A 72,089-nucleotide genomic window follows, 5' to 3' on the forward strand; every position below is an offset into this window, starting at 1 on the left:
GGGGTATCTGGGTGGCTCAGTTAGTTGGGCATCTGCCTTGGGCTCAGGTCATGATCTCAGGGTCCTGGGATTGAGTCCCTCATTGGGCTCCCTGCTCAATGTGGAGTCCGCTTCTCTCTCTCACTCTGCCCCTTCCCCATGTTCATGCTCTCTCTCTCAAATAAATAAATAAAATATTTAGAAAAATAAACTAAAATATTGCTTTATTTTTAAACTATATTTTTATGCATATTTTCAAACATTATCACTATAAAAGAGATACCTTAGAAAATGAAAGTGAAAGTTCTCTTGTGATTTTACTAGGCTCTTTCAAATACTTCTCCATCTTCAATTCAAATCCAATAAGCTTCTGGAATACCTTTAGATATCTCATAAAGGGTATGTTGAAAGAAAAATTTGTTGCCTTTAGTTGTGGATATTGGATTCTTATCATTGAAATGAAGCTGCCCTGCAAAATGCTGCAGGAAACTTGTCTTCATTATTTGAAGAAAGGTGGCATTTCTGGACAAAGATGTGGGTGTGTGGTTCAGGCAGTGTAAGACCTGGCTAGAGGGCGAGTGACTACCTGCTCAAATGAGAAGACCTAAGAGGATCATCAAGACCCCATTTGGCCCCCAAATAACCTCATTAGCTATCATGGTTCCTTCTGTTTTTCTTCTGTGCCTGAAATTTTCTTTGAGCACTTCATATATGTTAGTTGGCAAAAGCAGGTGAATACATGGGATGTTATTCTAGATATGAAGAACTCCCTTATTCCAGACTGGAAAACCAGTCTTGCTATGTAGTAGCAACACCGTTTTGAGATAGGAAAAATTCAGGGAGCCATTTCTGTGCTGTTGGTTAATTACTGTTTGGGAAATGAGAGCTTGGGACTGAGGAAGGGCTCAGAGCCTGTCCTGGGATCTCAGTGAGGGAGTAATTTAAAGGAGGGAGGAACAGAGAGGTGCCCTTACAGTCAGAGGCTCCTGGGTGGGCAAGGCTGGGCAGGAAAACTTGGCAGTCCCTGGTCTGCCTGGCAGGAAGTCATATGGTATTATTGCCCTGGGAAGGACTAAAGCAGACATCTCTCTTTGTTTTAGCTCAGTTCAGCTCAGGCAAGTGGCACTCCTAGCCAGCTAGCTGTTGACTTTGAGTTGACCAGAGATATATCAAAAATGTTTCTGGTGCAAGAATTCTTGGATACAAGGGATTTTAAATGAGAATATTTACATACTTACTATCCTGGTCCTTATCTTTTTTGAAAAAATTCCTTGGAATTTTTGAACATTTCTAATTTCTAATTTAAAGCACTCAATTTAGAGACATAGTTCTTTATGGTTTACACACATGACTTTTGAACTTTGGGTCACACATAGCATTTCTTAGAGGTCAATGTTATCTGCTAGAGGTGGAGTATGGGAGTCTTGTGGAAATATCTATGGATTGAATGATATATGTCCAGCAAGATAACTTCACTCAGGTAACTTTGGTTGAGTTAGCTCTCCAATTCCCAACATGGGTATAATTTAAATAAAACGGGGTAAGATAATTTAGCTAAATTACATCTATTTTTTTATTATCATCAATACTGCTTGAGAATTCATGGGAATTTCTTTTTTTGCTCTTAAGTGTCTATTTAAATGATGTATTACTAAATTATTTTGAAGATGATTGCTTGACAAATTGTAGCAGCTGCACTGCTACCATCTAGTGGACAATTAATGCAATTAATCATTCTTTGGCTTGACAACTTCCAAACCACTGTGACTTCAAAGGATTCTTCTTTTGAATAGAACACTGTCATAGATATTTTAACATGTTTTGCTAGATATGGAATCCTATTTTCCTTGGATCCACACAGAAAACAATGAGCTCATATTTTAAAGTAAATAGAATAGTAAAGTAGATTTTAAATTAAGAGATGTTCCCAAATTGTAACTAAATACCTATTATTATATTTTAAAATTTGAACTTTGCATAATAGTCTCTGACATTAGCATGTTCAGTTATAATTCTGGGAAACTTCAAGTCATGGAGTAATTTTTGCCTCTTTTGTTTAAGGCCTAACACCCTTTTGTTTTACCTCCAATCTGCTTTGTATCACCCTCCTGTAACAGGTCTCCTTGTTAACACCCTTCTGACACCCTCTTGTTTGACCTCAGTCTGCTTTCCATCTTAGCTGGTTGATGTTTTAAAAACTCTGATTAGGTCATTTGCAACTGAATGTTTTCCATGTCTTCCCATTGTTCTTAGACCCATGTTCCAAAACCTTAAGCTCTAAGCTCTGCTTAATAGTCCCTCCCACCTTCCTTAGTCCCTGTACATGCTTTCTTTCCTCAACTGTCTAGGTTCCTTCCTCTCTGGCTTTCTTCCTACGGGTTCTGCATCAGGGCTTGGAAGGGGCACTCCCTTTATCCAGATAATTGTGACTTATTCTTCAGGTTCCAGCATTCCCTGAGAGAGCCTTCTCCCCCACATCAGGGAGGTAGACCTGGTGTATGTTCTTTTCATGTAATTTGTCTAGCACTTACTTGCTTAATGTAAATTAAATCATGACTTATTAAATAATTAGTGAAATAGCTAATTATTTATTTCATGTCTGTCTTCCCAAATGCCCTTTGAAGGCAGAACTGTCTTTCTTTTTCATTGCTCTGTCCCTAATTGCTTAGCAAAGTGTTTGGCATGTAGTAGACAGTTCATAAAATAAATGAGCTGAGATGAAAGCTAAAGCAAGATGGGGTCTTTTCACCTATACCACAATTTGCTAAATTTCCCCTTATATGTCTTCTTCCTCATAAGCCCCCATTAGAACCTGTACATCTCTGCACTCTGCCAGTGTTGGCAAGTACCCTGAGGACTTTAACTCCTATATCGTTGATCCACATCGTTACTTGTGGATGGCTTGCTTAGTCACTGATTCACATCATTTTTTTCCCCAAAGAAGTAGACAGTCTGTCAGGTTTCTAATTATAATGATTCATTTTTATTATGATCAGTATTAAAAGATCCAAGTAGTTTAATAGACTAGTGGCTTAAAAGAAAGATTGGATCTAGAAAATATCCAGGCAGACAAAAATAAGAATTTAGGATAGAAAAGAAACTTTGACATAAGGCTGTCAGGATTCTCTACTAGTACAGATGTTTCAGGACGTATCTGGCAAGGTGCTTGATGGCCAGCATTGTCTCCTCACAGGTTGGCTGAATCTGGGATTCAGGGAGGGCAAAGCCATATCTGCCTTTGTCCCGGAGTTCAAAGGTAAAGGAATATTTGATTCCTTGGTCATAAGCCCAGTCATCAGAGCCCCCAGCAGCAGGATCTGAAATGTGCAAAGAGCAGAAAAAAAATGAACAAACCCCCAAAACACTAAATCCAGGAAGGAAATTAAAAAAAAGAAAAAAGCCAGCTTTCTTTTATAATTACCACTGTTGCATTGGGCAAAATATTATAGGTAGGCCAATTTTCTTTCTTTCTTTTTTTTTTTTTAAAGATTTTATTTATTTATTTGACAGAGAGAGAGATAGAGAGAGCAGGAACACAAGCAGGGGGAGTGGGAGAAGCAGGCTTCCTGCCGAGCAGGGAGCCTGATGTGGGGCTCGACCCAGGACCCTGGGATCATGACCTGAGCCGAAGGCACGCTTAACGACTGAGCCACCCAGGCGCCCGGCAGGCCAATTTTCTAGAAAACTGGATTATAAAAGATACGGAGGGCAGTTTTAAAAAATCAGTCCAATCTTACCTCTAAGCCTAATTAGTGGCAATGATGTGTTTAATACCCCAGGAAGTATGTAATTTATAACATAACCTTCTCACTGTGCTTGTATACTGTGGTAAACTATATCATATGTAATTTGTTTACAAAATATAGATAATTTCTGGGGAAGGCTGCATGATGACTGGTGATAGGCGCGAACTCCAAACCCCAAGGAAACAGTGCTGATGAAATCAGAGCACCTTGAGGGCAGGGCTGGGCCTTTGTTTGTGTTTCCTCAGGGCCTAGCAGATGGTCTGGCCGAGGTTAGGCATTTGTTCAGTTCTTCAATCAGTAACAGTTACTATGTCACTGCCTTGTAGATTTTCTATATGTTAAGTCACTAGGTCATTTTTTCGTTCATTCATTCATTCATTCTTTCATCTATTTATTCAGTCAACGGTTGTACAGCCCTCACTGAGCAGTGGGCCGTGGGCTCTCCTCTGGAGATGCCGGAATAAAGGAAAGACGTGACTTCTGTCCTCCAAGGGTTTACAGTATAATGAAAAAAGAATCCTCACTGAACTAGTCTGCATAAAACATATAAGAACTTCACAGTATATGACTAGGTGGGCTACTTCTGCTAGAACCCCCTTAGGAAAACACTGTACCCTATATGATTCAGAGCAGGTTAAAAAAGGACGAGAGTATAGAAAACCATATTCTACATAAAACTTAAAAACAAAACCCAGGATTGGAGCCTCTCCAACTGCATGGGAGGCCCTGTGATAACAGGACTGGGCCTTTTCCCTTGTATTTCTAGTCCTTTCAGATCTGGGGCAAAAAGAAATCATACAAAGGCAAAGGAAACTATAAGTAGAAATTTAAAATGGGGCCTGCATAATGTGCCTTCCCAGTGAAATTTAAACTCTGTAGCATCTAAGTGAAATCTGGGGCCTAGCCCCTACCTAACTCTCTTGCTGTGTGTCTCTTGCCACTTGGCTCGAACACACCGAGTGACTGGTCAGAGGGGCTGACATCTACCCCTGGAGAGTGGCTTGAGCCTGAATTAGCCCTCGCATCTGTAGTCTGTTTAGTCAGGAAGACACTCCTTCTTATACTTTTCTTCAGCAATTGTCTTTCCAGGTAAAGCTTCTGGGTCATTATCCTGGGCAGTCATCCCCGATGCTGTGGGATGGGCTGGTTGGTGCTGGAGTGTGCTCTTTCCTTGTGCATCCTCTATCATAACATCTAGCACCCCTATATTTAGTTTTCCTGCTGCCTTTCTGTGGATTCTTCGAAGACTGTGCTGGTTCCCCAACTTCCCTTTCTCCTTTTCTCTTGCCTTCTCTCCATCCGCCCTTCCTTTCTTTCCTAGCACCTAGTGAGGACCTGGCACATAGTGGTGGCTGCTCAATGGATGTTTACCGAGCACAAGTGTTTTCTTGGGTTGGAGGGGATACTTTTTCTGAACAGAAAACTGATGACATGTCATATAAAAAATCCACTGTCAGGCAAAAGCCACATGCTTTAAATGATCTGAAAGGAAAGGCTCTGGGAACCATTTGTCGCCCTTTTAGGTGTGTGGTCTCGTTGCACAGTTCTGAAGCCAAGACTCACAGATTGTTGTAGCTCCTGGGCCATATGTGTACTTGGTGCCATGCAGGGTGGCAAGTTCTTTTACGGTAGCTTTCGCCAGGGCATTCTGCAAAAGAACCAGCAGTTCGTGAGTAAATACATAAAAGCACATACTGACAAACAAACAAACATCTGTACCTTATTTTTTTTTTATTCTTATGTTAATCCCCATACATTACATCATTAGTTTTAGATGTAGTGTTCCATGATTCATTGTTTGTGCATAACACCCAGTGCTCCATGCAGAACGTGCCCTCCTCAATACCCACCACCAGGCTAACCCATCCTCCCACCCCCCTCCCCTCTAGAACCCTGTTTGTTTTTCAGAGTCCATCGTCTCTCATGGTTCGTCTACCCCTCCAATTTCCACCGCTTCATTCTTCCTCTCCTGCTACCTTCTTCTTCTTCTTCTTTTTTTTTTTTTCTTAACATATATTGCATTATTTGTTTCAGAGGTACAGATCTGAGAGTCAACAGTCTTGCACAATTCACAGCGCTTACCAGAGCACATACCCTCCCCAGTGTCTATCACCCAGTCACCCCATCCCTCCCACCCCACCCCCCACTCCAGCAACCCTCAGTTTGTTTCCTGCGATTAAGAATTCCTCATATCAGTGAGGTCATATGATACATGTCTTTCTCTTTTTGACTTATTTCGCTCAGCATAATACCCTCCAGTTCCATCCACGTCGTTGCAAATGGCAAAAAGATCTCATTCCTTTTGATGGCTGCATAATATTCCATTGTGTATATATACCACATCTTCTTTATCCATTCATCTGTCGATGGACATCTTGGCTCTTTCCACAGTTTGGCTATTGTGGACATTGCTGCTATAAACATCGGGGTGCACGTACCCTTTCAGATCCCTACTTTTGTATCTTTGGGGTAAATACCCAGTAGTGCAATTGCTGGATCGTATGGTAGCTCTATTTTCAACTTTTTGAGGAACCTCCATACTGTTTTCCAGAGTGGCTGCACCAGCTTGCATTCCCACCAACAGTGTAGGAGGGTTCCCCTTTCTCCGCATCCCCGCCAACATCTGTCGTTTCCTGACTTGTTAATTTTAGCCATTCTGACTGGTGTGAGGTGGTATGTCACTGAGGTTTTGATTTGGATTTCCCTGATGCCGAGCAATATTGAGCACTTTTTCACGTGTCTGTTGGCCATTTGGATGTCTTCTTTGGAAAAATGTCTGTTCATGTCTTCTGCCCATTTCTTGATTGGATTCTTTGTTCTTTGGGTGTTGAGTTTGATGAGTTCTTTATAGATTTTGGATACTAGCCCTTTATCTGATATGTCATTTGCAAATATCTTCTCCCATTCTGTCGGTTGTCTTTTGGTTTTGTTGACTGTTTCCTTTGCTTTGCAAAAGCTTTTTATCTTGATGAAGTCCCAATAGTTCATTTTTGCCCTTGCTTCCCTTGCCTTTGGTGATGTTTCTAGGAAGAAGTTGCTTCGGCTGAGGTTGAAGAGGTTGCTGCCTGTGTTCTCCTTTAGGATTTTGATGGACTCCTGTCTCACATTTAGGTCTTTCAACCATTTGGAGTCTATTTTTGTGTGTGGTGTAAGGAAATGGTCCAGTTTCATTTTCCTGCATGTGGCTGTCCAATTTTCCCAACACCATTTGTTGAAGAGACTGTCTTTTTTCCATTGGACATTCTTTCCTGCTTTGTCGAAGATTAGTTGACCATAGAGTTGAGGGTCCATTTCTGGGCTCTCTATTCTGTTCCATTGATCTATGTGTCTGTTTTTGTGCCAGTACCATACTGTCTTGATGATGACAGCTCTGTAATAGAGCTTGAAGTCCGGAATTGTGATGCCGCCAGCTTTGCTTTTCTTTTTCCACATGCCTCTGGCTATTCAGGGTCTTTTCTGGTTTCATACAAATTTTAGGATGATTTGTTCCATTTCTTTGAAAAAAGTGGATGGTATTTTGATGGGGATTGCATTGAATGTGTAGATTGCTCTAGGTAGCATTGACATCTTCACAATATTTGTTCTTCCAATCCATGAGCATGGAACGTTTTTCCATTTCTTTGCGTCTTCCTCAATTTCTTTCATAAGTATTTTATAGTTTTCTGAGTACAGATCCTTTGTCTCTTTGGTTAGATTTATTCCTAGGTATCTTATGGTTTTGGGTGCAATTGTAAATGGGATCGACCCCTTAATTTCTCTTTCTTCTGTCTTGTTGTTGGTGTATAGGAATGCCACTGATTTCTGTGCATTGATTTTCTATTCTGCCACTTTACTGAATTCCTGTATGAGTTCTAGCAGTTTTGGGGTGGAGTCTTTTGGGTTTTCCACATAAAGTATCATATCATCTGCAAAGAGTGAGAGTTTGATTTCTTCTTTGCCGATTTGGATGCCTTTGATTTCTTTTTGTTGTCTGATTGCTGTGGCTAGGACTTCCAATACTACATTGAATAGCAGTGGTGATAGTGGACATCCCTGCCGCGTTCCTGACCTTAGGGGGAAAGCTCTCAGTTTTTCCCCATTGAGAATGATATTCGCTGTAGGTTTTTCATAGATGGCTTTTATGATCTTGAGGTATGTACCCTCTATGCCTATACTCTGAAGAGTTTTGATCAAGAAAGGATGCTGTACTTTGTCAAAAGCTTTTTCTGCATCTATTGAGAGGATCCTATGATTCTTGTTCTTTCTTTTGTTAATGTATTGTATCACGTTGATTGATTTGCGGATGTTGAACCAACCTTGCAGCCCAGGGATAAATCCCACTTGGTCGTGGTGAATAGTCCTTTTAATGTACTGTTGGATCCTATTGGCTAGTATTTTGGTGAGAATTTTTGTATCCATGTTCATCAGGGATATTGGTCTGTAATTCTCCTTTTTGATGGGGTCTTTGTCTGGTTTTGGGATCAAGGTAATGCTGGCCTCATAAAATGAGTTTGGAAGTTTTCCTTCCATTTCTATTTTTTGGAACAGTTTCAGAAGAATAGGTATTAATTCTTCTTGAAATGTTTGGTAGAATTCCCCTGGGAAGCCATCTGGCCCTGGGCTTTTGTTTTTTGGGAGATTTTTGATGACTGCTTCAATTTCCTTAGTGGTTATAGGTCTGTTCAGGTTTTCTACTTCTTCTTGGTTCAGTTTTGGTAGTTGATACATCTCTAGGAATGCATCCATTTCTTCCAGGTTATCTAATTTGCTGGCATAGAGTTGCTCATAATATGTTCTTATAATTGTTTGTATTTCTTTGGTGTTGGTTGTGATCTCTCCTCTTTCATTCATGATTTTGTTGATTTGGGTCATTTCTCTTTTCTTTTTGATGAGTCTGGCCAGGGGTTTATCAATCTTGTTAATTCTTTCAAAGAACCAGCTCCTAGTTTCGTTGATCTGTTCTACTGTTCTTTTAGTTTCTATTTCATTGATTTCTGCTCTGATCTTTATTATTTCTCTTCTGCTGGGTTTAGGCTTTCTTTGCTGTTCTTTCTCAAGCTCCTTTAGGTGGAGGGTTAGGTTGTGTACTTGAGACCTTTCTTGTTTCTTGAGAAAGGCTTGTATTGCTATATACTTCCCTCTTAGGGCTGCCTTTGCTGCATCCCAAAGATTTTGAACAGTTGTGTTTTCATTTTCATTGGTTTCCATGTATTTTTTTAATTCTTCTTTAATTTCCTGGTTGACCCATTCATTCTTCAGTAGGATGCTCTTTAGCCTCCATGTATTTGAGTTCTTTCTGACTTTCCTCTTGTGATTGAGGTTTAGTTTCAAAGCATCGTGGTCTGAAAATAGGCAGGGAATGATCCCAATCTTTTGGTATCGGTTGAGACCTGATTTATGACCTAGGATGTGATCTATTCTGGAGAATGTTCCACGGGGACTAGAGAAGAATATGTATTCCGTTGCTTTGGGATGGAATGTTCTGAATATGTCTGTGAAGTCCATTTGGTCCAGTGTGTCATTTAAAGTCTTTATTTCCTTGTTGATCTTTTGCTTAGACGATCTGGCCATTTCAGTGAGGGGGGTGTTAAAGTCCCCCACTATTATTGTATTGTTGTTGATGTGTTTCTTTGCTTTTGTTATTAATTGCCTTATATAATTGGCTGCTCCCATGTTAGGGGCATAGGTATTTACAATTGTTAGATCTTCTTGTTGGATAGACCCTTTAAGTAGGATATAATGTCCTTCCTCATCTCTTATTACAGTCTTTGGTTTAAAATCTAATTTGTCTGATATAAGGATTGCCACCCCAGCTTTCTTTTGATGTCCATTAGCATGGTAAATGGTTTTCCACCCCCTCACTTTCAATCTGGGGGTGTCTTTGGTTCTAAAATGAGTCTCTTGCAGACAGCATATCGATGGGTCTTGTTTTTTAATCCAGTCTGATAGCCTGTGTCTTTTGATTGGGGCATTTAGCCCATTTACATTCAGGGTAACTATTGAAAGAGATGAATTTAGTGCCATTGTATTGCCTGTAAGGTGACTGTTCCTGAATATTGTCTGTGTTCCTTTCTGGTCTATGTTGCTTTTAGGGTCTCTCTTTGCTTAGAGGACCCCTTTCAAGATTTCCTGTAGGGCTGGTTTTGTGTTTGCAAATTCCTTTAGTTTTTGTTTGTCCTGGAAGCTCTTTATCTCTCCTTCTATTTTCAATGACAGCCTAGCTGGATAGAGTATTCTTGGCTGCATATTTTTCTCATTTAGTGCTCTGAATATATCCTGCCAGTCCTTTCTGGCCTGCCAGGCCTCTGTGGATAGGTCTGTTGCCAATCTAATGTTTCTACCATTGTAGGTTACGTATCTCTTCTCCCGAGCTGCTCTCAGGATTTTCTCTTTGTCTATGAGACTCGTAAGTTTTACTATTAGATGTCGGGGTGTTGACCTATTTTTATTGATTTTGAGAGGGGTTCTCTGTGCTTCCTGGATTTTGATGCCTATTTCCTTCCCCAAATTAGGGAAGTTCTCTGCTATAATTTGCTCCATTATACCTTCTGCCCCTCTCTCTTTCTTCTTCTTCTGGGATCCCAATTATTCTAATGTTGTTTCGTCTTATGGTATCACTTATCTCTCGAATTCTGCCCTCATGGTCCAGTAGTTGTTTATCTCTCTTTTTCTCAGCTTCTTTATTTTCCATCATTTGGTCTTCTATATCACTGATTCTCTCTTCTGCCTCATTTATCCTAGCAGTTAGCGCCCCCATTTTTGATTGCACCTCATTAATAGCCTTTTTGATTTCGACTTGGTTAGATTTTAGCTCTTTTACTTCTCCAGAAAGGGTTTCTCTAATAACTTCCATATTTTTTCAAGCCCAGCTAGTATCTTTAAAGTGATGATTCTGAACTCTAGATCTGACATCGTACTAATGTCCGTATTGAATAGGTCCCTGGCAGTCGGTACTACCTCTTGTTCTTTTTGTTGAGGTGATTTTTTCCATCTTGTCATTTTGTGCAGAGGAGAATAGATTAATGAGAGAACAAAATGCTAGCAGAGTAACCATGTCCCCAGAAAATATACTCTAAACAAATCAGAAAAGACCTGAAGGAGTGGAAAAAGAAACGGAAAGAGAGAAAAAAGAAAAAGAAAAAAAAGATAAAGATAAAAACAAACAAAAACAAACAAAACAAAACAACAACAACAAAAAAAACCAGAATGTGATCAAATATGATCAGGATGGTATATAGATCAGTGCCACACACTAGATTTGGGGTGTACTTTGGTCTTTTAGAAGAAAGTGCCTCCCAAAATTTTAAAGAAAGAAAAACTTATATATGTACAAAAATAAGGGTTGATATGATGAAGGGATGGAATATGACTGTAAAGATGGAAATTATAAAAAAATTTATAAAAGGAATTGATAAGAAGTTGTTTGAAAAAAGAAAGAAGAGGATTTAAAAAAAGAAAAAAGAAAAAAAAAGGGAGAGAATGTGATCAGGCAGGGGAGTAGAAAAAACCATATACTAGAGATTTAGGGTATATTTTAATCTGTTAGAAGAAACTATCTCAAAATTTTAAAGAGAGAACAACTTATATATATATGCCAAAAATACGGGTAACTACTATGAAGGGATAGAATATGACTCTAAAAATGAAAAATAAAAATTTTTTTAAAAAAAGGGATTGATAAGATGTTGGTTGAAAAAGGGAAAAAGAAAAATTCAAAAAAAAAAAACAGTTAAAAAAAATTAACTTTGAAAGACTAAAGGATCATGGTAAAAAAGCCATGAATTCTATGTGCAGTATTCCCCTAGGGCTGGAGTTCTGCCATTCTCATTGATCGGTAAACTTGGTCTTGGCTGGCTGTTCTCGCTGATCTTCTGGGGGAGGGGCCTGTTGCCGTGGTTTCCAAATGTCTTTGCCGGAGGCAGAATTGCCCCGCCCTTGCCCCATCCGGGCTAAGTAATCTGCTTGGGTTTGCTCTCCAGAGCTTTTGTTTCCTGCGAACTTTCCGTACAGCTTTGGAGGCGGAGAGTGAAAATGGCGGCCTCCCAATCTCCGCCCCGGAGGAGCCGAGAACTCGGGGCCCCACTCCTCAGTGAGCCCCCAGAGAAAAGCCGTCAGTCACTCCCGTCTCCCCGGTCTCCAGCCACACTCCGTGCTCACCCGGCCTGTGACCGCGCGTTTCTATCTCTGGCACCCGACCCCGGGTGGAGTCTCCAAACCCAGCAGATCCCTGCGGTGCACCCCCGTGGGGCTCCTCCCGGGGGAGGAAGGTGAGTCTCCTCGGATCTGCCGCTTGTTGGGTCCCTGCTGGAGGAGCAGGGGCCTGACTGTGCCGCGGATCCCGGTTTATGGCAACCCTGAGCTGAGAGCCTGTGCCTGGTCTCCGTCTCTGCAGCCGGCTTCCCTGCTCCGTTACCTGGGAGCTCTGCCACACTCAGGCACCCCTGGTCTTTCTGTGACCCCGAGGGTCCTGAGACCACACTGTCCCGGAGGGTTCCACCCCGCACTTAGCCACCAGAGTGACGTCCCTCAGCGGAGCAGACTTTTAAAAGTTCCGATTTTGTGCTCCGCGGCTCTATCACTTGCCAGAAGCGGCCGCCGGAGGCCCCTCCCCCGCCGTCTATCCTCCCGAATATCGCCTCGGATTCACTTCTCCGCACGTCCTACCTTCCAGAAAGTGGTCGCTTTTCTGATGAGAGAGTTGTTGCTCTTCTTTTCTTTGATCTCCTGTTGAGTTTGTAGGTGTTCAGAATGGTTTGATCCCTATCCAGCTGAATTCCTGAGAGGAGACGAAATCCAGGTCTCCTACTCCTCTGCCATCTTGCTCCACCCCCCCATCTGTACCTTATTTTTAAGACATTGAAGAGGCATAAGACACAGTTTGGGTTAGTTTTATTCCTGCTCAGTGCCCATCCAATTTTTCTCTCTAACCTGGTCATAGGATCCAAGCGATTCTTATGAAAGTACGTCTTCCCTAAATGCCCTCTGCAAGCACTCACTCTGAGCTTCCCTCTGAATGTGTCATACTGTGGCAACACCGTTTGCTGGCCTCTGAGTTTTCAGTGACTTTTTCTGTCTTTTATCTCCATGTCTTCAGGGTCCAGGCCAAGGCTTACCACTTAGTGGTTGTCCAGGAACTATTTGTTGGAACTCTGAAGATAATTAGCATCTTACCCTCTTATTTGAGAATTAGGTCTTTACATTCATTTTAAATAATTATTGCAGTAAAGTATGGGTCCTAGCAGTAACTTCTATTTTGTCAGAGGACAATCTTTTACTTTCTTTTCTTTTTTATTTACATAGAACTTAGTGTGTCTTTTTTTCCCAGGTATTCTTCCTTAGGCTTGTCAAACATTTGTTTTTTTAAATTTTAAAATCAAACATTTTGTTTTTTTACATTTTCTACTATTCTATGATTTGCTTAGTTTAGGCTAGAGAAGTGAGGCTACAGCAACCTGTAACTGTCCCAGATATCACATTCATTGATTTAGTAAAATGTCACTGTGTATTAGGAATTAGGTTATGTGTAAGGATTAGTTTGGCAAATCTATATTGTCTCTGGAGCTTGTAAGAGAAAAGCAGGAGACAAGGAGGTCTTTGTGGTTGAGGTTTTCTACCTAATACAGGTAAACAAAAATCAAATACATACAAAATAACCCCCAACAAAACAAAACAAAAACTACCTGGAAATGTGGCAGGTTATAAAGTGAGGATAAGATAGAATTATATGAGCTGGGGCAGGAGTATTAAAAGCTACACATATGAATGATTGGATACTCAATACAGTGTTCTGCCAACATAGAAATACTAAGGAATTGGCAGTTCCAGGGATGAGGGTGGTTCCAGCTTGGAAGATTTTTAGACTGAAGAATTAGACAACATCTACTCTATTTCAAAATGAAGAACATTTGAATTCCAGAATTTCAAAAAAGCGGCAAGTATTAGCTTATGTGTATTTTTTTCTTTAAGAAGCAGCTTCATTTTCTCAAAAGACCCATTGCTTTTCTGCCTCCCTGACCCCCAACTCTTCAAGGGCAAGGGCTCTGTACCCCCAGCCCCCCTGTGCTGTAAACTTCCTAACATCCACTGACATACTGCGTATTTAAATGAATCACTCGAAAAGTAAGGCCTGACTTGGCTGTCTTGGGAATACAGATTTGAAAATCTGATTGTTTACCACGGGAGAATTAGCCATAATTCATTCTGGTTATGAAACTAGCTATATTTCATACTTTGGCATCATAATTGTGTCTTGTACATATGCTTGGAAAGCGATGAGGTTGGTGATGAAATCAAAATACTCCTAGTTTTACAAAGTCGCAACTTCCCTTAGTCCTTGTTCTAATATCAAAACCAGTTTAGTAGCGTCTTATGTTAAATTGACAAGGGCATGTCTACAAAACTTCAAAGTTCCAGTTCCCAAATTGTTAATGCTTCACTAACCAAGTGGTAAATTAGAAAATTTAAAAAATAATTATAAAATATAAGTCATGATATTGTGGTCCACTGAAATGGTGTAATCAGTTTCTTTGAACTAATTTATTGTTCTCAGAGTTTTGGAACAGTAACTTGAAAATTTTAGGGTTTTACTTCCATTTTTTTTCCCATCTGGTAAACTAATATATGCTTTCTCTTACTGCATGGAATCTTTACTGTTGTGATCTAAATGTATAGTTCCTGTTGTTTAATCTTATTCTAACCAACCCACTAGAGCTAAGTCTTCTCTCTACCCTTTAATATAAGGCCTATTGCAGATGGAAATGAGAAAAATCAATTAACAATTGCATAGTGTGCAGAATAGATTTAAAACCATCTTGTGGAGATGTGAAACGTGGTGAGGTGCTAATTTTTTTGGTAAGTAAATAGTACATTTTCTACTATTCTGTAATTTGCTTAACTTGCCATTCATCTGAGGACATCTGTAGTTATTTTTCTGTAAGGCAGAACCTCCGATTCTAAAGAACTCTTGTTCCTTCCCTAGTTACCATTCAGAGGCTTTTCATCTGTTCTGGTTTCCCCACCTCCCCCTTTAAGCCTTGAATTATTACTTCTAGTTAGAAATACAATTCTAATAAGTTCTGGGGATCTAAGGTACAGCATTATGACTATGATTAGCAGTACTATACTATATACTTAAAGGTTGCTTTGAGAGTAGAGCTTTAATGTTCTCACAATAACAGAACATTAACAGAACAACAAATAACAGAACAACAAAACAGCAATAACAACAAAATGATACTTATGTGAGGTAAAGGATGTGTTAACTAATGTGTTGAACATTTCCCTATATATATGTGCATCAAATCATCACATTGTACCCCTTAACCTCACACAGTGTTATATGTCAATTATATCTCAATAAAGCTGGGGAAAAAAAGATGATTCTGCAATATTAGTTCCAAACATGAGCAGTTATGAAGACTAGAAAAGATTTAAGACAAGAAGATCATTGAAGTTATCTATTAAACTCCTGTGTCTGTTGACCTTCAAGTCTCTTAATGTGTTTATTGGTGTGACATAATATATGAGTTATCTGACAAAACTGAAGGGGCCAGCTTGTGATCTGTTATCTCTTTTGACTTATCAACTTACCATTTTAGTCTTAACTACCGTTAGGGCCACACAAAAATGTTCAGTTTGCCTTTCCTCAAAGTGATACCCAAGCGCTTTCTAAGACTTCCTAGGCATCTTCTGGCAGCAACTGTTCTGCCTTTGGTGCTGACCGCAATATTTAAGATTAATGTTAGTTTAAAAAGGATGTTAATATGTTGCTGTCACTGGTGCACATTGCAGGAACATTTAGTTTGTGTCAGTTTTTACTCTTCTTGTCCTCAGTTGCTCTATCCTCTTGATGTCTACCTCATCACTCATCTTCTGAGTGTCACCTCATCACCACATCTTTCAGTGGCTTTCTCACCTTCTCTTGAAGTCCAGCTTCCTTTCTTGGCCTAAGGGTGTGAGCTAGCCCCTCCCTTCTCTTTCAGTCTGCATCACTTGCTGTGCATTCCGTGTTCCTTTTGAGCTAGGTTTCCCTGAGCTTCTTCCCTATACACCTGTTCCTGCCTCTCCTTACCTCCCTCACTTTGGGTATCCTTCTCCCTTTGTTGGAATCCTCTTCTCGTCTTTGTTCACTTGGAGATTTACTGTTGTTCTTCCAGATTCAGGTTTCGTGTCACCTTCTTTGTGAAGCTGCCCCTAAATCTCTTGGGGAGCATCGATGTCCCCTCCTTTGTGAAGGCTAACACCACTCTCAGAGTTCCTGTCACTCTGTTCTGTAATCCATTGTTTTTGCATCTATTTGCCTCCCAGGTGAGCTCCTTGTGGGAAGGGATTCTTGGCTGTTTATTTTGTATTCTCAACAGATTGTACAGCATCTAGCACATGGTTGGTTGATTGAGTCTTATCCTAGGACTGGGGCATTATAGATGGGCCTGATTTGGGTGGGTGTGCAGGATGCTGAGCTCTGCAAAGGCTGTGACGTATGTGAGTGGCGATAGGGGATGTTTGTGGGGAAGGTGGTGGTACCATGTAGTGATGGTTGATGGGTTGCCACATTTACACAATGACTTCTGCTGTGCATTTTACTTCTTTCCATTAATTTTTTTAAAAATGAAGTCTGCGGCCCCTTTCTCTCTGCCCCTCTGAGGCCAAGAGACAAAAAAATCAGAATAGACATTAATTGACCAAAATATCATATTTTAAATTCCAATGATCTTAACAAAAATCCCTGGAATCAGTGTGGGTCTTTTCTTTTGAAGAGTTCAAATACTTTCACAAATGTTACTCATTTATCTTTCCAGCACTATCTGTCCACATTTCATCGGCATAGAATTTTCTCGCAGAATGGAATGCCACGTGGGGCAGCATGCTCAGTGGGAATGTTCCAACCAAACTGGGTGACTGACCCCAGCCAGGAATGGTAAAAGAGAGATAATTCCTGCATTTGCTAAAACGTTAGAGTGGTAACTCCTTTCCCTTGTACATTTCTGTAAAAAGGGACTAAGACAGCTGACGAAAGACCCGCAGAAGCAATAGCACATCAGAAAGCATGATCCACATCTTGAAACTCCAATTACAGACACTTTCTTTACAACCTGTCATTTGAGGGACATCTTACATCCTTGCTCAATGGGTTCAAAATAAGAACTAACATTTACATAAAACCTTAGACTTTACAAAGAGCTCTTGATAAGAGCTAGATATTTTTATCCCCATTTTACGGATAAAAGAACTGAAACTCAGAGAGGATAAAAGAACTTTCCCAAGGGCATGCAGCCCCATAAGTGGCTGACTTGAGCTAGGTTCTTCTTGCTTTAAATCCTGTGCTCTTTTTCACTTCTCCTTGTGGCCTTCGAATACTTCAAAAGAAGTGTTGCTGGAGCTGGTTTTACCAATTGTAAAGAACAGAAGGAAGCTAAATATAAATCAGCCTCAGAGAAAACTTTGCTTTCAGTCAAGGCCAAACATGGCCAGCCTTTATTAATCCTTAGATATGAGTTTCCTACCATGTCTTATGCATGTTCTCTTTTGTCACCTGTTTTCTTAAAAAGAGGCCTTGGTCATAGAGCAAAAGACAGAGAGAGTCTAAAATGTCACATCTAACTCAAAGCCCAAGAGACAAAAGACCAACTAGTGTAATGTTTCCCAGGCTCTGAGCTCCAGGGGGCTGGTAAGATGAATAAGGCGAGGGTGTTCTTTCCACTGACCTGCCTTCCCAGGTAACATGTGATCAGGAAGCTCCTGTCTCATGGCTGTGCTCATGGTCCTCATTGCAAGCCAGCGTCATGGGAGGTGGGGGGCTGCCTCTTCTAATCTTCCACTGGTCCATTATTACAGTACAAGAAAACAAAAATTCCAAACTGACTATGTGGTCTAAGCCAGTTCGAAGAAATTTTCTCCAGAACTTTGTTTCTAACTTGAAGTTCTGAGTTTAATTGCTCCTCTGGGTGAATACATGTGATAATGGAAGCATCAAAATGATCTTAACTGTGGTTTCCTTCCTTCTGTTCTGTGATAATGGGTAACTTACACCAAGGGACCAATGAGGAATTTAACTTTTATAATTTTGATGCGAGAGGAGAAGCCTGCCAGGACTACAAGCAGGCCCTGAGGAGAAAACCTTTGGGATTTGAAAAAACAAATATGTTTCTGAGAAAAACAGGAGGGTAAACAAGCATGGGCTCTGGTTGCAAAGCCCGAGATTCGAGAAAGGCAAGGAGTTAGGGAAAGGCTTGGCTTGGGAGAGCAGGGCCTGCCCGTCTTGGCAGAGCCCATGGGGAGTGTGGGAATGCTTTCGCGGATGTAAAGCAGTTTTTTTCTTTGGCTGATCTGCATGCATATTTTTAGGCTCTTGAAAATTCAAGGAGAATGTGAAACATGAGTCAGCTGAAGTTGCAAAGTCTAGAGCATTTTTATGTGTGCGCGTGTGTGGAGGTGGTACTTCTTCCAAATAAATATTAAAAATATTAAAAATAAATGCTATATAATGGGAATGTGCTGGATCTCTTGCATGTTAGATTTGTAGAACATTGTAAACTGTTTGTGAGGAGGGTGAAAGCCAGGGGCCTTTAGCCAGGAATGTGACTCTGCTCTTATCTTAGCTTAAAGCAGGGTTTCTCAACCTTGGCACTCTTGACATGTGGGCTGGAGAATTCTTTGTCGTGGGGGCTGTCCTGTGCATTGTAGAATGTTTATCAGCATCCTCTGGCCTCTACCCACTAACTAGATGCCTATAGTACTCCCACAGTTACAACAACCAAAAATGTCTCTCTAACATTGCCAAATGTCTCCTAGGTGTAGGGGAGAGGGCAAAATGAGTTTGAAAGAAATGAGGTAAAAGACATAATTAGGGTAAACATGAGTGTATTTTGGAGAAAGAATTAAAAAGGAAGACAACTCATTTCGAAGGCGCTCTGAATGCCTATCTTCTTTGCTGATGATAGTGCAAGTGTCTCTTAAACACTGCTGTTAGGTCAATGCTGCTAAAATACCCTCTACCAGCAGGGTTGCCAGACTTCGCCAAAAATACAGCATACCTAGTTAAATGTAAATTTCAGATAAACAGTGAATACTTTTTCAGTATAAGTCTGCAATATTTGGAAAATAGTTACACACTAAATATTATTTATTGTTTATCTGAAATTCACATCTAACTGGGAGTCCTATATTTGCAATCCCATTTACCAGGTTTCTGGCTCCAGGGCCTGCTATGACACAGGACTCATTGTGACATTTAAGTCTCTCGGTAATCTCATTACCTCACTTTCACTCTTTCTTCACAAGGAACACTGGAAACAGGCTATTTTTCAATCCTATTGTTGGACATTTGTTGACTCTTTTCTCTGCCTAAAATGCACTCTTCTGTCCTCTGTTGCCCAAATCCTGCCCATCCTTCAAGGCCCAGAATAAATGAGGTTTCTTCTTTCTATAACCTTCACTGACTAGCCTCGTTACATATTACCATTTTCCTGCCCTAAATTCCTACTACTGTGCTTAGTTTGAAACTCTAAATTCTGTACTTCTCTTCTATGGTTTCTGATATCTGAGTCTTACCATTTCAAGAAGATCCTATCTTAATAGCAAAAACCATGGTTTGTGCTGAGCACTTAATAGGTACTCAGTGAAATTTCTGGTAATTGTCCAATGAGCTATGTTCTGACCAGGCCTCTGTAGGAGAATTTTAACAGGCCAAGAAGTCTCTTAAAATGTATAGTGATAAATCAACAACCAGTTTCTCTAATTAAATAAATTCTGCAGTTGCCATCTGATTTTTTTTAATATTATAAGTGAAATTTAAAAATTCTGAGAAAATACCTGTCGTGGCTATTTTGTGCCTCAGGTCTTATCTACCTTAGCTGCTGGTAGCCTGCTTGACAGTGGGCCTATGGCCTTGTTATTCTTGTTATTAGGCAGGGACATGGGGACAGCTGTGATTGGGTGTGCACATGGCCCTGCAATTATCCACCTTCTAATCACAACGTTTCTTCCCTCTGATTTTTATGTTTCTCTCTAATCATGGTCTTGCTTTATGCTCACATGCTTGGGTGAAGCAGTGGATTTCTATCTTGGTGGCTCATTAACTCAAATTTTAATTAAGAGGTAGGGAGGTGCCACTGGACTGGAAGGTGTTAGGTTTTAGAAATGGATTCTTATCTTTTGGTCAAGTTTAATAATTTTTCAGAAAGACTGTCATCTTTCTCCTGGTTAGTGAATATATGGCCATGAAAGCATAGGGCCAGAATCATGAAGACTGGGTACTACCTGAGAAGTTAGGCATCTCAGCTGACCAGAGCAAATCCTTAGCAATGTCCAGGGACAGAGGTAATAAGGTATTTGTGGGATGAAAGACTATTTGATGAATGTTCTGCAGAACGGCTACATGGGGTACCAGCATAGAACATGGCCACACAAATATGTGTGGGTGTCTTTGGAAATTGGGGCAGTCTAGGAAATTCTTCAGGATCCAATAGGTCTGGGCCCAAGGCTGCCTGTATTACTGTGTTGGCTTAGCCAAGCCTTCATTGTTTCAGCTGGAAAATGAGAAAGGAGAACCAGAGAAATTCCAAGATTTCCAGCTGTAAAGTTCTGTGCTTCTAATGTAGAAATGTGGTGTGAGTGGCATGCATATCAGCTTCCAATTTGGTCAGTCTGGGGACTGGGTCAAGATACTTAGTTGACCAGTTATTATTCTGCATTCTTGCTTTTGGACTTAGAAATGGTATTATGATAATAATAATAATAATTATTATTAACAGTGCCACGTAGGTCTTTTTTGGGGGAAGGCAGACCAAAGATTTGGACCTTCTTCCATGCTCAGTAAATGTGAAGATACGGATAGGTTTGGGAACCTTTTCAATTAAGTCGCCTTCATAAGAGGAGACTTACTCTGACCATAAAGAGGTCATATAATTCAATATTTCATTATCCCTCAGAATTTTGAAAATGTAAAGTATATTCTTTTTGTGGGCCTTAAAACTTCCTGTGAAGATAGTGATAGCTTCATACTGAAGAAGTCAACACTGAGGAACTGGAAGGCGTTTGAAGCCTTGGAAACTCACAGTATACTTGTATTTTTTCTTTAAATAATATAGTATGTGTAAAAGCAGTTAGCAAACTGAAAAGCATTATTTTTGTAAGGTATTTTTATGATCTTTCATACTTTTTACTGATCTGCTGTAGATATATTTTTTGGTAGCTTTCTTTATAATCCATGCTATTACTTCTCCTGTTCTTTAACTTCATTGGTCTTTTGCATTCTCATCTCTGCCTTTCTTCCCACTAAAGGTTGTCTCATGATATGAGTAATTTCAGGCAATCTACATGTAAGATCTTTCAGAAATGAAGCCACATACATTTTTATCATGACTCAGATATCAAAGATTGCTATGTATGTCCTAAATTTGGTCTGAGAATGCTAATAGAAGTACAGAATCATTTCCTTCAGTTTAGGGTCTTAGTCTCCTTGAAGCATTTTTTTTTTTTTGCTACAAATATAATCTTACAAGTTTTGTAAGTGTAAAGATAAATAAGAATCGTATCTACATCTATGCACTGAATTCTGGGTAAGACAAAGCCCACTTAGCATTACTTCAAGAAATTCTGAGTTATCCATAATGTGGTATGCCAAGAATGCATCTTATAAATCTTTTCCTACCTTTAGTTTTTTACAGCAGGGTCACATTTTTCTAGTTGAAAATTCATATAGAAGCATTAGATTTGGATGGAACATTTATCATGCCTAGATCAAGACTTTTACTTTTTTTTTCTTAATATTCTCATTACAAATAAAAACCATGAAAAGCCAATATTTTTCTTTATGAGAGACTCAAATTCTCTTTTGGATATATATATATATATATTAACACTACAGTTATGAATTGTTCCAGCAAAATGTGCTTAGGAAGTAAGTGAATTGGAATTATGCAAAATAAAAAGATTGAAAGGATCTCTAGTTATTCAAAAGATTTAAGTTGCTTTGGGGTGCTGAACTAAATTCAGATTCCCAATGAATCAACTAATCAAATTAATATTCACCTTAGATTTCACTAGTGGGATTTAAATATTTCTTTTAAGATGTTAAGCAAAAGCTTAATCATAGGAAAAAATTATTGGAAATTAAAGTAACTTTTAAATCAATTAATGTGATATAAGTGCAATTAAATTTTGCAGTTTAGCCACCTATTTTATCATGCTTGGAAAGGATAAGAAGTAGCATGTACTTCTTGAATTTATTAGTTTTGTGAATACAAAATTAAACATCCAAGATAAGATTATTTTATGGTTTGTGCTTTTGTTGAGAATAGATTATGAATATTTTATTGTGATATAATTCTGTTTATTCCACTTCTTTGTTAATTAGAATTAACTTATTCCCCAAATAGGAAAAGGTATTGAAACTTTGTGAAGCAGCTCATTTCCAGACAACATTTTGTTTTTCTGTTAGCTTTTGTCTTTTAGAATTTGTGTTTTAAACTAGTTATATTAAGCAAACTCTATATATTATTGTTATACTTAATATGGTTTATAATCTTAGTTTTAATATTTTACTTATTAACTCATTAGTGCTTAGTTATTATGGCTTTGTCTTTTTCTTTTCTGATGTGGTACAATTTAAATACATTCACATGAATAAAGCAAACAACATAGCTCCACCTCCTCTCCTCTGGGACTGAAATCTGGGATTGAAATGAGGAGCTGACCACACCCATCTCTGGGATGGCTGGACTGTGAGCACCCACTGGGAACATTTAACAGATGGAGCATAATTGGAAAACTGAAATAGTTAAAGGTTCCAACTAATGATGTTTTCCTTTGTTTTTTTTGGCTCTGGATAAGGAAAATGGGAAGCAATAGCATTTTTTTTTTTTTTTAAATGAGAAGGACCTGGCTAACTATTAGATATCAATTTTCTAAGAGGCTGAGTTATTTTTCTGTTTTGCTCTTCACAAAATATTTATAGCATTACACGTTTTATTTGGTCTCTGAAAGACTGAAAGTATAAAACAACAATTTCCAGTTGTTAAAGTTACTGGGTCTTCAAATTTATGCATTTAGGTAAGCCAAATATCTATGTCATTGTCTAAGTGGGACACTTTTTTTTTTTTTTTTTTGGCATAACTCAAATGCTTTAAATCTTACACTTGTTCTTTTAGATCACTGATCCTAACTTCTGGCAGCCAGATGTATCATAAGTTAGAAAAAAAAATATTGTTTGAAGAGTTCAAACCTACTGATTTAAAAAAATTATGATTGATATGTGGTATTTGTTAATTTGAATGTCATAAAACTCTTATTTTATTTAACTTTTCATGTGATTATATCATGATTCTCTAACAAGATTGGTAGTTATTTTAGTCATGGATACTTAAATTTTTTTGCATTGTATCTAGTAAGGACCCATTCATATAATTTGTTCATTGATTGCTTTATTTCTGTGTCTCACCTAATCAAATAGTGAAATAAGCAATTTTAGGATCTTATCACTTAACCCAGTATCAACCAAATGGGCCAAATTCCTAATGACATCTGCCATGCTTCTGCCTATGTCAAATCCAGCTCAAGGCAACTTGACAAAATTGACTTTCTAATTGTGTGTGAGATGAAGCTACTTTGTTGATTATCCCTGATGCATCGAAATCATCATGTGAGTTAGTATTGTGGTGAAGCAGAAATAAGTGTACCTATTGTCATTTTGAAGATTAGTGACTAAACCAGTTTAACATGTTGGGAACGGTTTCTTGTGTCAAAATCCTATCTCTTTTAAAAAGCTAATTTATCTAGCCAATTCCAGATTCCTTGTAAGTCTGTAGTAAGTTTTTTTTTGCTTCTACTATCAAAAATTAATAATGGAATCTTTAGAAATTGTTCTTATAATTTTTTTCTCAGAAATAGGATTTAAAAATTCTCACCAGTGAAATACCATATTTACTACCATGACTACTTACCAACTCAGCATTGTTCTCTGTGAGTTTATAATCATAGGAGTAAGGGTAGAGCATCATTTGGGAGTATGAGTGGATCGTCAGATATGCTTTGATGGAAGACAGGTTGCTGCGGATGAAATTAGCCAGAGCCTTTGTCTCTCTTTCGGATTCTGCAGCAGGTCCACAGTAAGTTTCATCACAGGGGCTTCGAGAAGCTCCCATTTCTAGAAAAACAGGTCGTTAATGGAATGGTCACCTACTGAAGTTATCACAAGGCATGTTTCAAACTTTCAAATTATAAAGTTAAAAATAAGCTGTTTTCACAGGAGTCCTTATGATAATGTATGTATATATTATAAAGCATGCATGCATTTAGTCACAAGATTAGGGTGTATGTTTTGAAGCTAATGGGGTAAAAGTCATCAGTGTGTCCCTGTGTAGTAATATACAATGAGACCAATATAGTGTAAAACGATTAATAAGTAGGGGACAAACTAATATCCGTGAGAAATTTCCTTATTATTGTAATCATTTTCTGAGAGTTGAATCACAAAATTAGAATTATATCACCATTTCATTTAAATAATTGTTTAATGACTGTGTCCTCTGGATTATACATTTTGAAGTAGGAGGATTATGTCTGGATCACTCAGTCTTGTGTGTCTAGCATCTAACACAGCTGAGAGCCCAATAGAGCACACAATACATTTTTTTGAGTGAATAAATAAACTGTTTATTGTCTGTGCTTTCAGAAAGTTAGAATTCTAAAATATAAAACTTTACATTTTTTCTTGTTTTGGACACTGTTGTGTTTTCCTGTGTTATTTCTCCTCCTGTGCTTTTCAACAGATGCTTGCAAAATGGTCAGCCAGATACTTACTGCACCAACCAGCATCAAAATTTCTATTGGGGTCTGTGCCAGTACAGGTAGTTCCAGCCTGGGTGGAGCGGGTCTTTCTCCACATTCGGTTCTGAAAGTGGATTACGTGGTTAGGCCAAGTATAAAAGAAAGTGGGTTGGTTTTAATTTCATCAACCTCTCTCAATATTGGTTCATATACCTTGGTCCAGGTGTAGACGTAGCCATCGATATTGAGCACAGGCAAGACATAAAAGTCTAACTTGTTGAGAAGCTCTGTCATGTGGATCTCATGTCCATAGGTGCGAATAGCCTATGTATGAATTAGGAAGAGAATGTCATGGAAAAATAGAATGCGTGATGCTACTTAAATTTACATAAACTAGATGAATATTGACTTTGGTAATGAAAGCCATGTCCCCTATTGAGGTAGACATTATTAATATCTAAAAGGCAGTTAGCAAAATATTACCCATAGTTTTGGTTAAAATAGTTGTTTTTAATTCTTCTCTGTTTCCAGGATATTCTATTATATCCATATATAACTCACATAACTATTTATTTAACTTTTTACTTTAAAGATGAACAAAGATTTAATAAAATTATAGACTTTTAAGAAACATACATATATTCACTTATTTTGCAATAGTACTGCAATAATTGTTTTTCAAAGTGAGTAGGATATGAGGGTAAGACCTATTCTTAGTAAGTAAGGAATATCTATGGATGGCTGTGCATGTTTCTAATATCATCTAGAAATTTATTTAAGTTTTGTGAAGCCGCCTATAGATGGTCTCACTAGAGAGACTGTCCAATAAGGAAAAAGAATGAGAAAGCCTCCCATTATGAAGTGAGCTCACACTGATAGATTTTGGGTGGCTCTCACCAAGGCTCCAGGCTGCATAATGTGAAAGTATCTTTCTTACTCCTCTGTATTGAGTAGGGAACCCTGTTAAGAGACCAGTTCTCCCTACTAAGTATTGTGGACATTTCTCTATGAATGAAGGACTTCATGCTCATTTATTATGTTCTCTTAGTCATAGTTCCTCAGCCCCAGGATCATATTAAACGTAAATTCAACTCTTTCCTAGGCTTTCTTGAATAGATTTTAAAATATTTAAGTCTTCTATGTATTAATAGTTTTTATATACTTTTTGTGACTCTATACATGTATATTTATTATAATAATACATGATAAAATAAGTGATTTTTAGGCTGGGGGAGCTATAGAACCATTAGACCATGGTCTAATCTTGGAGATAACCAAAGTAGTGATAAAAGTTTTTTCCTGGGGTGCCTGGGTGACTCAGTCATTAAACGTCTGCCTTCGGCTCAGGTCATGATCCCAGGGTCCTGGGATCGAGCCCCACATCAGGCTCCCTGCCTGGCGGGAAGCCTGCTTCTCCCTCTCCCACTCCCCCTGCTTGTGTTCCCTCTCTCGCTGTGTCTCTCTCTGTCAAATAAATAAATAAAATCTTAAAAAAAAAAAAGTTTTTTCCTTCTAGAGGGCAGATGGTGAGATATCCATTGAAGTTAAATGGTTATAATTGGATACATAACGTGTCTAGAAACCAAGACCATGACAAAGAGATACAGAAGTGTTTCACACAAAATACAGTATATTGTATATAATAATGTGCTTATATTTTAAAAGTACCTCAATATTTTAAACTTCTAGTTTTGAAGTAATTTTAGACTTAGAGAAGAGTTGCAAATACAAGGAGTTCCTATATATTCTTCACTTAGCTTCCCCTAATGTTATCATCTTACTTAGCCATGGTACAGTGATCAAAGTGAAGGAATTAACACTGGTACAATAATGTAAGTTAAACTATAGGTTTTATTTAGAGTTCACCAGTTTTTCCACTATTATCCTTTTTCTGTTCTAGGATTCAGTACACAATCCCACATTGCACTGGTTGTCATGTCTCCTTAGTCTCCTCTTATCTATGAGAGTTCCTCAGTCTTTCCTTGTCTCTTATGACTTTGACACAGTTGAAGAATACTGGTCTGGTTACTTTGCAGAAGGTCCCTCAATTTGGGTTTGTCTCAATATTTTTTATGATTAGAGGAAGGTTATGAATTTTGAGGAAAAATACCATACAGACGGTGTGTCTTTTTAGTACATAATATCAGGGGGTACATGATACTGATTATGTCTTAATGCTGGTGATGTTACCGGTGATGTTAACCTTGATCACTTGGTTAAGTAGTTTCTGCTAAGTTTCTCCACTGTAAACTTTGCCTTTGTTAAGTAATACATATTTTTTTTGGGGGGGGGATACTTTGAGACTGCAAACATTCGATTTGTCTTTAAACTTTTACTCAATAATATTTGCATACATACATAGGTTTTCGTGAAATGATTATTACTGTGGTGTTCTACTGATAATTTTCTAGTTTGTTCATTCTTTGTACATCCATTAGTTGTAATTCTTCTTTAAGAAAGAGTTGTTCCTTCTCACCTTTTTATTTATTAATTGAATAACTTATCTATATCAATATGGGCTCATGGATATTTAAAAACTTCAGCTAAAGGGCTTCCACATTTATCTTATCATTAGAATTATAAGGAATGAAAAACAGTATCATTTACAGTAGGGACTGCTATGTATTGTTTTCTTTTTTTTCTGAGGTATACAATGATTATTTTTTAGGAGATAATGATCAAGCTAGTGGCTTGTCCACAATCTTTAACTTTTAAATGATCTATCATTTATACTGCTGGTTAGCCTCTCCACCGAAGGTGGGTGATAAAGTTCAGATGAGTCAAATATAAATAAATACAATTTGGTAACTGTTTTAAAATCTTACCTCATAAAGGTCTCTTGGGGAAAGTTGAAACTAATACCCAAAAATGGGAACTTGGGGAATTACGAGGTTTTTCTGTGTTGTTATTCTCTTTTATTATAGCTAGATTATAAGAAATTGATTTAAATAAAATGCTTTCTGCTTCCCTTGGCCAAAAATGATTCTACATACTGACCTCTCTCACAAACCATTGGCAAAATGCAGGGGAAATCCATTCTCTGGCATGGAAACCACAATCCATGAAAATGGCAGGCTTATTTGGTCCAGCTTTGCCAACCTATTGCAAACAAAAGGAAAAGGGAAATTGTGATTCATCACAGTCAGGGGTTAACATTCACTACCCGTCTGGGCGTTGGATTCAACAGGTGAAACTTGACAGCAGCAAGAGATATATCCCATGATTAAATTAAAACATAAGACTAGCACAGTATGTTCTTGCCACTAGACACAATGTTTGAGATGAAGGCTTACATGGCTGTATATTATTTTTATTAAGCTTGACAAGCTCATATTTTCAGAAGATGCTGATTACTCTGCTTAATTGTACTCACGTGGAAGTTATTTTCAGCTGCTATTATTAGGTGACATGACCAAGACAACTGGATGAGTAATTAGAAGTAATCATGATTGTTGCTAATCTTGTAAGAATTTTTCCTTCTCTCCCACTTACTCCTTGTCTTTTTATTTTCTTCATTAGAATTACATGACAAAAATGGCATTAGAGGATGACAGAAACAAATCGTTGATACGCTCTGTAATGTTGTCTGATAGACGTGAAGTTTATGAACCTCTTTAGGAAATGGATTTGCAAACAACATCTGGGAGAGAAGAATTTCATCAAGGTAGGTGATCATTTACATTGCTTATAGGAATGCGGTTAAATTTATAGGACTTCTCTTATTTTACTGCATTTTCCTTTTGAATAAATCAAAATAATGATTTAAAAATCCACATATGATAAAAGAAGCTGGGGAATCTGTTTGATTCCCTGGGGCATATAGGCAGGGAAAGAGTTATAACAATGTTTGGGATGAGCATGTCTGTGAAACAGATGTTAATGTGTTAGAATTCATTGATTTAAAGCCCTCAGACATGGCAAGGTCGTGGGTAAAAAGGATTACCTTGAGGAGGTACATAGTGCGTCCTTCAAATGTGCTTCCGATGGCACTGCGAGAGATGAGGCCTGGATTCTCACTGGTGACTTGTTGAGTCCATGCCTCTATCTACCAATGCAACCATTTGTGGATTAATGTGCTGTTCTTAGTTCAGTTCCCACAGCAATGTCTGTCTAAGTCATGTGCACATCATACCGTTTCCCAGTTGTTGTACTTCTTGTAACTGTGTCCAGTTGCACGGACCTGGCTGTCAAACTGACCTTCCAGCACAGATCTCAGGTTGCTTATCAATACCCTGTAATAAACCAAAGGAAGTGCTCCTGTGAACGTAAGAGTATTTCCCAGTGAACATATGCAAAAAACCAGAGTCACTGCTTCAGTAAATCCTGCAATACATTCTCCATGGAGTCACATGTGTCCTCTGAGTGTTCCTGATGCCCTTCAACCTGAGCTGCTCATCACAAAGAGTGAATATATCAATGGAGAGTGCAAGCAAGGCAGGCCCTTTCTCAGCCTAAACTTGACATATTTAAGTGTCCTTGGACCCTAAATTCAGAAAATGGTTTCCTCTGGTACCTGGGGCATTCTGGAACAGGGCCTTGGGCCTTGGGCTACCACACAAAAGTATGCACTTGAGCCCTATCTGTGGACTTTCTTCCTCAGGACTTTCCTGGTTTTAGCACTAAATGTCCCATGACATGTCTCATGTCCCAGGAACCAGTCAGTCCCAGGTAAACTGGGACAGTTGGTCATTTGAGGGCCTTTATCTAGGTTTTGAGAAAAATATCTTGAAAGGTGGAAATTAATATTAATAAACTAAACATTCATTAGGCAAAAAATGCTGGGTTTAAAGAACTAGTTTCTGCTTGCTTGTCTTTTGGCTGGTTTAAAGTAATCAAAGAATGGTTCTGAAGCAAGGCAGTATGAAAATGGTGACAGACCTTTGAGGCCTGCTTATTTCTATAAATGATTGTTCAGGTGAAAGTTTCTATTATAAAAGGCAGGCCAGAAGGTGTGGACATGTGTGACTTCATTTGTCTTTGCTACTGTTGAGTGGAAAGTATGTTCTGAAAGGACAAAATTTTATGAACATTAATGTCCTTGATCACAGCATTGTGAATATTATGGACAGAAGCTAGTTTTCAGAAACTTCTATTATCCACAGTCAAGCCTTGAAATGTTTTTATCTGCACACAGAGAATTGCAGCCACACATCAAAAAGTCTACTTCTCCTGTGGCTGCCCCAAGGGCATTCTGATGAAGTCTGTCAGGGACATCCTCTGAACCTCCCTCCTGGTCTCTCCTTCATTTGGTTAACTTGGGAACGAACTTGTGTCTGTTTATGGAAAATGCAATAAATTAATACTAAATGATATTTTCTTCCTAGCAAGAGGTAAATACTATCTTAAGGTCTTAACTGACTTAAGGTGGTATTAAAAATAAAGGGAAAAGGAGCAGATTAAAAAATTTAGCTTGTGGAAAGAAAATTTCTCCTTGAGCAGCCATTAGTACTTTGTTGGTGTATTAGTTTCTATGGCTGCTGTAAATTACCACAAATGTGGTGGTGTAAAACAACATGAATTTATTATTTTACAATTCTGTAGGTTAGAAGTCCAACACGGGTCTCAGTGGGCTAAAATCAGGGTGTCAACAGGGATGTGCTTCTTTCTAGAAGCTCTAGGGGAGCATCTGATTCCCTGCCCTTTCCTGCTCCTAGAGGCTTCCCACATTCCTTGGCTCTTTGCCTGTCTCTTTTAACTTTGAAGCCGGCAACAGCAGCTTAAGTCCTTTGCATGTCACATCACTCTGACCCTATCTTCTGCCTCCCTCTACCACTTGTAAGGACCCTGTGATCATGTTGGACCTATGGACAATCTAGGATAATCTACCTATCTACCTACCTACCTATCAGCTGCTTAGCAACCTTAATTCCATCTTCAAACCTAACTCCTCTTTGCCATGCAACGTGCCATATTCAGGTATTCTGGGGATTGGGATGTAGACATTTTGGGCAGGACCACCATTCTGCCGGCTTCAGTTAGCATTGTTACTATAACAATGATTATAGTAAGTGCTATAATTATATTCAACACCCTAATTGGATTGTTAGGGGATAGGACAGAAGAAGAAATCCAGAATTAGGAATCAAAAGGTCAGGGGCCATAGTTTTGCCTAACTTGTAAATTGGCTTCAGAAAAATCACTTAATCTCTGGGCCTTACTTTTGTAATTTTTAGAATGGAGCATTTGATTAGCTGGTATTAAATGTCCTTTTCAGTTCTAAAATGCAGTGACTTGACTCAAATCTGTAGGCCTTGGTCATAGTTGTCTTTCAAGGTTTATGAAAAAAATTTAAACTGAAATTTCTGGTTACCATAAACTTCATAAACTCCAGGAAACACCTAAAATAGATAGTTTAGAAAAAGGATTTTCAAATATATAATTCATAAAAACTAAAAACAAAAAAAAACTAAAGCAAAATAAGCAAAACAAAAACCTAAAAACAAAAAAAATCGACTGGCCAAAATCTTTTTTTTTTTTTAAATTTTATTATGTTATGTTAATCACCATACATTACATCATTAGTTTTTGATGTAGTGTTCCATGATTCATTGTTTGTGTATAGCACTCAGTGCTCCAATCAATACGTGCCCTCTTTAATACCCATCACCAGGCTAACCCATCCCCCCACCCCCCTCCCCTCTAGAACCCTCAGTTTGTTTCTCAGAGTTCATAGTCTCTCATGGTTCATCTCCCCCTCCAATTTCTCCCCCTTCATTTTACCCTTCCTACTATCTTCTTCTTTTTTTTTTTTTTTAACATATAATGTATTATTTGTTTCAGAGGTACAGGTCTGTGATTCAACAGTCTTACACAATTCACAGTGCTCACCATAGCATATACCCTCCCCAATGTCTATCACCCAGCCACCCCATCCCTCCCACCCCCAACCACTCCAGCAACCCTCAGTTTGTTTCCTGAGATTAAGAATTCTTCATATCAGTGAGATCATATGATACATGTCTTTCTCTGATTGACTTATTTCGCTCAGCATAATACCCTCCTGTTCTATCCACGTCGTTGTAAATTCGACTGGCCAAAATCTTAAACAAAATAGCTATATTCCAAAATCATCAATTTGAAAGAAAAAATGCTGTGTAACAAGGATGAACTTTTCTGGCTGAACTTTTCTTGAACTAGAACTCCGAGAGAAAATGGTAAATGACATCTACTTTCTCTTTAATAAGATTTTTCATTGTCAGTGAGCAAGTACAATATCACCTAGGTCACATGGCTTGTTAGTGGGTCCCCAGAGAAAAGAAATCATCACTTAAATGCTCCCAGGCATTCCACAGCTTCAAGACCTTCGATAGACAACTGGATCTAAGACCATAACCATGGGAAGCTCTGATCTATCAGGAACAGGCTCTGAGTAGAGGGGGCAATAGACCGTCCACAGAATATTGCTATCCTTTCTCTGCACCTAATACTCAAATTCACATAATTTAGGAGAATCAGTGACTATGTACGGATTAGTGTTTTGTTTGGTAGTTAGATGAGACATTCTGTTAGAGTTATTACTATGTTAACTATTAAACCTTTACATCAATAATTAGGACAAAGAAGCATAAAAAAAACCTGTTAAATTTAAGATGACACCCAGGAGTAAAAGTACCCTCTAGTAAGTTGCAAAAGAGCATCAGAATGAGGTTGAATGGAGCACTGGGTGTTATACACAAACAATGAATCATGGAACACTACATCAAAAACCAATGATGTCATGTATGGTGATTAACATAACATAATAAAAAACTAATGAGGTCATGTAGGGTGATTAACATAACATAATAAAATAAAATTAAAAAAAAAAGAATGTGGTTGAAATGTGGTGCTGACTTTTGCCTGAAGGCGGGGGATTGACCTCAAATGATCCTTTCTAGCCTTGTGATTATTTGATTTTATTAGATTTAGGACAAAGCACTACTTTAGCTATATTACAAATATTATTACTAAATAATGAGCTTCTATTCTAGGAGATTAAAACAATGCCTCTTAATGTAATAGGGACTGCATTACAGCTCCAAAATACAGAAGCGTGTACACTATTTTATACTTTTATATGTTCCTTTTAATAGTCTCCCCAACTTCTTTTTTATAAACATGCAGGCGAATTAGATAACAGGGACTCCCAACAAAACAACGAAGAGAATGTCTGAGAAGGAGAGGCATGACTCACTTTTTCCCCCCTTATAGATTGTTGAACAAGGAGTATTTGGTTAGTTCCTCTACTACATGACCATAACCATGGTGATAACTAGTGAAGAAGACTGTTATGTACCCATTGCTGTCCAAGGACACGTTCCTGTCTTAATCTGAAATACACAGAAAAATAATGTTATAGGAAGTTATATTAGTAACAATCAGTCTCTCCCTGGATTGCATAGGGCAAAGACAACCTTCCTGCAATTTGTAGGAAGGTATTCTGTGAAAGCCTGTCTACCAAAAAGGTCTGTTAACGTCTTCAGAACAGTAAGTTGGAGATTTGCACCATCCAGTTCCTAGTCTTTCTGTATCTAAGGGTGCAGCATAAGCATAAAAATACAGTTATTTTTCTTGGTGCACACATTCTGAATTTTTTTCCCATGGTAACTCAGAAACTGGTTAAAGCTGCCAAAGTGATACAAGTCTTGGTGAAGAGGGATGGAACCATGGAAAAATCTGCAAAGCTATTTTGGTGAAACTTGTGCAGTAGTTGGTTCCTATTGGATATAAACACTACTACAAATTCTTACTGGCAGGAAACTGTCTAAATACAAATTAGCTACCATATGAGGTAATAGTGGGATGCACAGGGACTGCTTACAGCCCCAGCAAGGATATTGTTAGTGTGCTTCTCCAGGATTTCTAGGGACTTATTATTATTTAATATTTAGAAAATTGTAGGCTACATGTGTGCTGAGCAGTGGACAGAGAAGCAAAAATTAGCAAGAGCTTAGCTCTCAGGGAATATCCTATGTTCTAGATGAGACTACATTCATACCCAATTCCCAAAAAGTTTATCCACTAAAAAAAGATGTTAATTTTCCACCTGATAAAGGGAGATTGATATGCGATTAGAAGCCAGTTTACTGCTTTACGATATAGGTAGAATTAGGACATCATTTAAGTAGCTAGGGTTAGCTTATGGTCTCTGATCATCCTTTTATTTTTCTCCAAGAATTATAAAGAAACTATCATTAAAAAAATATTACTGAAGGCTCTTAAAGGCTAGGATTTTAGAAGTTCTTCCTAGTGTAAAAAGGAGAGCAAAAAGTCACAGACATGAATCTTAATCAAATTTTGAGACTTAACTGTGTTATATCTTTGCTTTAAAAAGACAGTCAATTCTTAAGGTCACATTTTGACACTTCCCTCAGGCAGAAGCAGATAGCTAAGCTATATGAAACATGATAATGGGGTTAAAAAAATAATTGCTGTTGACCTTTAAGAAATGTATCATTTCCCTCTTTGTACAATAGTAGACCATAGCAGTAGTAATATCAGTTGCAATTTATTTACATATTGTTTTAGTTCATCTTCACAGTCCTTTGAGAGAGGCATTATATATTCATATTATGGATAAGGAAACTGAGGCTCAGAAAAATTAAGCAAATTATCTAAGGTCACACATTTAGGAAGTTGCAGAGCCAGGATTTGAATCTGGCCTGTTTTTTTCCCAGAGCATTTACTTGTTGTGTTATGTTGTACCACTTCTCCTGATGTGGTACAGACTTTATAGGTAACAATTCTGACATCTTCACTAGCATAAATACTATTTGTTATTTTTAAGATGTGAAAAACAAGAGAAAATTTCTGTTAAAAATTTTAAAGTTACATTTACTCAAAATATAATGAAGACTTGAGCTTGTGGTGGGGTGTTGTTGGGTAAACATTTGAATGTTCAGCACTGGAGCTTGACACTGCCTCTTTGCTTCTTACTGATCCACTCCCTGGAGGAAGAACTCTGTTTTGAAAGAAAAACCTCATTTCTTTCTTACCTCTAGTGCAAATGCCTCCAGGTTAGCATGGTCTCTCCTAGTTCTAAGCTTACCATATAGTCTGTTCTCTGCCTAGAGTATGATTTTTTTCTTTTCTTTGGCTAACACTGGCTCATCTTTAAGTTCTCAGCTGAAGCCTCATTTCCTCCGGTGGTCTTCCCTGATTGCCTAGAGCTGGTCAATTCCCTTGTACCTCTAGCTCTTTACTCTTCTTGACATCTGTTACACAGTTTTGCAATTCTTTGTTTAAAGTCTGTTTTCCTCTGAAGGGATTGGGGCCATATCTATCTTTTTTGGTGCTTGGTATATGCAGGCACTTATTAGCTATTTGTTGGATCAACAATGGACAACTGCTTCTATTTGTTGGATCAACAATGGACAACTTCAGAGACACTCTCATCTGAAAAGGCTTACATGGACCAGTGTGGTATTTGGGGAGAGGAGACATGGGGTGATCAGCTTAGCCAATTCTGTTCTGGGCCTTTGGGGAATCACTTTCCTTTCTTTTAGTCCTTCTCTCCATGACTTCTACCATTAGAAATAGTGGTGGGGCTGTGGGGGGTAAAAAGACAGAAGAACCATTCAGTCTGACCCTAATCTTGTCCTTAATCTAAAGGAGTATGAGGAAGAAAAACAAAACTGGAAGTATCACAATTCCAGATTTCAAGTTATATTAAAACAGAATGGTACTGGCATAAAAATAGACACATAGATCAATGGATTATAACAGAAAACCTAGAAATAAACCCACAATTATATGGTCAATTAATCTTTGACAAAAGATGAATGGATATACAATGGGAAAAAACAGTCTCTTCAACAAATGGTATTGGGAAAACTGGACAGCTAATGCAAAAGAATGAAACTAGATCACTTTCTTTCACCATACACAAGAATAAACTCAAAATGCATTAAAGATCTAGTGTGAGACCCAAAAGCATAGAAATCCTGGAGGAGAGCTTAGGCAGTAGTCTCTCTGACATCAGCTGTAGCAACATTTTTCTAGCTATGTCTCCTGAGGCAAGGGAAATAAAAACAAAAATAAACTATTGGGACTATATCAAAATCAAAAGTTTCTGCACAGTGAAGGAAATAACAAAACTAAAGGCAGCCTATGGAATGGGAGAAGATACTTGCAAATGACATATCCAATAAAGGGCTAGTATCCAAAGTATATAAAGAACTCTGATACAACTGAATACTGAAAAAGCAAATGATCCAATTAAAAGATGGGTAGAAGACATGAACAGACATTTCTCCAAAGAAGATATCTAGATGGACAACAGACACATGAAAAAATGCTCAACATCACTCATCATCAGGGAAATGCAATCAAAACTACAATGAGATATCACTTAACATCTATCAGAATGGCTAAAATCAAAAACATAAGAAACAATAAGTATTGGCGAGGATGTGGAGAAAAAGGAACCCGCTTGCACTGTTGGTGGGAATGCAAATTGGTGCAGCCATTGTGGAAAACAGTATGGAGGTTCTTCAAAAAATTAAAAATAGAACTACTCTATGATTCAGGAATTACACTACTGGGTATTTACCCCCAAAATACAAAAACACTAGTTCAAAGGGACACATGTACCTTTACATTTATTGCAGCATTATTTAAAATAGCCAGATTATGGAAACGGTCAAAGTGTCCATCCATAGATGAATGGATATAGAAGATGTGGCATATATACACAATGGAATATTAGTCAGCCATAAAAAAGAATAAAATTTTGCCATTTGCAACAACATGGATAGAGTATGAGAGTATAATGCTAAGCAAAATAAGTCAGTCAGAGAAAGACAAGTACCATATGTGGAATTTAAGAAACAAAACAGACAAACAAAGGAAAAAAGAGAGAGAGAGAGACAACCCAAAAAACAGACTCTTAACTATAGAGAACGAACTGATGGTTACCAGAGGGAAGGTAGGTGGGGGAGTGGAGGAAATAAGGGATGGAGATTTAAGAGTGCACTTATCATGATGAAAAAAAATCAAATGATAAGAAAATATGTGAATAATTGGTTAAGTTGAAATAAATACTGATTGAGTCTGGTGTGCACACACAAAAAATTAGGAGCATGAGGAGTCCTTATAGCTCATAATAGGTCTGGCTGCTCACTTGGAAAGAAGACTTGATATTATTTGGCACTAAAACTGTGTCTAGCTGATAACAGAGTGTTCATTGGTTTGGCTTATAGTCTATATATCATTTGTAAACCAGTAGCAGGTCAGATATCTTGCTGAATTGGGGTTCAAGAATGAGTCAAAACCAATTTTTTATTGGAATAAGAACTAAACAAAATACCTACCAGGCTTAAAGTCTTAAGATTTTGGAATCTAGGGCCAGTTTTGCCATGACCTATTTGTGGGGCTTTAGGGAAGCCATGGTCTTGGTCTTACTTTTACTTTCCCAGCGTTATTCAGAGGCTCAGATGAGAGCATATATGGGAGAGAATTTTAATAGCTATAAAACATAAACTTACTCATATTGTAGTTCATTCCGCTCCAGAAAATCTTCCACAGTGAAAATATCTTCTGCTTTTACACGAAAGTCAACTGTACTGTGAGGTTTGATTTGTGTGACAGAATCTGGTTTCCAGAAGTCAATCTGAATAAGGAGTAAGATATATTGTATTTGACACCTATAATTCAGTGGGTAAATTATCATCAGCAAGCACACTATTACTCTACTCCATTGAGTTATTTTCAAACTCAAATTATCCATGAAATCTCTTAAAAATGTCTCCTTTGAGTGAACAAGAGTTGGGACCAAGCAGTTAGATGTCAATAAAAGTGTTTACACATACATACATGGCCTTAATTGATTATCATCAAGCATGAAGAACATATAATTATTTCCCATAATGCTAGTTAATTGCAGTATTCTATAATGGTTCTTTTTCTATTTATTGATTTTCTGGAGCAATTGTTTATTGTGATAGCAGTGTTTGTGGTAATGGATAAATGTGCTGAATGAATGATGATGAATTAACTAGAGCCACAAAATTTAATAGAAAGAAACTGAGCTTTCCTTTTTACCTTTTAATTGATTTATTTTATTAATTTGTACTTGGAACTCAGCACTCACAGTAATGTGAAGAGCCAGGATCTACATCTCTGACCTGTGGAAGATATATTGGAAAGGAAGATGCATCTTTCCCCAGTGGTCATCTTGGCATCATGGCCAGAAACAAAATGCTCTCAAAGATCCAGACATTTTCACTTGTTCAGTTATTCATCAGCTGTTATTAAGGACCTACTATGTGCTAGGCTTTATGCCTGAGACTAGGAATACACTAGTGAGCGAATCAAACATAGCTTCTGTCCTTATGGGGGAGATTTTGGAGAAAATTATGCACAAAAATAACAGAATAACATATTTGATAATTCTAATGTTTTTCTTTATGGATGTGTGATTTCAAATCTCCTTTTTCCATGGAAAAACATTAACCAAGGATGTGTTGCCTCTCTCAGGTTTCTGATTTCTTGTTTCTTCCTTGAGCAGAGGAAAGTCCTACAAGCTTGAGGTGAGCCTGACAGTGGGTCTTTCTCTGCTCCTGTGTCTCACCCATTCTCCGTGTAGGTGTTTATGAGCTAGTCTCAGGCTGGAGGTGTGACAGGTGATATTTAGGACCATTGCTTGGAAACTTAGAAGGGAGTTTAGAGAAGATTTAGAGGTCGTTTAATAGAAACTAGTTAGGTAAGATATTAAGATGACTCAATTTCAGATACACTTGCCTGTGGAGAATCCAATAACCTGTATCTTGTCCTGGTAATCTTCAGACCACTGTAGATGTCTGGTGGGTGCTGAGTCATGAGTCAGGACCATAGGGAATGTCAGGGCAGTAGGATGCAGGGACATTGGGACAATATCAGAAGGAATTCCAGAAGAAAAATGTGAGCTTGGTTGTCGCTAAGGTGTTGAAAGGAGATAGTATTGATGATTTAATAAGGATTGGCTACACATTGTGATCTAGTGAATCATAGATGAGCGGATAAAGATGAAAGGTTAAAAGTGGGGGAAATATAAAGACATGTCATGATAAGAACAGAGAAAGTGAGGGGCTGGTGATCAATTCTAGTTAGCCAACATTGTAAAGAGAAGGACACTGAAGACAAGCACGTTATGGGAGAAAGCATATTTTTAAAAGTTAACTCTGAATTTGTGTATCTAATAAATACTTATCATTCCAAGGTGGGATGGGACAGGGATGTGTATCTTTATTATAGAGACAGAGGTTTAGAGTTGGTAAAGCACATAAAGTCCTCCAAGCATCTGTAGGCAACTTGACAGTGACCCACCCATACATAATGCTGGGACCTTTCAGTGTACTCAGGGGACTCCCCACTGCCAAGATCAGCATCTCTGTGTTTGAAAGCTCTTTCCCCTAGAACTGTAAAAAGCCAAGCTAACAGCTTGCAGCAGGCAGGAGGTGGCAAAGAAAACTCTTTCCAGAGAAGTGCTCAAACCAGTGAGCCTGGAAAGTGGATGTCTAAATACTCCAATTCCCTCATTTCTCAGGTGGGATATTTCTAAGGTGTGTGATTCGCCCCTTTCCTAGAGTTCTCTGTAGGATTAAGCTCTAGTCATACTCTGTGGTAGCTGTCTTAATAGTGTCCCCTTTGTTGGCTGCCTTCCCTTCTCTACATCACTCCTCACTTCTCTGTTAGTGTTCCCTGTACTTCCCAAACAGAATCTTTGCCCTCAAATCTTTGTCTAAGATTCTGCTTTGAAGAATCTATATTAAGATGCTAGCTTTTCACTTAGAGCAGCATATATCTGTGTAATGTCTTGGTGATGGTTCTAATACAATCTTGGGTACATCTAGTACCACTTCAGAATAGCCTAATTGCTTTATGAATGGGCTTTCTTTGCTATATTAAGTTGAAAGTTGCCTTTTCTAACCTCTTATTTATTTTATTTTATTTTTTTAATTATGTTAGTCACCATACAGTACATCATTAGTGTTTTTTAAATTTTTTAAATTAACATAAAATGTATTATTATTTGTTTCAGGGGTACAGGTCTGTGATTCATCAGTGTTACACAATTCCTAACCTCTTATTTCTTGCTTATTGGTCTTGGCTCTCCTAAATATTGGGAGATCGATTTCTTTCTTTCTCTATATTTATCTGCATATCTACATACATATCTACATATACATCTCTCTCTCTCTATATGTAGATATATACTGAATATATATATGCATATATATATAGAGAGAGAGAGGGAGAGACAGAGAGAGACTGAGAGAGAGGGACACACACAGAGAAAGACTTTTAAGATTCTGCAGTGAGAATGATGGATTCTTTAAAATGGGGTAGAGTCTCATAGCTGTGAATAAAAAATGTTCCTAGTTAAAAAAAAATGGGGTAGAGAAATCTCATGAAAATGTTTGACAGAAAACTTGTAGACCTAACCTGAAGTACCTTAAGATTTCAGTTTGACATGGAGAAGATTGGTCAGCAAATATACCAACATCCAACACTATGAAGTTTTACAAGTATGATGCAGACTTACTATATTGTGGAGTTAGTTCCCAGTGCTTCTTAGGAGAAATGGAGCCAAAAAGCAGGCGCAACTCTATAGCCTCATAGGTGTTTACCAGTGCATCAAGTATGAATACAAATAATAAACTCAAAATATTATCACAAGGAGATAAATGTACATTTCAGTAATTACCAAGACCTTGTGAATGAGATCTATATCTGAAATATGGAAATAGAGCAAAACATGATATGAGATATGGGGAATTGAATTATATGTTAATACACTGTAAAACTGAGGTTATAAAATTGTAATTCCAGGAAGCTGAGTTACAAAAAATCATAAAGAATGTTTGTTGGAAGATAAAGGAATATCTTTATGTCATAGCACTGTGGGAATGTCAACTTAATCAGCCAGCTGGCTAAAAACTAAAGAGTCTTTCTTAAAATATATTAAGAAACCAGCACAAAAGCAAGATAAAATAGTGTATCCACTATACATTCTTTTGGGCTTATAAGAGTATAAATATTGGTATTGGGGATCTTTGGCTCTTTACAAATTTACACAAATTTGTTTCTTCACATTGCATTTGGATATAAGTTGAACATGTGATAGACTCTTCATTTATCTAATGGAATTTTCTTTTCCTCTTGGAAGAAGAAATGACTTCTAACTGAGGATTCGTTCCAGACAGCAGGCAGGAACTTAGTAGTAAAGTACAGTGGGAGTGATGGGAACACTGGAAGACTGTAACCATGTTACTCTGGGCATAGCTGAACATGCACTTTACCATAGAGAAACAGAGTTCAAGAAAGTACAGAGAAAAGAGAATAGGTTTTATGGTTAATGTCTCCAATAAAGGAACAAGTGCAACTCTGATTGCAAGGAGACGAAATAAAACCCTTACTATATAATTACAGATGAAAAGGGGAGGCTGCCAGAGTCCCATGTGGTCACAGCTCTCCAGTACATTCAGCTTATAAAAGGATATGTTCAAAAGCTGGGAGGAAGGACTCATGGCCAAGGATGAATACAAAGACTAGATGCCCTTGTAATGATCTTATCAGGAAGGCTACAGTCCAGAATATGCTGCACTTGCAAGATTGCTAAGGAGAATAAAAACCCTTTCATTCATGTTGGAAATAAAATGAATAAAGAAGAAACATGCAGTCCCATTGCTTGGAGCTAAAGCATGATGTTTGTAGCTGGAAGAGAGAAAGTCACTCTATTTCACTGTTGTTTGACGTTTGTCTTTTCTGAGGGGGTACACTATCTCTTGTTTCTTCTCCTTCTATTGAGAGGTGAAATTACCCTAAGTAAAACATTTTTCACATGTTAGGATTTTTAGCAGAAATACCTTCTTTGGAAAGAGAACATTGAGGCCTAAGATAGAAGAGGAGAGAAGGGATTATACTGGCCATGTAAATTGCATTCAAAATTCCAGTTCTAAAGATGGTAATAATAACAAATACTTATATAGGTCTCATTACATAAGTTCTTTCTAAGTGATTTACCTATATTAAGTTTTTTTAAATCTCACAACAATCCTATAAGGTAAATACTATTCTTCTCATTGGACAAATGGGAAAGTTGAGACCCAGAGAGGTGTCCAAGGTCCAGCTAGCAAGTGGTACAGCCAGGAATTGAATCCAGGAGTCTGAGTCCAGATTCTCTGCTCTATTGTAAAATGCTGAATTTAGGTATCTAAAAAAATAACTGCACATGTGATTGCAGAACTCTCTCAGCACTCTTGGAGGAATCAGAGCTTGAAGGAATCACTAAGGAGTGTAGGGGTAAACCTTGGATTTCATAAATAGGAAAACAGGTGAATTCCAGAAGCAGGAGCTCCTGGGGCCTGGCATGGATTCTGGCAAAGCTGCAGAGTAAACTGGAAGCAGATGGATTGTGAATGCTCAGAAAAGGAAGCTGTGATCCCTGGGAGCCAGCATGGTTTAATGCAAGAGTAAGTCAGGCCTAATTAACTTCATCTTATTATTGAAAGAGACCACTAGCCTGATAGAATGCTGAATCTGAATCTTAGCAAAACATTTGACCAAGTCTCTGCATTTGTTCTTCTTTATAAGCTGGAAAGCACAGTGTTAACTACAGCTAACAGTAATGTGGATACTTGAGCAAACTTATCTGAGGATAGTTGGTTAATGCATCACTTTCAGTACTTAACACACTGGAAGCTCATGATAAATGTGTATTGAATGAATGAACCATGAAGGAGGCCTCTAATTCTGTGGTGACCCCCGATTAACTTAATATTTTTATCAGTGACAAAGATAAAAGTGGGGAAAGCATGCTTGTCAAACTTGCTGGTGATAAAAAGTTAGGGGGATGAATTATTTCCCTGGATGACTGAATTCATTTTTAGAATGATCTCAACATGCTGAAAACAGGCTATAAAGATACATTTTAACAGGGTAGATCTAAAATCCTGCATTTAGGTTAAAAAATAAATTAGGCAAGAAGAAATAATACCTTGTTTGAGGGTGATTCATGTGAAAAAAGAATAACCTAATGGTTTCGATTGGCCAATATGTTTGTTATAACCTAAGATTATTCTATAACTGTTCAAGAATGTTGCAAAGACTCTCAGGCCCCGTTAATAAATGTCTGCTTTACAGATGAAGACAGGCAATGGTCCTGTAGTATCTATTAATCAGAGCAAACCTAGAGGTCCATTGTCATTTCAGAAAGGTACATTTTAAAAAAGAAATATAGACAGAAAAATTGAGCTATATCCAGAGGTGACCAGAATGATCAGGTGTCTATAAACCCATGCTAAGAGAAATTATAGAAGGCCTGGAAGAAATAAATCTTAGAGGTGAGACAGTATTTGGCTCAGCTAGGTCCAGTGGACTAAAGTTAGAGAAAGTAGCTTTTAGCTTAACGTAACAATTGGAATGACTTGTAAGGCAAATGGACTGCTCTGAAAAGCAGTATTCCTGCCATCCCTGGAGGTACTCAAACAGGTTTGATTAGGGCTAGCAACCAGGGATGGTGTTTCTATGGAGGAAATTCCAGATTTGAGTGGAAGGCTGGAATCAATGACTTTTTATTTTCTTTCAATTCTAGACTTCCGAATCTGTTTCAGATTATGATACTGTATCTTCTTTCTTCCCCCCATACCTTAAAAGCTAAAAGAAAAAAACCTATAAAAAGATAGGTAGATAGATAGATAGATAGATAGATAGATAGATAGATAGATATAGACAGATGGATATTTGGGGGCTAGAAAATTATTTTGGTTCATATTTCATGAAGAAACAGGTTTGGCCCAAGTGAACGATCTGTGGTCAGCAATAGCTTCCTGCTATGTACATATATAATTAAAATTATCAGTTCTCATCCCATATACAGTGGATTTTTTTTAAGTAGCATAGAGATTTTGGTTTCTTGAAAGTAAAAAAAAATACGGAAATCATTCATGGCTTTTTACCTCCTTTGCCCCCCATCCCTTCATGTCATGTCATATCATTAAGAGGGCCTGAATCAAGGTCATGAAAACTCAAGCTGTTTGATTTGGAATGAAAGAAAATCAAAGGGAACAGATGATACATGGGATGTGGAAATGAATTTCAAGTTGGACAGAAGCCCAGTTTTTCAGTAATATCCAAGTTGATCATTTTTCACTTTTGCCTTAGAAGGGAAGTGACTATACATTAGATGTTCTGTGACCTTTGTGACAGTTCCATCTCATCCAGTTGTCATGTCCTGTCAGCTCCTTAAAAAGTTATCATGGATTTATAATACTATAGGGCTATGGCAGTCTAATTTAGGCAGAAAAAGAAGGTATTGTGGCATTAAATGTTTTTCAAGTTATTTCTTGCTATGGTTAAAATTTTAGTCATTCTTCCTTTGATGGAATCACAGTGCATTCTACGATTTTAAAGTAAGTGTAAAGCAAACCTATATTACGGGATCATTATTTACCTGGATGGTGCTGGCCAACTCATGGAGTAAGTTGATGTGATTTTCATCTTCAACATCGACACGGAATACCTTCTCACTGAATGGTGAGATAGCAGAAAAAGAAGAGAAAATTTAAAATTGGGTAATGCATTCAAATCTGGGGGATAGCAAGGAAGAGGACTTACTCATTTAAGGAGTTGCTTACTTACCCTTCAAAGTGCTCACCAGAATGGTGAGCAGATGCTAGGGCCAAAGTCACAAGAAGCAAGAACACCAACATTGTGACTGACTAGGTCCTTTGGGTGTGTTTCACCTGCTTTTATAGTCCAAGGTGTTATTTTCTTCTTCTGATTGCAGATAGGCACTATCAAATTTTGATTAATGGTTTTCCTAGTGTTGTTGCCTTGGTAGCTGTGTAACGTCTGGGAGGATATCTCTCTCAACACCTGTGGATACAGAGCAAATAATCTCAATTTGGATGTCAGACCTTGAATAGTTTGGAGCTATATGAGTTTTAAATAAAATCCATTTTGTAGTCTTTTTTTGGTAGTATTTTTTTTCATTTTGAATTGAGAATTACATACAATGAATTATATATAGATTTAAGTGTAACAGTTGATGAGTTTTGACAAATGCATACACTCATGTAACAAAGATCCCAGTCAAGGTATAGAACATTTTTTTCCCCCTAAGAAGTTCTTTGAGTACCTTTCCAGTCTCTTTCTGTATTTCTCATAGGCAATCACTATTTGGATCTCTAGCTTCATATATTAATTTTGCCTGTACTTCAGGCAAAACTTCATGTAAATAAGGTCATACCATAAATATCCCTTTTGGCTTCTTTCATTCAAGATAATGTTTTTGAGATATATTAGTATTTTTGTTTGCATTATTAGCTTGTTCTTCTCTAATATTAAGTAATGTTTCATTGTATGAATATACCACAATTTGTTTATCCATTTTCCTGTTGATGGATATTTGTGTTGTTTCCAATTTTGTGTTATTATGAATAAAACTGCAGTAAACATTTTTGTACAGAACTTTTTGTTGACATATGTTTTCACTTTGGGGGAGGTAAATATCTAAGAGTGGAATTGTTAAATATCAATGTAGGTGAGGGTTTAACATTGTAAGATTCTGCCAAACATTTTCCCACAGTAGTTGTTCCATTTTAAGCTTCTACCAGTATCCAGTAGCTCTCCATTTTCTCCAACACTTTGGTATTATTAGTCTTTAATTTTGACAATCCTAGTGAGTATGCAGTGGTATCTGTGCTTTTAATTTGTATTTCCCTGAAAATAATGATGTTGAATATCTTTTCAGGTATTTATTGACCATTTGTAAATCCTTTTTTGTGAAGGATCTATTACAGTCCCTTGCCTTTTTAAAGAAATTGGTTATTTGGCTTTATTATTGCTTTGTAGCAGTTCTTTATATATTCTGATTACAAGTCCTTTATTAGAAATATATATCACAAATATTTCTTGGTGGGTTTCATTTTCATTTTCTCAATTTTATCTTTTGATGAACAGAAGTTTTAAATTTTGATGGAGTTTCAGTTTATCCATGTTTTTCTTTTATAGTTCACGCCTTTTACATTCTTTTCAAGAAATCTTTGCCTATCCCAGGGTCTCAAACATATTTGCCTACATTTTCTTATAAGAGCTTTGTCATTTGGGTCTTATGTATGGTATAAGGTAGGGTTCAATAAAACTTTTAAAATATGGATATCTGGTAGATCCAGTACTATATATAGAGAAGTCTTCTTTACCCATTTAATTACTTTGGTTTCTCTGTCAAAATTTATTTGGCCATATATGTGTGGTGTACTTTTGGGCTTTCTATTAAGTCCCATTGATCTATTTGTCTAGTTTTATACAACTATTATAATGTCTTGATTATTATACTTTATAGTAAGTCTTAAGGTCAAATAATATGTAAATCCCCCAACTTCATTCTTTTCCAAGTTTGATTCCAAATACTTTACATTTCCATTTATAGTTTAGTATTAACTTACCAATTTCTATGAAAAATCTTGCTGGAATTTTGATTGGGATCGCACTGAATCTACAATCAATTTGGGGAGAACTGGTAGAATTACAATATTTAGTCTTTCAAGTCATACACATGCTATCTCTATATATTCATCTGGGTGTTTGTCAAAAAATGGAAGGGTCTGAGATTTTATCCTACCTAGAAGATACAAAGTTATCCTTCCACAGTTTCATAGATGTTGGCAGAAGACATGAAACTTCTGGGTCAGAATCAAAGGGCTTTATTATGCATGACGTAGCAGGCAACATAGACTTTATGTTTGTGTCAGTCCTTTAATTTCCCCATCCCATGGGGGATGATATGAAGTTGTCCCAGCTGGATACTGGGTACAGAGGTTTGTGTCAGTTGAGGTATACCGAGTTTAGGAAACTCTCAGTCTCATGAGGGGGCTGCTAGCAAATCTGCTCATTGCCTTAGGGGAGACATTAGCTTTATTGTCCTGGAGGGCAAACAGAACTTTCCTTTGCTCCAAAGGGAGATGTCATTTCTATCTTCCAAGATGTTTGCTATATAAACATTTTTGGAAAGTCAAGAATAAAAGCTGTCACAGGATGTGCAGAAACAGAGGGATCCATGGAGAATTCTCTCAACAATACCTACCCTTTTCTATATGCTCTTGACTTCTGGTGAATTTTCTTATGAGTATGCTACTCTTTTGGTCACTCTGACTAATCTGACTGACAGGGGCTAGGACCAAACTCATTCAATTTATCTAGTGTGCTATTTAATTAAGGTTAGTATCAACAGGACACTAAGCAGCACGATGCAACCAATCTGTAACACTGACCTCAGCCATTCCTCTCCAGGGTACCAGACTCAACCAGCTGAACAGATTCCATACACCATCAGTGTCTGCTTTAGAAAGCCAGGTAGCTTTCTTCTTCAATTTCAGTATTGACTGTTTCACTTTCCCTGAGGCAATAATACAGTTACAACAGCATCTATTAGCTACTGCACAAACTCTACCATGGCCTGCAAGGAGAGAGTCTATGGCAATTCTATCATGCATAACAACCCTGGTCTAAACTAGCTGAATGAAAGAGAAAACTCATTATTCATGCAGCTGAAGTGCTCAGCAATAGTGCTGGCTTCACAAGTTCAGTTGATGATATTTATATTTTTACATATATATACATACATATACATATATACACACACACATTTTTATATATGTACATACATTTATATATATATACACATATCTATATATATGCATACATATATATACATATACATACATATATGTGTGTGTGTGTGTCTATATATATCTATTGGAAAGATAGCTTCTTCTCAAAAATTTAACTCAGATCTTCAAATTAAATCCTAGTGGACTGACTTGGCACATGCACCTCTCTATCCTTGAGGTAATTATATAGTCAGGATGATGGGATGTACTGATTGGCCAAGCCTAAGTCATTTGACCACCCCCTAGAACCTTAGCATATACCCCATGCAAAATATCTAATTAGCTATTACTGCTGCTATTGTCACCCTTCCCAGGATGAATCTTGAGCAGTCCTCACTTGTATATGTCACTAGCTCCCAAGTCAAGGTCAAGATCTTAGGTCAGTGCCGGGAGAGTGGGAAAGTGGAATTTCGAATTTTAACTTTCAAAGTGGGAGCCTTGTATTGCTCTTTAGCTAGAACATTCCCCAAACTTAGAGAAGGGGTTCAGATTTGGCTGGTTAAAAAGAAAGACAAATATACACTAAAGGGGGACATCATTATTTATGGATGATGTGCGGTCTTGTACCTGGAACTTTAAACATAGTAAACAGTTTATTTTAGTTGATGCTTTGTGACTGCAAGAGGAAGGCAATTAGGATTTTCAGTTAGTAATTAAAATTTGTTTTTGTTAATTGTAATACTTTTTCCATAGATATTGAAATTTCTGCTTCCCATCTCATGTTTATATATTTAAATTCTTCTTTTTTATCTACAACTTGGTGATTAATAAGCCCAGAGGCACCTTTGTGTCTGTGTTTCATGTAACAGAGTGAGATTTTGGGGAGTCTGTAAACTGCCCCATGGTGTTATAATTCATCCTATATGATGTCTCAGTTTCTGGAAATACATTTCTCCAAACACCTTCCATGGTGTTAAAAAAGAAGGGGTTCTGAGGTCAAATGTGTTTGCTTTACACTAAAACAAACTCCTTTAGTGTAGGGCTTTTTAGAGTCTTTAATAGGTATGATAAATCATCAAAAAGGGACTCTGACAGCATTTCCCAAATGTATCTCACAGTAGAGTGCCAGGTTGGTTAAGTTTAGGTAAAATTAGAAGACGGAAGACTTAGGACCATTGCTACATTCCAATATGTTTGGCTGTGAAACATATTTCTTCAACAGCATCAATTAGGACCAGTGATTTTAGGAACACATTTTGGGAAACTCTAGACTGAGTTCACAAATGGAATAACATTAACTTAAAAGTTTGGTTCTGTGGATTCTTGGTCTGTTTTGTTCAAGGCCAAAGAGTTTATTTGTGACTTCAATGTTAAGATCACTGGGTTAAGTGCTGTGGAGTACCCAGGGGTGAAAAGGACTTGGTTTTTGCTCTTCAAGCCCTGCTGTGCCAGGCATGCAAGTGGTTAGGTATAAATATTAAAGGAATAGTTTTCTTGACATCTTCCTTCTTTGTTTTAAAGTGTGGGTTTAACAATTGGGTCAATTGATGATTCTGGGTAAACCATTCTCTCAACTTGTGAGCTATATAGAACCAGTGGATGAGGGCTCTTCTTCACTGTTAAAGGACCGAATGATATATGGGAAGAGAGATAAATTAGGGAATGTGTAATTTCTGTTAAGTCAGAGAAAACAATTTTAATGAGTTGGAGGAGTTTGAGTACTTTGTACATGTATTTGTGTCTGTTGATATTAAATAGGAGAAATTTTATATAAAAATTATTTTTTCAGAAATCTTGTATCATCATCATCATCACTGTCATCATTATCATCATATTCTGTCATCATTGCTAGACCATTTACTATGAAAGGAGAACTTTGGTGCCTCAATTCTGATGTTACAAGCACAATAGGATTTTAGGTGATAGAGGGAAAGCTTTTGTTTTTGTTTGCATCTAATTAAGACAACTGATTAGTTCAGTCAATTCAGGGAAAATTCTGCTCAGATTCTTATCTTAACTGAACTGTCCAGTTGTTTGTGAGGCAGCCAGAATTTCCCTGTAACTTGATGGGTATAACTGATTGATGACCCGATCTGTTGGTATTGCTCCAACGAGGGCAAAAACAACCAGAAAATGTTATCCAGGTGCACCAATGGCCTGTTAGCTTTGTGTAATTATATTTAATATTCCAATAAACTTCTTTTTTATGGATATGAAGAGGAAGGCCAGTAAACATTTTCTTGGCAGGCTTTTCTCTCTGGCATCTACGATGTTGATATATATTTATATATATGTTTTTAAACATGATCATCATCATTAATGGGTATAGTCTGCATATCTCTGGGGGGAATGTTGTTTGTTACTGAATTGCAGACCAGTATTTTTTGAAAACTGGAAGATAAACAGGACTACTTCATCCCATAAATCTCACCACCTGACTCATCAGTTTGAGGTTCCTATTGAAACAAGGAAAACATCTTTAATCAAGCAAATATTTGGAAACTGCAAACAAACTCTATTTGGAATTTGGGAGATAATTAAAATGGACAGGTTATGATTGATTAAGTCTTGAAGAATGGGTTGGTTCAAAGGCAGTTGGTTTTCTTTCTATCCTTATATCAACACTCTATCAACAGGAATTAAGGGAACAGCATAACTAGGCTCCAGCTCCTTGCTGAGGGCAATTAATCAGGACAGAAGAGTGGGGAGGTAAATTGGAATGGTGCCAAATAAATCAACCTGTTTTTGTACCTACATTTATCTTTGTTAATTCTTATAGATCATCTTAATATTTTGATATTTGTGTATTAGATTATATATTTTAGGAAGAAATTCCAAGGTATTTCCAATTATTACATGAATAAATTAGATGTTATATTTCCATATTAACGTCTTTACTTTGTTGGAGATAAACTTGTAGGAAGATGTACATTTCTACCTTTGATTCAAATACAAGAAATGTTTATTTCATGCTATTTGTAAGGTAGTGGGGAATTATCTTTATTCTTATAATGCTGTGAGTTCCTTAAAACCTTTTGAGGAAAGGACAGGGTTTTAATAAATAAAATGTTAATAATATAAAATGCTGTATGGGTAGAGAAATAAAAGCATAAGATCAATTCAAAAAAGAAAACATCGATATTTTCTGACAGCCTGTTTAATATTTACCTTATATGAATCTTCGAAAAGGTCTGTGTTCTACTTTGCATGGCTCCCGTTCAATTTCAATTTATTCTTAAAATTAGTTTGGAAGGGCAACCTCCAGGCACACAGATAATGTAGCCGATGCTGTCATTTGGCGGTCTGGTTCTAACTACCAGATTGTTTTTTCTGTTCCCAGATTCTAACTCATTGAGACTCTTGTGTTTCTATTATTTTACTATGAAGTCATTTGATAGGCTAACCCTATGACAACAAGTCTGGTTGACATTTGAGGGTAACAGGTTGACAACAGATTCTCCTGGAGTCATTAGAAAAAAATTGACATTTAAGTGCTTAGAAAGATAATCAGTACAATGGATATTCGCACTTGGATTTTCACGCTTTAGGAGGGATATGTTTTAATGTTGGAATGTTCTACCATCCCTTTGAAGAACTAGATATCTTATCACCATGCTTTAAAGTAATAAAATCCTTCCAAAGAATTTTGAGAATTAAATACTTAAATTGATACCTTGATTGAGATTTAAAAAAAAAGATTCAGAATCTTTAATTGTTCAGTTTCCTTTTACCTCAGAAGTTTTGGTCTCCAAATGCAAGGTTTGAGGTTGCTTCACAATTAATGACCTAATTTTGTAGCACTGCATGCTGTTCCCCAACACTGGTCTGACTTGGAGGCAGGTCTGTTAAACATGATGTCAGCAGGAATTATTTTGACAGCTGCCAGAAGCAGTAACATAAGGCTCAAGAAGTTTTCATTTTAGAATGTGGTAGCCTAGAATATTGATCTGTATACATATTAATGGGCAATCAAAGATGGTAGCACAGTATTCAAGAGAAGAACCCACAAGGAAAAGTGATCACATTAATCAAACAAAACACCAGTTTTCTCGGGAAACATTGGAAGGTAAGGTTGAAACACAAGAAGTATCCCCGCTAATTTCAAATTAGACCAGCAGAATCAAAAACACATTCTTCCTTTTGATGGTGTCTGATACTGCTATACTGCCACGAGGAGTGATTCCAAACTGCATGAAATGGCATCCCTGATACATGGAATATTGGCTGTTGACAGGTCTCCCTTAATCTGAGGAGAGTGCCTCTGTGGATGGGCTACAGTTTTCATTTTCAGGATTGATGATCCAGCATCAGATTATATGATAAACTTCCTCAAAGCATGGTCTTGTGTTTTCTGACACTGTTAGAAAACATTCAGTGTCTGCATTTCAGAATGGTAACACAAGGATAAATCAAATAGCAAATTAAATTTAGGTATGCCATCTGCTGCCTTTGTTTTATGAATTCCAGCCCATAGGACATTGACTGGGCATGAATGTGTAAGCCATTGTCTTTTATTGTCGGACTTACTACAAATATTGGACAAATGTTCATCCATGCTGTCAGTCTTCTTGGAAAGAGTAAAATTCAGCAAAAGTGAATTTTTTTTTTAGTTGTTGTGAGTTTTTTGTTTTAATAAAAATGAACCACAACAGAAGAAAAAACAGCATGTATTTGTTTCTCCGAGTGCAACATCTCAGCAGGCTTTAGGAACTCATCCACAAGGGGTAAATTGTCTAATGCGTAATTGTAAGCAGAACTGTAAAAAGCCATATTAGGCTTCCATGGTTTTATTCTCTTCTTCTGGTAAAAGGTCATTACTTCTCCCTGGGCCCCTAATGGTTAAGCCTTTTACAACTTTTTCATTTCCAAGAAAGTTCTTGATATCTTCTGATGGTGACTCTTATGCCATGTCTTTACTTCATAGTGGTTTCTGTAAGACATTATGTCTTTCCAATGTTTCTGAGGAGATTTTCGTAATATTCCTTTAAAACTTAATTTTAAAAAGTCTCCACTTTTGGAGGCCCAGTAGATAGATTTTCCTTGAGCAGTTTAATGTAAAGTATGAATTTATAGACATGAAATTACATTTTGGTGCTATCATTTAGAAGCATTTTAAACTTTTGATATCTATTGCTAGTCTGGTTCTTTAGCAGCATTTGCTGAGATGCAGTGGTTACCAGGACCAGTAAGAGCTGCTTTTCAAGGACTTTCGTAGATTTTTAGCTAACACCATAAAATGAGTTCTCTATTTCTGAGGCTAATAAAAGTCTTAATGATATGTGCATCCAACAGATGGGACAGAGGGCTATTTTGGCAGTGGGCAGTTGAAATCTGCCCTCAGTTGTTTGTATAAGGCTCTCACTAAAGTCAATAAAAGGTAATTTTCACACACAATTTAATTCAGAGTATAAAATGTGGGGAAGAGTAGCTGGTTTAAGTCCAATGGGCATAAGGGTAGCATTTGGTAAAAGTTTTGTTTGATGGCAAATTTTAACTGACAGACAAGTTGATCAAGAGAAATATAGGATCAGGTCACCAATTTTGGACAATGGCAGGGCTTCAGAGTCAGAGCAAGGACACAGCTGAAGTAATCCCCAACATCTCTGGTATAAGCCTTGATGATTAAAACACACACACACACACACACACACATATACACACACACAACCTCTTTCTCTTTTTGTTCCCAGTTTTCTTCCTTTTTCACTCTCTCACTTATACATGTTTTTTTAAACCATATATCTGCTCATGTTTCTCCTTAGCATGTTATCCAACAAACAAAATGTTCACATAAGTCAGTACCACAGCGAGGGAGCATCATGATGGGCATTAGGCAGATACAGAATGTATACTCCAGCCATGTAAGGTCAGGCATGTGGCTCAGATCTCCTGATATGAGAGACTCCATATATTCTTCCTGGTTATGGTGAGGGGATATCATGTTTAATGCTGATAAAGCTTAAATGGGGCCAACAAACAATCTGGAGACAGATTCATAAATGAAAATTATGTATAGAAACCATTAGTTACTCCTTTTTCATAAACTTATTAAATGATTTGTTAATGATTTATTCATCTTAATAGCTTACATGTATTTTGGGAATAATATTAAAAAAGTCAGCAATGTTTTTAACATGCATTATTTTATCTGATGGCTGGTGATCTCTGAACATGGTTTAAATGTATGCATGGCAGGTATGCAGAACAGGTTTGTATTCTGGCTCATTTATTGTTTAATCTTTGAAGGCAGGGACTGTAACTCTATACACCAAGAATACATGTCAAATGGGAATGACTTTATAGTCATGGAATTAGTAACATTTTGTTAGACTACTGCAGGTTTTCTCAATCTTATCACTGCTGACATTTTGGGCTGGATAATTCTCTGTTTGCAGGCTGTCCTGTGCATTGTAGGATGTTCAGTACTATTTCCTGAGAGTACTGATTAGATGCCAGCAGTAATCTCCCTTACTCCCTCTAAGTTGTGGCAACCAAAAATGTCTTTAGACATTGCCTAATGTCTCCTCAGGGCTAAGTTTCTCCTGTTGAGAACCACAGGCCCACTGATAGGATTAGCTTGCTTCCAAGTCCTGCTAAGGCTTCCTTGAAGTTTAGTAAGATTGTAGACATAGGTGGAGAGACAAATCAGGAAACAGTTATATGTGTAGTATGTTTAGATTAGACATTGGTCGTGGCTTTTGATGGCTCCATCAGCATAATAAAAACCTATTAAAGCATTAAATCACAAGACAGTATAAGCAACAGTGAGATACTTACATGCTAGCAGGAAAATTATGCTTGCTCCAGTATGTTATTCTTTGGAACTGTGCAGAACAGAGCGAGAGAGAGAGGTAGGCAGCCTCGTAGGTGGCTGTGGTTTTGTGAGATGAAATGGAACAACCCAGGGCAAAAGAAATCCTTAAGCATGGCTTGAAGAGTGGAAGCTCAGATGTGACAAGTTGCGTACAAAGAAGGCAGCAGTTACTGAGTGGGAGGCTTTTCTTGAATAGAGTTTTTTGATTTCTTTAACGTTCCATGCATTCATTCCTTCTGAAGATCTCCAAGTGCTTCCAGTCCCTCAGGGAAATTGAGTTCCTTGCACAGTCCCGCTGAGCCTAGAGGCTGTGACCATAGTAAATAGATTGGATACTTCTTACTATTCATTATCTTTCTTGGGCTGGATTCCTTCTACCCTTTCTAGGTGAAGACGAGCTGGGACAGGAGCAACTAGGACCTGTGTACTTATGCCTACTTCCTTTCTTTTGTTTAGTTATGATACTATCTCCCAAAAGTGAAGTGAAGAAGATGGACCCATTTCTTGCTAATTCTTGTCACTTTATGATCCAAGTAAATGATTTTTGTTGTCCTTGACATTTTCCCATTGATTGTAGAACATTCTGGACTTTGGCCTGCTTAATACTGTTGGTTAAAATCTGTGCAAGCACTAGACATTCTTCCTTGTTTATGTGCTTTTTTTCCTTTCATTCTTAACACATATTTTTAAAAGAAAACTATTTAGAATTTTAAAGAACTAATGTAATTTGCTTATTTCTGAGTTACAGAATTCTTAAAAACGTGTAACTGCTCACTAGGTGATTTTAAAAGAGGGTAGTTTCAAGACTGAAGTGAATGGTACATTTTCATTTGAAATGAGACTGTGCTTTAGTGAGTGTTTGAATGTGGATGCTGACGTACATTTCAGAGGTAGGAGATTATGGATAGTTGTTGAAAGCCTGCTTAAGTGTTTAGATCTTTTTGATAATAGATCTGTTTCAAGTTGCCTTTGGTCATTCCAGATGCCATAGTCATCTAAACAGACCCAGCATTTTCAAACATCCGTGCCTCTGTTCATGCTCTGGCAGCTGCTTGAAATACTTTGACCTCCTTACTGGAAGTCACTGAACTCAGAGCACAGTGTTCCCTGCAAACCCCTTCCCCCCTTCCCCCCAGTTTTAATATGTCTCAATTAGCTGTGGTTCTTAAAATGAATACCATGTCATAATTGAGTTGGTGACTTTTTTCTCACTGTATATAAAATAATGATTTATTTTATAAATGATGGTGATTTTGATTTGATGAAATACAGTATATGAATGTAAACTGCCAGTGTGTTATCCAAATGGAAATGTGCAGTAAGCAGTTGGAAGTGATAGGGTCTTTGGAGAGGTGAAGGTACAAAATACATTCACCCACCTCAACATCCCCCCAAATCTCAATGCATTATAGCATCAACCCTAAGGCCCAAACTACTGAGAGATCATGTAAACTAAGAATTGATGAAGAAGTAAATTTACAAAGTTGGGTAGCTATCACCAAAATTCAATTTTAGAACCTTTCTATTACCCTAGATAGATCTCTCAGGCCCCTTTGAAGGCAATCCCTGCTCTCACCCTCAAGTTCCAGGTAATCACTGATCCACTTTCTATCTCTTAGGTTTTTATTTTCTGGGTATTTCAAATAAGTGGAATAATAGAAAATGGGTCTTTTGCCCCTGGCTTCTTTCATCTAGCATAATGTTTTTGAGGTTCATCTATATTGTAGCATCTATCAGTAGTTCATAACTTTTTTTTGCTGAATAATATTTCATTGTCTGGATGGGCCACATTTTGTTTATCCATTCACTAGTTCATGGGCAGTTGGATTGCTTCTACTTTTTGGTTATTATTATGAGCAATGCTACTAAGAACATGCACATTTAAATCTTTGTGTGATATTTGTTTTCATTTCTCTTGGGTAGAGACAGAATAATTTCTTGATCAAACTATGGATTTTTGTCTCAAGAGCAAGATGTTGTTCTATAAACATCTTTGAAATTTTCTTTTTACATGGGGTTGTTTTGAGACTTTGAGTTATACACCTAAAAATTAAAATACTAATGAGTATGTGAATATGAGAAGTGCAGCTAAAAGGCTGTTAAAATTTACTTGGCATCTGGTACAATTTACTGTCATTCACTGGTAACTACCTCCAGTCTTCCTGTCTGGAATAAAAATGACATATACATTATATTTACTACTCTGCTAATACCATCAAAAAGCCTAGCAATTGTCATTTCCAGACTGTCTGCTGTGAGGTGATGTAGCAATCGAATTCTTTAAAACTGTGTCCTTGAGTGTATCATTTCATTCCCTCCCTTTTTGTCCTTTTATGGTTGAAGGGCATTTCACATTTGAAACCTGGGATTTAGATTGATTCTTAAAGGGACCAAGAGGAAAAAGTAATTTGTTTTAAAACCTTTCTAAATCCAGAAAAACATGCAGGATAGTTTATTAATTTACCAGGGAAGTTAAGGGATTGGAAAGTTTTCCCCATCTTGATTTGCTCTGTTTCGTGACCTCTTACACTGCAGAGCAATGTAGAGCCTAATTCTACATTTGCACATTTTTGACAGCATAAATAGGGAAAATGTTATGATGACGAATGTTAAAATAACATAACAACAACACTTCTCAGGACATTTCTGCTATAAATTGCTAGCAATCGATTAAAATTCAGAATATGGTATTCACTCATCCATTATTAAACTAGCCTTTTATTACTTCCAAAGATATTTATGTAGCCTCTTCCATGTGCAAGGCACCAAACTAGGTACCTAGATGACAAATGTGAACAAAGAAAGAAGCTGTTTGGCAGATGATTTTCCCAACTAATTTAAAGAAACTTAATTTGCCTTAGGAGAAGAAATTTGTAACTTTTGGTTACTTGATTTAAAGATCTTTGGGGCTTCCCTTTGCCTCTTTGGTGGAATAACTTGGTGGGCATTTTTCCTGAATAACCTGTGGCTTTGGTATTTAGCAGCTTCTAAGACCAGGAAAAACATGACTGAGAATAAGAAGAATCATTCTCTAGGGTGAAAGTTCCAACACCTCCAAGATGAGCTCTTTTGAACTGTATATCTCTTGTTGAAACCTAGGGAGAAACATATAAATATTGCTCAAAAATAAAAATATGAGGTTAATTACAAACACTTCATACAGAATAAAAAATATTGTGCTGTGTCCTACATATTTAAAATTCTTGCACATTTTCTCACACTATTGATACTGTACAAGATGTTTAGTGTTTGCTTCAGTTGAATGTGACACAATAGATCTTGAGTTAAAAATGGCTACTCACTTGGGTAACAGATTCCCAGATGAAGCATAATTTAATTTTTAAATTTAGACTTTGCTGAATCACAACAAGCACTCATCAGGTGACAACTATGGAGTGAAATTTCTTATAAATTAGAGAAAATGCTAGTCTAAGTGTTGAGAAGAAAGCCTAGAAACTAATGATGCTATTATCTAAGAGAAAAGCCATTTTCAACATAGGTATATATCAAGTTACACTTCAGACTTACCAAATTCTAATTTAAAGGGGTATGGAGTTGTCCAGTCACCTTACAAAGACAAATCTTACCATAGTACAATATCTATATTTTCCAAAGTGTGGACATACATAATCCTGGTGAAGCCACACCAAGATCACTCCTGTTTTTTCCTAGACTTTTCTTATATAATATTAACAAACATTGATCCATATTGTAATTCTGTGATTTGTAATAAGAAATATATATTTGATCTTTGTCCCTGTTCCTGGCACAGAACTCCTAAACCCTTGGAATTTGCTAAATGCTAAGAGTGATAAAGATTTCTTGATACTCAAAACAAGCCCCTTTCAACCACATCTGAGTTACCTTGGAATTTCCTAGCGATGAGAGTGATAAAGATGTCTTGATACCCAAAACAAGCCCCTTTCAACCACATCTGAGTTTTGGCTAATGAGGTGACTTTTGGAATGCACCTAAGGATGGGGATGGGTTGCCAGGGCCTTGACTAGGGGGTTGGAACTTTCAGTCCCACCTCTCTGACCTCCTTGGAGGGGGTAAGGGGTAGAGGTTGAATCAATGTCCAGTGGCCAATGATTTAATCAGTCATGCCTATGTAGTGAAACCTTCATAAAAGCCCAAAAGGTTACGGTTTGGAGAACTTCTGGGCTGATGTATGTGTGGAGATTCAGGGAGAATGGCATGCTCAGAGAGCATGGAAGCTCTGACCCCCTTCCCACTTACCTGGCCCTATGCATCTCTTCCTTCTGGCTGTTCCTGAGTTACATCCTTTTATAACAAACCAGTAATTGAGTATGTATGTTTCTCTGAGTTCTGTGAGCCACTCTAGCAAATTAATGGAACCCAAGGAGGGGGGCTATGGGAACTCTGGTCTATAGCCAGTTGGCCAGAAGTGCAAGTGACAACGTGGACTTAGAATTGGTGTGGGGCAGTCTTGTGGGACTGACCCCTTAACCTAGCCATTAGCCCTAGAACCATATTGGGATATGATGCTATCTCCAGGTAGTGTCAGAATTGAGTTAAATTGTAGGACACCCAGCTGGTGTCACAGAAGATTGCTTGGATGGTGTTAACAACACTCACCACCCACCCCCGCACACACACACACACACACACACACACACATCAGAAATATCAACCAATGCCAAATTAGTAAGTGCATTTTAAAGATTTCATTATTTGTCAGTTTAGCTTTTAAATAGAAAAAACTGCATTTGGTACTGAAATATTAGAATGAAAATACAGCTATGTTCATCATCTGCCGGGATTAGGATCAGAGAGATCTGAGTTCCATAAATACACCTCCACAACTGCAGGCCCACTGGAGGAAGTGGGGGTTTTGAATACCAAAGGAAACAGGCCCTAAGGAACACTCAGCCTCCTGTTTTCTCCTGGTGCTATGCATATGCTGATGGTGGCCAGGTGGAGGATTTGGCTAGCCCAACTAATTGCTTCTATCTAGAGGAATAAGCAAATAGTGCAGTAATAGTGCACTACCCCTAGATACAAATTAAACAGCACTAAAGTGCACTTAGAAGAAATTAACAAAGCTCCAGAATGGAAAGTGACTTTAAAAAATTCATTCTTTTTATTTCAATTTTACGATTAATGGGAAATGAATAAATGAAAAGACCAAGGAGAGAGAGGAAATAGTAAGGGATTATTACCACAACACAAAGCCTTTATAGATATTATGTTTGAATGGGCTGAATAAAGGAGATGGAATTTTAATCATTTTCCTAGTTTTAAAGATTACTATTACTTTAAAAAATTATTAGTTTGGAAATCCTCAGGCTAAGCCAATATACTTCGTATTTCAAATACAGAAATCACAAAAATTTATTCTTTTTTTATTATGTTATGTTAATCACCATACATGACATCATTAGTTTTTGATGTAGTGTTCCATGATTCATTGCTTGCGTATAACACCCAGTGCTCCATTCAATACGTGCCCTCTTTACAAAATCTAATTTATTCTAACAGAAACAATGGAATAGCTGTTCTCTCTCCAGGTGGATGTGATTTTTTTTCTTTTTAAGATTTTATTTATTCATTTAAGAGAGAGAGAGACAGAGAGAGCACAAGCAGGGGGAGAGGCAGAGGGAGAAGCAGACTCCTCGCTGAGTTGGGAGCCTGATGCGGGGCTCAATCCCAGGACCTGGAGATCATGACCTGAGCCGAAGGCAGACACTTAACCATCTGAGCCACCCAGGCACCCCGATGTGATTTTTTTATGTTGTATCAAGGCAGGTGATACAGTCCTAGGCACAATAAGAGGTGCTTACACTTGAAGTTAAAATCATACTTCTACCAACTTTGATGTATGAAAAATGGCACACGATTGGTATATATTTCACCAAATATAAGGGGAACAGAATAGATTTCTATACAGGTAAAAGGCATGCCACATTAACCCAAATTCAGTTCTGCTTCCTTTTCATAGTTTGAAAATATTATCTGCTCAGTTGAGTGGGTCAGCTAAAGACTATCACTGTATTATTTATTGAGAACTTACTCTGTACCAGGTGCAGAACTAACAACTTAATGTGGACTGTTTATATTGATTTTCATAATTGCCCCTTGAATTACTCCTATATTATATTTGAAGAAACTGGGACTTAGGAAAAAGTAACTGCTTAAGGTCACACAACTGGTCAGGAGCCAAGATTTGAATCAGAGACACCATGTTTATTTGTACTTGAAACAACAAGCAGGGAGACTTACGTAGTCTGGAAAGGGATGAGTCATATGAGAAAAAAGTGTGCAGATTTAGGTGTGACTTTGACACAGATGCTTCTACCTCCCTACTGATTGGCTCTTCTTCATGAGAAATTATGAACAAAATAATGCAAAAAGCTTCATGTCAGAGCATTGAAGTAATTGGAATAGTTCTCATTTTCTTTGGCTAAATGGCATGGTATTAAGTGCTTTTCCCCAATTGGCATTCTTATAAATTATTGTTATTTTTTTCAGTTTTCTACCCAGGTGGCTGAGTTTTTTTGTTGCAAGATTAGTTCAGATGCTCTTACACAAAATTACATGAAATGTTGTTACACATGCTTTATTGAAATGAAATATTTCACATTTAATGAATTCCCTTGCCTTATTGGTAAGTCTAATCTATTCAGTACAATTTAAAAATAAATTTCATTCATGAGCCTCTTGTTTTCCTATTGTTTCCATATTTATTCGGTATTTTTCTTTAACTACTTATTGGGGGACTTAATGGTTTTCTGGATTACTCAGCAGTGGTCCAGAATACCGACCAGAAAATTCAGTGGCCTCTAAGAGAATAAGCATATAAGATGCTTCTAGAATATTATTTGAGGAGGAGGGTGGTAATTGTGTATGTGAAGTATGATTACATTTCTGAGTGCCAGTAATATGGTTGTGTATTTGAGGTATGTGGATAATAATTTTAAGTGTTTGAAGTTCCTGAGAGTCTTTTTGACTGTCCAGAGTATTTTTATTTTTGCTAGTATTAATTTTGATTATGATATGGGATTAACTAATGAAACCTTAATTTCTATAGGAAGAATTTGATATTTAAAATTATACCTGTAATTATTCTACTTTAGAGTTTGGATAACTTTACTGATTATATATTGACTAAAATGAGCAGATAATTGCCCATTTTCTTTCTGAGCCGTGGAAGCTGCTTTCTTTCTTTTGCTTATGATGAAGAGGCCTGGCCTGGAGCAAGCTACATCCATCTCATACTTTGGCTACATGTCAGGGTGTATTTCCCTTTTTGCCCAAACTTCATCTATTTGCCATGAACAGACCAGTTCAAGGGCCTGCTCCTGATGATCATGTGCTGAGTGTACTGAGAAGTAGATTATGGAAAATGAGAAAAGAAAATGAAGTGAAGGAAGAGAATGGGAGGAGGAAGTAAGGAAAGACAAATACAGAGAAGAAATAGAAACTGCAGGAAAAGGGGACAGAGAAGGGGAATAAGAGATTCAGGACAAGTCTGGGGAAAGGGAGGAATAGACAGAAACAGAGAAGACTCTTCTGTAGCTTTCTTCTTCTAAGGCAGGATTCTCAACCTGGGATCCACAGAGAAAATTCAAGGGGTCCATGAGTTGGGATTTGAAAAAATTACATCCTCATTTTCTCTCACTTCTAAAAGAAATTTGGCATTTCCCTCAACTGTGAATATAAGCCACAAATCACTGTAGTATTAGCAACATCGATGGCTTTGTCTTTAATAGAAATAACAAATATTTTCATATCACAATGGAATTATTATAGATACCTTGAAATATTACTTACACTCTTAACTACTTTGAAATTATGGTCGTTACTAGACTTGCCACTAGATCTTCTTTTTTAATGCTTTAATAAAAAAGCACATATACTATATCATACTTTTGGTTTTAAATATTTTATAACTATTTCAATATAATCAATTTCCTTTTCAATCCTATGAATTTTATTTTATGTACTTAAAAAATATTATTCTGAGAAAGTTTCTATAGGCAGCACTAGATGCTAAAGGGGTCTGTGGCACAAAAAAGTTTAAGAACCTCTGCTGGACAGCAGAGCTTCCCACATGAATAGTTTGTAGTATGCCTGAGATATTTATTCTCAGTCTCCAGCATGGCAGGGCCTCAAACAGCCTTGCCTGTGCAAACATTAAGTTTATGTATACTAGGATATGAGAAAGGTTGGGGAGCACTGATTTAAGTCACTAGGGATTTCACTCTTAATGCTCTGGTGCTCCAAAGACATCTCACTTGTTCAAATTATATCATACATGGTGCTGGTGTGGGTGACTGTTGAACACAGACGGCCAATTATCAATGTAATCTGTGTATCTCATAGAGCATAATGCTAACAGTGTCTTTAAATGTAGGAAGCTATAAAAGGGGGTAACTTCTTATCATTGCTCAAAACTTTTTGTGAGAGGTTTGACTGGTGACTTTCTCTTCATGTAGTTCTTTCCCCTCTTTTTATGTAATATGTAAGGTCAAATTTTAAGAAATCCATAGTCACACTTCAGATGTCATTTGGTTGTCTCTAGTCTATAATATGTTTGCAGACAGTGCCCCCTCAATTTTTGAATAATGAAATTGTAGTTGATAATGAATTATAGTTGATTGGATTGTTTTTTTTTTATGGGCTCCTGAATTTTTCTCTGTGTCACTTGGTGTCCAAGTCCCCAACTTTGCAGTAAAAAGCTTCAGAGAAAATGGACTCTTTTCTCTTTAACCAACAATGATAGTCCAAGGACTGTACTGAAAGTGTCACACTCAGATGAGCAGTACTGAAGTATAGAATGAGATCACTAACTGGCCATCGATGACATATCTTGTTTCTTGGTATCTAGGAGACTGAAAATCATTTGGTTTTCTTTATCTAGGCCACAGCTGTCTTGGGCCTGATTCCAATCATTTTGATCTGGTGAGGATTCTTGTTGGCAACATAAATGCAGTTGAAGAGGGGCTGTAATGACATGGTAGTGACAGCTGAAATGCATTTCCTCATTTTGATCTACGTGAATGTTCTCAGTAGTATTGCTGGAGACCATATGCTTATTCCTCTCATACATTTAGGAGATTTTCTTTTAAAGGAACCAAAAGGTATTTTTTTTCTTCATTAAACTCTGGACAAAGAGCAATTGTGAGCCAGTGTTGGCTAATTCATCATATTATAAAGTCTGAAAATCAGTAACTAGAAAAATACAAAATACCCCTCTGTGCCTCCCCTCCCCCATCTCCAAGGAATTCATTCATCAGGAGAGGGAGCATCACAGCAGATTTGTTAGCCTAATTATGATGTATTTTCTTTTAACCAGTTTGTATGCAATGATTGATCAAAAATCTTCATAACAGGCTTCTCAGAGCAATTCATTAGTTCAGTAAAACAATGTGAAAAATAATTGGAACACACTTGCTTCATAATCATTTTGTTAGAAAAAAAAAACACAACACAGCAGCTGTAGTTCAGTGTAGATGGCCATCAGAAACAGTTGATTTATCAAAATGAATTGATCTTGGCAGTTTCCATTCTGGGGCTTAGATAGAGCAACACAATTAGAGTTCAGTGCTGCTCACATAGCCAGAACAAAGTAATGTTGGCTCATTTTCCACTAACATTATGGGTTACACCATAGATTGAAAATTCAGAATTTACCCAGCTGTACAGATTAAGCCACAGAACTAAGTGATCAATAAATGGAGTAAAAGCATTTCCTCCTCCCCCTCCATAGGAAAATGGCAGGTCAATACCTTTTTTTAAACCTGGACCTGCTATCTTATCCCAAAGCACAGAGCATCAATAGTAATATAACACATTCCGGCATACCAGGAAAACAATGGGCCTAGAGAGTTAAAGCTGAACTTGCATAATTACTCCCCACAACGTTCCTCCCCCCCCACCCGGAAATAGATTATTGCTCTGACCCTCCATAGGATAGGGTTGCATTTTGGGAAACCCTTAATCAATTAGTCCATATAATCCTGATTTTTAACCATAGATCATAGCCCTATACAGTTGCATGCATCTATAACTTCTGTCCTTTTCCAATCCACATTCTCTCTCTTCTTAAAAACTATGGCTTGATTCATTTGGTTTAGCAGCTGCCTCCTTACAGCACTTGCCTCCCAGATACACAGATTACACTGATAACTGGCCATCTGTGCTCGACAGTCACCCACACCAGCTCCAAATCTTTTTGGCTTCTATTTCCAAGCTGTCAGTGGGATACTTGACCCTCAGGTACTGGGAAGCAGTCAGAGATGCAAAGAGCTTTGGATTACACACAAGGGATGCAGAGCTGAATGGCTCCATGAAAGTGGCCTATTTGGGAGTGTGATCCCCCCTCCCCCGCTCTTATTAAATGCAGATAGATTCAGCAAATACATAAAACTTATTTTCATATTACCTGCCTTGTCTTGCCTGAGAGGAAGTGGATTTTCCAGGCCAGTGCTCATTTTTTGTTGCCACTAAGTTTTACGATCCAAATCAGGCTCTCATTCACATTGCCAGGAAGAATGCTCAGCTGAATATATTATCTGCTTCCAATATTTCCTTATTCTGGAGACTTTGTGGTCTGCCTAACTGTGTTGCCTTGGGTGCCAAGTCTGTTCTGTGGGGACCAATTGGGGAACTTAGCGGAGAGACAGTGAACTTGTTCACATGCTAAGAAAGTCATGGTCAGAGGGCTAAGGGAAAACAAACCAAACTCCCAAATCCCACTGTGAAAAGTCTGTGGCTTGCTGCTGAAGGCAAGAGTGAAAGGGCCATGCTTGGACTATACTTAGAGGACGGTGTCACTGAAAGGAATTTCTTGAAGGTCCAAGTCTGTTCAGTAGTCCTAGGCCCTGCCTTGACATCCGTTCTACTCTAGGTTAAGCAGCATTAACTCCTCAGAGCTGCTAAGTTCTTATGATCAAATGTATTCATGAACCACAGTGCAATTGAAAGAAGTTAGTGTCTGGGATAAACAGAGTAAAGACTAGAGATTTGATTTGTATGCTTTTACTTTGTTTTCTATACGAACTAGCCGTTAGGGGTGCCTGGGTGGCTCAGTAAGCTTCCAAGCACATATATCAGGTCTACATTAGTGTTTGTAAATATAAACTACACCTAACGTTAGCACCAACATGGTATAAATAGAAAATAAGTAGTATATCTTGCACACACTTAAAAAAGTCAGTTTACTTCCTTTCATCCCCTCTCCCATTCTTTTTTTTTTTTTTTTTAAAGATTATTTATTTGAGAGAGCGAGAATGAGAGAGAGAGTACATGAGAGGGGGGAGGGTTAGAGGGAGAAGCAGGCTCCTCGCCGAGCAGGGAGCCCGATGCGGGACTCGATCCCAGGACTCCAGGATCATGACCTGAGCCGAAGGCAGTCGCTTAACCAACTGAGCCACCCAGGCGCCCCTCATCCCCTCTCCCATTCTATTTCAGTTTATAGTTTTGCTGTTCCTCAGGAATCTTGAGGATGTTATTTAATATTATCAAGAATGGGACATAACTGGCCATTTTATGGTATAGTTGTCTTTAGCGGTTTATGAGAAGGGATGTCCCCAGCGATGTGCTTCTGGTGTTGCATTCTCGTGGGTGCAGGGCTTCTCCTCACCTCATCTGTTGCCTTCTCCCCAGAGCCTGGTGTCAGAGGGACTGCATGCTTAAGTAGGCTCTGTCAGGAAATCTTGTGCTGACCCTGGAAACGCTATTTAACCTTTCCATGGATCAGCATCCAAATTGCAAAGCAAAAATGACAGAAGCTGCCTCTTTCACAAGTTTAGGAGGTATGACTAAGAAAAGGGATTGTAAAACACCCTGAAAATCCAAAGTGCTACACTCACGTCTGGTAATGTTAATAATTCATCGGCTCATGCCTGGCAGCCATCACCAGACCCTTAAAGCCAGTTGCTTTGCGGAAGAGGTCATTTCCAACTGGAAATGGCAAAAATAGGAATGACAAAAGCTTTCCCTAGTATTAGCTGATTGTTAACAGGAAAACTGTGGACATTCTGAAGTTCCTGTGAGGTATATCAGTGCTATAAGAAAGTGTTTCTCCTTGGTTTATGGTGAGGTCACAAAGACTGTTAGTGTGGCTTTTTTCACCTGCACTAATTTCACAAAAGTCCCTTTATAACAAGGTGTTTTTTTTAAGGAGAAGAAAACATATTTTGCATAAGTTATGTGGCAGCCACAATGAAGCTTTCTTATGTATGAAAGACATTGACAATCAGTCTCACAGGGTTTATGTAATTTGAGAATATAGTTTTAAAAATCATATTACAGAGGGCAGTACTTAAGATTAATACAGAGGTCATTTACCTTTTTATTACATGTTTTATTAGCACTTAGCAAATGGATTTATGAAAGAAAGAAGTTAAATATAGTGTGTCAAAAGAGAGGGACTTTGCTGTAAAAGTTAACATAAGAAGGTAACACTACACTCCTCAGTTTTAGGAGAGAAAGTTGTGGAAAGTTTTCTGCAGAGTGTAGCTGACCATCTGGGAGGTGATCTTCCAGGAGAGGCTACCTAAAGAAGAATTAAGAGAGGACTCCTCTGGGAAGGTGGTGATTGTGGGAAGGCCAAAAGGAGCATGTTTATATTGGGGTGTGGGGAAAAGTGGGACACCAGTGTAGACAGAGGGAACAGCATATGCAAAGGCCTTAGACAAGAAAGAGGTTGGCATGTTGTGGGAGCTGGTCGAATAGTGTGGCTGGGGCATCATCAATAGGGTGGAGCATGGTAAAGTGGAGTTTAAGAGATATGCAGTTAAAAATTAAAAAAAACAATTTGTAAAGTAAAACCTTAGTTTACTTGTTCATGAATCAAAAGTTATTATGTCTATAATGAAATTGTCTACATAAATTTTAGCAGTTATTCCATTTCTAAGGATTTAAGGACATGATTTTATATACATACATACACAACACATATATAGTATTTTATATCTAAGGATGTTTATGATGGTGTTGCTAACTTTTATTTTTTAAATAAAAAATAAAACATTCAGTTTTTATGGCTTTATTCTTTATCCAGCTTTCTATAAGATTGATCATGTTTTTGTTACTCTTCACTTTTTCCTCTACTAATTTGAAAGTTTTTCATTCTTTTTCTACTTTGTTACCTTTCAATATTTATGTGCCTTTTAAAATTCTAAACAACACATCCATCCTCCTCTGAGCCAATATCAAATCCTTAACTCTGACATCTGCCCCCCATTTTCTTTGTTTTGTCCTATATTTTAGTCCCCTTGTTTTAAAATAATTTCTGTTCTAGGTTCCAAATGATTAATTCACTATTAGTTGTGCCTGTTCTACTGTTTAACATTTCATTTTTTTCCCATTTTTTTATTGTTATGTTAATCCCCATACATTACATCATTAGTTTTAGATGTAGTGTTCCATGATTCATTGTTTGTGCATAACACCCAGTGCTCCATGCAGAACGTGCCCTCTTTAATACCCATCACCAGGCTAACCCATCCCCCCACCACCTCCCCTCTAGAACCCTCAGTTTGTTTTTCAGAGTCCATAGTCTCTCATGGTTCGTCTACCCCTCCGATTTCTCCCCCTTCATTCTTCCCCTCCTGCTATCAAACTCAACACCCAAAGAACAAATAATCCAATCAAGAAATGGGCAGAAGACATGAACAGACATTTTTCCAAAGAAGACATCCAAATGGCCAACAGACACATGAAAAAGTGCTCAACATCGCTCAGCATCAGGGAAATCCAAATCAAAACCTCAATGAGATACCATCTCACACCAGTCAGAATGGCTAAAATTAACAAGTCAGGAAACGACAGATGTTGGCAGGGATGCAGAGAAAGGGGAACCCTCCTACACTGCTGGTGGGAATGTAAGTTGGTGCAGCCACTCTGGAAAACAGTATGGAGGTTCCTCAAAAAGTTGAAAATAGAGCTACCATACGATCCAGCAATTGCACTACCGAGTATTTACCCCAAAGATACAAAAGTAGGGATCTGAAAGGGTATGTGCACCCCGATGTTTATAGCAGCAATGTCCACAATAGCCAAACTGTGGAAAGAGCCAAGATGTCCATCGACAGATGAATGGATAAAGAAGATGTGGTATATATATACAATGGAATATTATGCAGCCATCTGAAGGAATAAGATCTTGCCATTTGCAACGACGTGGATGGAACTGGAGGGTATTATGTTGAGCGAAATAAGTCAAAAAGAGAAAGACATGTATCATATGACCTCACTGATATGAGGAATTCTTAATCGCAGGAAACAAACTGAGGGTTGCTGGAGTGGGGGGTGGGGTGGAAGGGATGGGGTGACTGGGTGATAGACACTGGGGAGGGTATGTGCTCTGGTAAGCGCTGTGAATTGTGCAAGACTGTTGAATCTCAGATCTGTACCTATGAAACAAATAATGCAATATATGTTAACATTTCATTTTTTTAAAAAGGTTTATTTATTTGGGAGAGAGAGCAAGTGTGGGAGGGAGGAGCAGAGGGAGGGGGAGAGAGAATCCCAAGTGGACTCCACGCTGAGTGGAGAACCTGATGTAGGGCTTGATCTCAGGACCCGGAGATCACGACCTGAGCCGAAACCAAGAGTCAGATGCTTAACTGACTATGCCACCCAGGTGCCCCTAACATTTCAATTTTTTTAAATAAGAAATAATTTCAACCTAGAGAAAACTTGTAAGAATAAGATAAAGAACTTTTTTTTTTTGTGACACATTTAAGAGTAAGTGATGCCCTATCACTTACAATTATTTCAGTGTGTAATTCTTGCAAACAAAGAAATTCTACTCCATAACCACAAGCAACCATCAAAATCAGGAAATTAACATAGATACATAACTACCATCCAATCAGACTCCATTCCAGTTTTTCCAGTTATCTCAGTAATGCCCTTTGTAGCAAAGAGTGGAGCATGGAATCATGCACTGCATATGGTTTTCAGATCTCTTTTTCTTGAGTCTGGAACAGTTCCTCAGTCTTCCTTGACTTTCATGTTGAAACTTTTGAAGATTATAGCCCAGTTATTTTGTGTAATGTCCTTCAGTTTTTATCATGGCTAGACTCACATTATATATTTTGATAGGGATATCACAGAAGTCATACCATATTCTTCTCATTGCATTCTATCAGGTGGCACATGCTTTTGATTTGTCCCATTATTGATGATCATGATCATGATTAAGGTAATATCTATCAGGATTTTCCACTGTAAAGGTACCCTTTATCTCTTTGTAATTAATAAGGATTTTGTGGAGAAATACTTTGAAGCTATATAAATATACCATTGTTCATTAAACTTTTACCAAGTAGCTTTATCCATTGATGTTTCTTGGCTGAATTATTTTATTTTATTTTAAAGATTTATTTATTTATTTATTTGACAGAGAGATAGAGAGCACAAGTAGGCAGAGCGGCAGGCAGAGGGAGAGGGAGAAGCAGGCCCCCTGCTGAGCAGAGAGCCCAATGCAGGACTCAATCCCAGGACCCTGGGATCATGACCTGAGCCAAAGGCAGACGCTTAACCGACTGAGCCACACAGGCGCCCTCTTAGCTGAATTAATTATTACTCTGATGGTTGTGAAACTATGATTTGCTGATTTATTTTATCTCCATTTATTAACTGGAAGTCTGTAGGGAACAGTTTTCTTTTTTTTCACATTTAGATATTCTCTTATTTATATCAGTATGGACTCATGAATTCTTTTATGCAATGGATTATAATCCCCTGCAATAATTACTTATTTTGATGCTCAAATTGTCCAAAATTTGGCTAGGAGTTTCTTTACACTGGTGTTTGTATCTTTGATATTTCTCCATGATTCTTTGAGCATTTTCTTAATTTCTGTCCTAGAGATGTTCTAGGCTCACCTTATACTTTCTTTGCCCCACTCTGGAAGCAGCCATTTTTCTAAGGAACCCTGTTTCCTTTCAGTGGAGAATGGTTATGTAGAAACTAAGATCTGAGCGTTAAGTGTAATCATTGCCATTATTCCCAAGTTCTCTCACATTCTCTCGCCCTCTGTCCCTCTCTCTATCTCCATATACATAAATATAAATACATACTTCTATATTTACTTCCCAAACTGTCTATATTGACATTATGAGTTTCACTGGTACCTTCATTTCCAATACATTTTATTTTTTTCTCATTGCAGCTGTACACCCCACTCAGTGACCTTACACAGACACCTATCTTACTCAGCAGCACTTAATGACTTTTGAACTGAAACATTAAAGTTTTTTTTAAAAATTACATTGATAACATATTTTTATTCCTAGAATCTTTTTTAAGTCTCTTAAAAAATTGTGTGTGTGTGCGCGCACGTATACCCATGTGCATGTGTGTGCAGATAGTTTATTTTGAAGAAGTGATTCTTAGGAAAGAGTGTGGGGGCACTGGGAGACCAATAGGCAAGGCAGGCAGGCCAATCAGAATGCACGATCTTCTGTTCTTGACAGAGTTTCTATTGTTTTCTCTGTTTCTTTGATCATTTGAAACTTACTTTCGTATTTATTTGTAAGTTTCTTTTGGACTGCTCTATTATCTTCCATGCTTAGAGTTCAAATGATCCCATTAGTTGCATCTACCCACTCTGCTTCAGTGTAGCTCATTTCTGTGTAGGGCTTATAATTTTTACTGTCCGCAGATCTTCAGTAGGGGTTGTTTACACAGAAGTCCCAGTGTCCTGGGTTGTGGAATTGTGCCTGTGGGGTCAGTCCTCTGGAATGATTTTCTATTTGTCTCTTCTAAGAATTTATGAGTTTTACAGGTTTGGACAAACTAGTCTAATTATTTCTCATGTTGAGATTTCCATACCCAGAGACTATGACCCTCATCCCCTTGAGTGGCACATCTTTGGTGTTCTGCTTTCCTGAACGTGACTCTTTTTCAACTTTAATCTACATGCACGGCCAGCTTCCTTGTAGCTTTCTGAGGCTGGCAAACAGAACTTATAGTATAGAAAGTACAGCCTTTTAGGGCTCCTGGTTTTATGCACAGTTTAATTCTGACTCTTGTGGGTATGACTTCTCTTTTCCTATCTCCTGACATGTTAAAATTCCAGCCTCTAGCCCCTGTGGCCTGTGTCTGATTCTCATACCCCGGTGAGTGGTTTTGTCCTCTTTGTCCTTATGGCTTTTAGTTTTCTCTTTGATTCTGGCACCTAGCAATTTCCCTATCTTATACACTTGGTTATATATTAAAACAGTTTTTTGTTTTGATTTTTTTGTTACATATTAGTGTACATTTTAATATTTTGCCCAGGGAAGTCTATATTGTTTCTAGTAATGAAAAATTATAAATGGCTAAAGTGTTTAACAGTAGTGGAATGCTGAAATAAATTATAATATAAGATGGAATAAGATGTAACTATTACAAATAATGTAGTTGAAATATAATTAAGAAGATAGGAAATGCTTATAATATTAGGTTAGGAAACATGATATGAAATTATAGGATGCTAATTATGTAAAACAATAAAAATGACATGTAAGAAAAATATAAGAACATACTAGAATGTTAAGAGTAAACCTCTGGTTTGTAGGATTATTATTGAATTAACTTTATTTTCTGTAGAGGTAACAGAAAAGTAACTGACAAATATTCCTAAAAATTCCATAAAATTCCTCAAATATTAATAATAACAATACCAGTGGTACTTTATAACTCCAGTATTAGCTAATTATCTGGTTATTGGTTGAAATAAAATACTTTGATGTTGAGGACTAGGGAAAACTAAGCAATTAAAATTGTGATTTGAGAACTAACTGATCTTATTCTTTCAGTTTTGATATTACTTTAAAAATAAATAATGAAAGAAATGCAAAGAGTATTCAAGGGCTATGAAGACTTTATGTCTTGACTCACTATACCTTAAAAATAAAAATAGTTTTTAGGAGGTTTAATTGTATGGTTTTCCCTACATCTGGGATTGAATAAAGAGTTTTGAAAATGAGGAAAGTACTTTGGTTTCAAACCATTGTAAACATTCTCAAAGGTATTTTACCAGAAGAAATAACCTTCATATGATTAACTAAATTAAGTTTAAAAAAAATTCTGTAACTTAGCCAATCTTTTGTTTTCCTTAGTGCCCCAAGGACTAAAATTTGAATTTTATACTTACTAAAATAAGAAATGCTACTACTTATCAGTTCATGGAATAATATATATATTTATTTGTATTCAAATAGATTTTTATAGTTACTAATAAAAATAATGCATTTTAAAATCTGGCTGTAC

General features: G+C 37.5%; 1 protein-coding gene across 1 annotated transcript; it reads right to left on the reverse strand.

Annotated features, from left to right (window-relative positions):
* Positions 1–2,940: 2,940 nt before the first annotated feature.
* CPB1 (carboxypeptidase B1) lies at positions 2,941–44,144 on the reverse strand. Its single transcript, XM_021685990.1, has 11 exons — positions 44,070–44,144; positions 43,882–43,957; positions 36,935–37,059; positions 28,603–28,702; positions 28,414–28,515; positions 27,468–27,569; positions 24,684–24,794; positions 24,504–24,594; positions 23,645–23,847; positions 5,289–5,373; positions 2,941–3,296 (listed from the first exon to the last, which is right to left on the reverse strand). The coding sequence occupies exons 1-11, from the start codon at positions 44,138–44,140 to the stop codon at positions 3,109–3,111; spliced, it is 1,254 nt and encodes a 417-aa protein (XP_021541665.1). The 5' UTR covers positions 44,141–44,144; the 3' UTR covers positions 2,941–3,108.
* Between the last annotated feature and the right edge of the window lie 27,945 nt (positions 44,145–72,089).

Source organism: Neomonachus schauinslandi, chromosome 1 (assembly GCF_002201575.2).
Source record: "Neomonachus schauinslandi chromosome 1, ASM220157v2, whole genome shotgun sequence".
Lineage (NCBI taxonomy): Eukaryota > Metazoa > Chordata > Mammalia > Carnivora > Phocidae > Neomonachus > Neomonachus schauinslandi.

Coding starts and splice junctions, on each gene's coding strand:
- CPB1 (XM_021685990.1), bottom strand. CDS start 44,140: ATGTTGGTGTTCTTGCTTCTTGTGACTTTGGCCCTAGCATCTGCTCAC. Junction 43,958..44,069: donor TCTGGTGAGCACTTTGAAGG/GTAAGTAAGCAA, acceptor CTCACCATTCAG/TGAGAAGGTATTCCGTGTCG. Junction 5,374..23,644: donor CAGAGAACAATGCTGAGTTG/GTAAGTAGTCAT, acceptor GTTCTTTTGCAG/AATGCCCTGGCGAAAGCTAC.